This window comes from Podarcis cretensis, assembly GCF_951804945.1.
Source record: "Podarcis cretensis genome assembly, chromosome: 1".
NCBI lineage: Eukaryota > Metazoa > Chordata > Lepidosauria > Squamata > Lacertidae > Podarcis > Podarcis cretensis.
The window spans coordinates 15,211,886-15,283,426 of record NC_137170.1 but is presented as its reverse complement, the minus strand read 5'-3'; the positions used below and the strand labels follow the sequence as shown (position 1 = coordinate 15,283,426).

Here is a 71,541-nt window from a genome sequence, read left to right as displayed (position 1 = left end):
TGAGGAACAAAAGCACAATCTGTACCACCAAGTTCTGGGACCTAGAAGCAGCTTAAGTGCAGGGACTCATTTCAAGAGTTTGTTGATCACAGCAAAAGAAGAGTTAAAGCCAACAGATCAGAAGAAAGATAACTGATCATGGTTGCTGGCAAATATATCAGAACAAGGCTGCTTGGATCAACCCTTTTCCTAAAGCAATACAATCATAATCTGAAAAAAATAGTATCATGATGTTTAAAGATTCAGCAAAATCACATCCCTATGCTTATTTTGCTACAATGTCATGGCACTCCATACAGAAAAGATTTTAACTTTTTTAAAAATGCAGACTGAGTTGGTACAGTACTGAGTAATTCAAAAGCAGGAAACATCTTTAACCCACTGAAATGGAAAGAAGCATATTTCCTAGCCTGGTTGCATATTGAATACAAAAAGTACATTCTTCAAAGCACAAAACAAGGAATTCTTACAATCCACATTAACAGACTTTTTGGTTTCGCTTGTTTAGTTCACTATTTTAATTCATGCATAAACTGATTAATTATACTGTAGCAAAGATCTTAACATAAGTTTAAATGCTGTACATTGAAACTCATGAAATAGGCATTCTTCTTTAAAAAGAAAACCGGGGGAGTTGAGCTTTTGGAATATGTCTTCATCATACGATTTTCTGTTAAATCAGCACCTATGACATGCTACATAACTATGAGAAGCAAATCTTAGGAATGGGTAAAAATAATGGGAGTCTATAGTTAAAGAGCAGCATTCCCCTGGCAGGTAATATATGAACATTTAAGTATGTTTACAAAAAAAGAACGAAAGATGAAATCACTAGAAAAAAATAAGTACCATGAATCTGTTACTGAAACATTAATAAGCATTGTTTAGTTGTCACCTCCTGAAGTAAACATTCCATCTGAAGCTGAATCCAGGAGCTCCTTAAACAATGAGAGTTCTATACATCTGATGTTCTCATATAAACAATAGCTTCATCAATTAATTTGAAGTCAGGGCAGTAGTGTATGCAAAGGGGAAATATGCATGTTTTGAAAATAAAGTGACTTGGGGAATCCAAGGCATATGGGAACTCTATATGCACACCACTTAGGTTCAAAACCTTTATGGCTAAAAGAACCTACTGAAAGTGAACTACTTTTAGTTATAGATGCTAACCAATTCATTAAGGACTCAAACTGGAAAAAAGCAGAAAAGGGCAAAGGAAAGACATTCATGGCGAAGCATTCAACAAGTCTATTGTTTAGCATTGGGTTCTATTTAACCTAGACTGAAACTGAATCCATAAATTTCCTTGACAAAAATTTGCTAAGCAAGTGCCTATAAACACAAAGAGGTAACACCAAGCTTTGAACAAGCTTCTTGTCCTGCAAATGTGGCAGAATATTTTTTATCCATATTAGAGCTGAAGGGTAGAAGCAGTCTGAAGGGTAGACTACTTCACTGGGAAGCAGCATGAAGCCAGCTAGTTGTAGCTATAAGGTGCTGTAAATTCAAGTGTCGCTTAAAAAGGCACGTCTCCTAAGGATAGCCTTGCTTCTTTTAATTGCATATTGAACCTCTATTTACAAATCCAAGATCTACATTTATAAGCCATTTCAAAGAAATAATCTTCCATAAGTCAGCAATTTTGTTTACAGGAGCTATCTGAGAAACTCTGGTTACTTCTTTTACAACTTATTTCTATCTACTGCTGATTTCTGCATGCCACTAAGAATGCACTCTACAGATACTTTGATTGATGCTGGTTTCTTCTTCCCAAAACTACTAACAGGATAGCATACAATCTACACTGAACATGAGTTCAGTTTATTTAGGAATATGGTCAGACATAATAAGATCTGACGGTTACTAAGTTGTAAGGCTCCTCTAAGGATTCAGGGAATTCATTGGGTTAATGGGGTGGGGGTGGAGGAGAAAGAAACACATAGCAGCAATTACCAAATGATACAATACATGCAACTAAATCAATACAGCTAACACAATAGACAACTATGCTTCAATCAAAAATAGAAACACTTCAAAGTGTTTGCCATTCCAACTGCCTGAAAGATTCAAAACTATATAAGTATAGCAGACCACACATATCTAAGGCATATAAGTACAAACATCTTGCCATCACACATAGCTAAGGATACTATCATAGCTCACCAAAATAACTAAAACGAACTAAGTCCAGAAGGATTTGGAGCATATCAGCAACACATGAAACTGTGATGAACACCAATGGTTTCCGGCCAAATTCATGTGTAAAAGCACTTACTTCATTTTTTATCATGCCAAAAGCTGTAATGATTTCATTCAAACCAGAAAAATGCAAAGGAGTCATTTAGAAGCTGCCCAGTGTGTCAGGAAGCAAGTTATTTTAGACATCACAAAATCTGGCTAAAGTAGTTCTACAACCGTTAAGAGCCCAGGTTTTGGGGGGGAGGGGTGAAGGGAGGTGTCTCTTGACTATTGAAGAATTCAGCTTAATTCTTCAAAAGCTATATTTTATTGGTTTTTCAACAACATACATATAGAATTTTTTCCAACCAAAGCTGTCAGCCCTGGTTTATAAACAGAAAACTGCTTTCAGAATGACCACTAGTCATAGTGTAACTGCACACAACCTACGCCTATCTGAATCAGTACATTGCTTCAAAATGCAGCCTGCAGTTTATGCCTAAGTGCAAAAACTGTTACTACACACAGTCCTATATTAGGCCCTACTATTAAACACTGTATGTAATCAAGCCAAGCCTTAGGCAAGAGATCAGCGAGACTAAATCAAATGCACATACAAAAAAGGCCATGACCAATTTGCATTTAATCCTTTGGATTGTAACTCTGCAGTAGCAGAAAAATGTGACATCTAAGGTGGTTTATGGCTAACAGACATTAGCTCTTTGTCTTCTCTTCATCAGTTTCACTTTGACTCCTTAAAGAAAACATGTTGGACAGATAGCATTCTTCACTGTGTAGAAGAATTCTATACAGGATGGTTTGGCAGTTCTGCAACACTTCATCAAATCATGGGGGAAAGATGGCTGTGACCAAAACTAACACAAATGGCATGATTGCTGTCATTGCCCGACTGCGACAACACAAGACAGCTGCAGCATAGCTCAGTCCAACATTTACTTGGCCTGTAAGTGATGAGCAAATAAACTTTTGGTCTTGTGTTGTCTATGGGAGATTGGTCGACGTAAAGTGCAAGAGAGAAAGCAATGTCCAGCACAAGACCTCTGTTATTTAATATTCCCATTCATCTGTTTTCATGTCTAAGTAGTAAAGAATATTCTGTGCAAGCTTCACTGCCTGCTTCCTGGCTGCTTTTGAGTGCTCATCCCCTTGTGGGTCTATAGCATCAAGTGCTAGAAGTTGTTTGGTGAGGAGCTCCTCTAGTCTCATGTAGTTCTTATCAGTTCTGTTTCCATCAAAAGACAGCACCTCTTGCTGAATTTGGGACACGTTTCCAAGAATATTCCAAACAGCTTTATGTGATGCGGGTTCTGCTTCTGTTTGCTCTGCAAACATTTGTCGCTTGACAAGTGCTTCCTTTAAGTCAATATATGTTATGAGGGTTTGTACTTCTATCACTGCTCTCCTCCTGGCTTCTCGGATACAAGGATTTTTGCCTGGACTCACTTCATCCAACTGTGCAATTAACCCTTGCAGTTCTGCTTTTGACTTCAGGTATAAATCTGAAGCTCTCTCTACTTTTAAAAGAGAAGCATGAATCTCTTTCATCTTTTTGCGGATTTCCTCAATTTTTATAATGCACCTGTTTTGTGCCAAGTCATAAGCAGAAGTGGCATCAGCTTCTTCTTCAAGATCTAGGTATTTCTGCAATTTATTGATCTCCTCCACAACTTCTTTACGGTAGTTCCTTATTTCTGGACGGCCACATACATCTAAGGCATCCAGATCAGCAATCAGGCCAGTGAGCACGCAAGATAAATGTCTACAGGTCTCATTGTTATTTACTCCCATTAAAACAGCAATAAGGGTCCCTTTCGCTTTGTTCACATCAACCATGACAGAATTAATCTTAGAGACAGAAGGATGTGCATCACTGGACAATGGCAGTGAAGGCTGCTGCTTTGTACAACTGTCTATAATTTCTTGAACAGCACACACTTTGGTCAGAGTGCGATACCTGGCTTTCCGTAGAGAGAGTTTCCCTCCAGTTTTCACCTGAGTGAGCCTAAAGATGATATCTTGAATACCTTCTTCAAATTCCTCAGTTACACAATTGCCTCCTTTGTAAAAAGCTGTGATTTCTTGTTCCACCAATGATTGTGCTTCATTAAACAGGGATTCAATCTCCAACCTTTGGGGGTGGTTTGCATTCTGCTCCAGTTCCTTAAGCAGTCTTTCAGTTTCCTGGGCAGCCCTCTTCCTGGCTTGCTGAACATCACCTCTGCCTTCAGCATCCACAGAATCGATTTCAAAAAGTTGTTTAGTCAAAACTCTCTCTAGTTTCTTGTAAGCTCTGTCACTAGACAGACCACTGAAGGATATTACTTGTGACTCAAACTCTTTGACTTCTTTCTGTATTTCTTGTAGCCTCTTAATGGAAGGATGTTGGTTACCCATATCCATACTTTTTCTTCATCCAGTTCCAACAGAGCTAGAAATAATACAAAGATACAATCAAATATAACTGATGCTTGAAATACATGTCTGCTTGTTAGTCAATATTTTGAAAATTCAACTTTTCTGCTCTAATTCTACAAAGACCTAACCCTTCACTTTTTACCAACATCTAGTCTTGGAAATACCTGTCCACAAACAAAAGAGGACTTACCCTATGTATGTCCCATTGAGTTTCATGAAATGACAGTTTAAAAAGCATGACATCTCTGGATCTTTTCCAAAAAATATTTTAAAAGGATATCTCCTAGAATTTTGTTTACTGTCACACACTAACGGCTTGATCCTATGCATTTTAACTAAAGCAGTAAACAGTATGTTTCATGAGCCTCTCCTGCCCCCCCCCCCATCATATGCACACCAAGAAGAGGGTTTTCTTTCCTTTGTCATTAGACATCACAGACGAGGCAGAACAAAGTAGCTGATGCACTGAGGAAGAAAATTAAAGATGATAGTGCCATCTGCTTCCCAAACATTACTCTTCTGGTGCCAGAAAAAGGCAGCAGCTAAACAAGGAAAAGATGATACTGCTCATCTTCACTTGCCCTGGTCAGTCTAGTAATGAGATACATGATAATATAGCCAGTACTGTCAGTACTACACTTGCACTTTCCTCTCTCCAACGCCCCCAGCAATAAGGCAGCTGTGCCCTCTCAACATTTCAAACCACAGCAAGCAGCCCTTTGGCCAGGCAACATCTGAATACCTCCTTGGGATGTTCCCAATTCCCTCCCTGCCTATATGGCCTTGTCTCCAGCTCATCAGCCTCTTGCTGCCGCCGCCCTCCCACCCGGGAGCTCCCCCTCCCTGCCCCACCCACCACCCCACATACACACAAAGCCAGTGGCGCCCGCCCCGTTCTCACCCCAGCGAGAAGCCCCTTGGGGGAAGCGAGTCCCCGTGCACAGAGCTTGATCCCCCGCCCCCTATATCAACCCTACATTCCTGCAGGAAGGAAGCCGGGAATCAGCCCCGAGCTCGGGCCGCTTCCCCCCAGGCGGAGCTCGCGGGCAGCCTCCCTCGCCGCCCTCGGTCCCCAGTGACTTCACAATGCCGGACACTCTAATTCCGCCTGGGGCATCCGAGTCGCTTCTCCGGGAGCGGCTCAAAGCCGGAGGGTGGCGCCAGGAAAACGGGAAGCAGCTTCAGCAGTCAGAAGAAGATCGATGGAGGAAGGGGGGGCGGGGGGAGAGAAAGGAAGGGAAATTCCCCTCGCCGCGTTTTGCCAGGCCTAGGCCGGCATCTCCCTCTCCCAGCAACTTTAAAATCCGTAAGATCCCTTTCCCGCCCCACAGGGGGATTCCCTCCTCTCCCCTACAGGGTGTAGCTACTCACCCAGCCCTACTATGCCTTGCCCCCGCTACAGAGACGCCACCCAGCTGCTCTCCACCTCCCCTCCCCGCCACGCAATCCTACAACCCGTGTCCAAATGCGCCCGCGCGTGCCATGATGCCCACGCCGCGGTTTCCAATCCGCGCAACGTGGCCCAGGCGGCTCTGCACCCCCCAAAACCACCACCACCACCACCACCACCACCACCACTCCTCCGCCCGTCCCCGCAAGTAGGTAGGGTCGGCCTCTTCCCACCCACCCCAAAGCCTTCGTCCCCTCGGATCAAACCATTGCGCCTACCGACCAACCTCTCCTGCGTATAATCCGCTTTGGGCAAAAGGGTGAAATTACCGGGTGAGCAAAAGAGGCGCGTCACGGCCGCTCTGCGTCCCGAGACCCTCCCCTACCCAGGTCGGGCCCTTCCCAAGTTGCCCCAATAGGACCAGGCCTGGAACTTTTCACTTTTTATTTGTTTTTAAACCCGGCAATATGGGATCTACAACCCTACGCAGCAGCGTCTACGTCTGGAAGGAAGCCAGTGTGCGAAAGCGAGAGGTAAGGATTACGATCCTCCTCACCCACTGGAGCAACTTGTTACTATGCACTTTGGTGTTTTTATATTGCAAACCGCCCTGTAGTATAGAAGTTTAGTAAATAACGACAACTTCCAGTAGACACGGGTTGTGAGCATGAAGGTGGGACGAGCCCTGCCCCTCTTTCTTATCAGGTGGAAGCCCTTCTCCTGCCACCCTGGCTGCAATATCTCCCTCTCACTTACCACTCGCACTTACTCGCCTCCCTATTCCAGCCCCCACTAGCATGGCTTCCCGTCTTCTGGTGAATTATCTCTCCCCTCAACACGCAAGCGAAGCAAAGACCTACCAGCCGCCGCGCTGCAACACCGAGTGCCTCGCACCGGGTTCCCACGACCACTTGTCACGAGTCTCTCTGAACCCGCAACCAAGGGCGTGAGGCTGTTGGGGGAGGGGCCTCCATTTTTATTTTAGCTCCGCCTTGTTCTGCCTTCCTCAGGGGATACTCATAATAAACAACAACAGGCCTTTTAGCCCCTCGCCCACCCGGCCCCTCACCTTCCTGGTCAGCGCATCGCCTCTCCTTCAGGGGCGCCGGGGAGGCGCAGCGAGGCGACTCCGGCCTCGCTCCCTCTGCGCCAGCCGTGCCACGCCGGCCATCCCACAGCTACCAGGCTCCTTTCAGCCCCGCCGTCTCCGGACTCCGCCGGCCAACCCACCGTCGCCTCACACTCTCCTCCTCCTCCTCCTCCTTTCCCTCAGCTTAACCTGAGGCGGGGACTAACCTGAGCCTCTCTTGACGCGTGCGCGCATGCGCCCTCGTCCTTTTTTCCCTCTCTCTCCGCCTTCCCCGCCCTACGGCTATTTGTTGAGGCTGGAGAGGGATCGCGACGTTCGGCGTTCGCGACGCCCTGCCGTAAAGCGTAAAAGCAGAAGTCGACCGTTGCCTGTTATCGAGGGTTGGAGCGGACCTTGCGCGCGCAGGTTATCCTCCCGGCGACCGGGTGGAAGGGGTCGTCGTCGTGCGCATGCGTCGGTCGTGCGCCGAAAGATGGCGGCGGCTGTGAAGAGCCGAGTTTCCCTCAGCCGTCCGGCGGCGGCGGCGGCTTCACGCGCATGTTGCGGCCGTTTTTCCTCCTCGTCCCCCGAGGGTTCCCCTCGCGGCGGAGGGCCTGAGGCTGGGGGTGTATCTCCGCCCCACGAAAGCCGGGTAATGGGGGTTGTGGGGGAGATTGGAGGCGAGGGAAAGTATGGCGGGGGTTTCCCCTCAGAAACACCAGCATGGCTGTTAACTTTTCCCTTTTTTTAAGGGAAGTTCCCTTATTCCGAATAGGATTCCTCGCAAGAAAAAGGAAAAGTTGACAGTGGTCGGTGGTGCGTCCTAAGCACATTTACTCGGGAGTAAGCGAGCCTTACTTCCGAGGAAACTTTGAGTGAGGATATTGCTGCTTGTATTTGTTTCAAACTCAGGCCTCTGCTTTCCAACCTAATTCTTATTTTTTCCCCGTTTCATTTCTTCTATTATTATTTATTATATTTATTCATACCCACTGTTTCACCTGAAGGGGACTCAAACTGGCTATTTATATCCCACTATTCAAGGAGGTCCAAACCTACGTTTCTTTTCTTACTCATTACAGCCTGTATTCTGCTTTTCCTACAGTGAGTTCAAGGCAGCCTGCTTGGTTCTCTTCTCTCTCCCCCCCCCCCCCATCCTCACAACAGCCCTGTGAGGTAGGTGAGGCTGCAGGGGAAGTAACTGGCTCAAGCTCACCTGGTGAGCTTTGTGGCCGTAGCAGGAATTTGAACCTGGATCTTGCCCCTCCCCATCCCGGTTTAAGACCAGCAAACCACTACACCATACTGGTTCATTTCCATCCCCATTTTGTCTTCATAACAACTGTGAAGCAGGTCAGGCTGAGGGATGGGCATGTGGGAAGCTGCTTTGAACCATTGGGTCACTGCAGTGGGCATCACTTCAGGGTTTCAAGCAGGAGTCTTCCATGGCCTTACCTGCAGTTGCTAGACATTAAACATGGGACTTTTTGCATGCAGTGGGAGGAGTTCAAGACACCTGGAGGGTTTAAGGTTAGGAAAAGCTAGTGTAGTGGGTGACCCAAGATTATGAAGATAAAATGGGGAAGGATTTCACAGACCCCACAAGGGTCATCTAGTTCAACCCCCTGCCATGCAGGAATATTTTTACCCCATATGGGGCTCAAAGCCACAACAAATTCAAGAATCTCATGCTCTACAGGTACATGTTTCCTTTTTTTATTTTTCATTTTAAAATAATATTTATTAACATTTTAAAGACTACAAAAGAAAGAAAAAGAGTTAAACAATACAAATACAAAAACAAAAACACCACACAACACCAACACCATAATATTAAATTAACAAAACAAAATAAACACAATTTAAAACACATCCAATAATTTCAGTATCTTGTCTTTCATTCCCTTGTTTCAACGACCTCCTCACACCTCCCTTTTTGTATTCCACTTTAACTGTTTCAGCAATTCCTTTCCATCTTCCTCTGTTTTCTGTCCTGTAATTTATCTTAACATATTCTAACCTTATTTTTTCCCTTTAATATATAATTGTCTTAACATATTTTAACCTTATTTTCCCTTTAATACTCTAATAATCTATTTGTACTTAATTCCTTATAACATATCTACTAAAGCCATATAACTCCTTTCCAATATTTTTCTAACACTCATTAATTTTACAGTATTTTTATAAATAGTCTTTAAACTTTTTCCAATCTTCTTCCACCGACTCTTCTCCCTGGTCTCGGATTCTGCCAGTCATATCCGCCAATTCCATATAGTCCATCAACCTGGTGATCTTCTGTCCAATGCTCTTAACTCTTTTCCAAGTCCCTTCTGCGAGTCTTCTTCATGTTTATACATGAACTTTACTTTGTCTTCCACTGATCTTATTTTTATTTTCCTTCCTTTGAAGCTAAAGAGTAAATCTTGGGGAAACTCCCACCTAAAGATGATTTTATTCCTTCTCTGTAGTTAAATCTAAAATCCAAAAGGTATTTCAGAACGTCTTTCAAAATTTCCACTCTTTCAGTTCTTAGAAGAACTGTTGTTCTTCTAAGTTCTTCTGGTAGTTCCAGCAGTCTCTTATTTTGTTCTTCTCTTTTTTCCCTCCTCTTCCAAGTCCAAAGGCGCTCACAGTTTTAATCTCTTCTTGACCCAAGTCCAGGTCCCAAAAATCATCAAATTCCTGTGTGGGGAAATCTATCAAACTTTCCTTCTCGAATTCAGGTAGGGCTCTGATCCTCAAAATCTGATTTTCTTTAGATTCAATCATAGCAAGCATCAACTTATGGTCATCAAATTGCATCTGTAAGGCTGGGACTCTCTCTCTCTCCAATTGTGTTACTTTAGGTTCAACGGCAGTAACTTTCTCCCTAGCCTTCTCCGCAGTTTGCCATGTCAAAGTAGATTCCTATATCCATTTCTGAATAGTGTCTGTATTGGTGTTCACTTTTTGTCCCAAATTACCAATTTTGGTAGTTACCACATCCACCTTTTTGTGAAGCTGTTCCAGTGAGTCACTTATCTTACATAATAAAACCACTAAGGCCTCTTCTGTCGACATTCTCAACTGATTCAAGGTCCCCAGAATCTCACAGCTTTTTATCTTGCAGCTGGAAATTCCCCCAGCTCAACTCTTGTAACAGTTTCAAGGGCTTCCTCCAGAGGGAAACAGTTTCTATTTGTATTAGTCCTTTTAAGCTCAATTCAAACAATAAAGTTAGTTTCAATTTTCTGTTACTTTTATTCCTTTTTAAACGCCGACGGAGACAGTGGAAACAATGTATTCCCTATTTAACTAACTGTCAGTGAATGTTCTAATCACGATCAATAAGCATTCCAGAACACGTCAGTCCTGTTGGCAGCCCGTTTCCAGGATCGGAGCGGTGGTATTTTAACTCTGTTCGCTCTCTCCTGCAGGTATACTCAGTCCAAAACTTTCCCCCCTCTTCTCCTGCCACCAAGGGGGGTTTAGTATTTTTTACCGATGGAAATTTAGTCCTTTACAATAGGCTTTCCGAGGCTTCAGCTTGCATCCTCATTGCTTCAATCTATTTACAAAAGGGGAAGGTGGACTTCTTGTTTTAGACCTCCCCGTTTCGACACCGAATTAAGACGTTTAAAAATCCAATTCTCCGCTCTACTCACGGGTAGTTGCTTTAAGATCAAATTGTCCACAGGAAAAAGTCAGCGCTCTCTGGCAACAGCTATGCAGTTTCGCTCCGTGGAAGAAGCAGTCAATTCGAAGCACCGCGCCACTCGCCCCACGTCGCTCTGGATCCCCGAAACCGGGTTTCCCCGCGAGTAGGGGAGGCGCAAAAGGTGCCAGCTGAATCCCACATTCACAGGCTTCACCCGCCTGTGATTTTTAGTGGGTCTCCGCCTTTGCCGTGGCGGCCAGACCCAGATTTCCACGAGGCAAATTCCTCCCGATCAGAGGAATTCAGCCATTGCCGGAGGCGCCAACCTGGAAGTCCCTACATGTACATGTTTCCTTGAGCTACCTCTTCCAGTGTTTCTCAAACATGGGTGCCCGGCTGTTGCTGGACTACAACTCCCATCACCCCTGACCACTGGTTCTAGCTAGGGATGATGGGAGTTATAGGTCAACAAGAGCTAGGAACTCAGGTTTGAGAAACACTGCAAGATGCTCCTTGAACCATTTCCCCAGGCAACCCAATCTTCCACTTTATTATTAACATTCTGTCACCATTTCCTTCAAAATCAGTTAGCATGTTTGTGAGCATTCCATGACATCACAGCAGCAGTTTAGCCAATGCCATCAGTGGCTTCCAGATGATGGGTGATAACTGCTTTTTGGTCTTACTTATATGAGACAAAATAATCACAAATAAGTGTTAGCTGAATCCAGTGCTGCTTGTGCACTTAGTGTTTCCCAGTTTTAGTTTGTCACACTTCTAAATACAGTAGTCCTTCATTCAAATGAATCCCTGGGCAGTTCACAAACAAATCAGTAAAATACAGATAAAAATGCATACTAACAATGAAACATAAGGACAAAAATTAGCATCAAATACAGATACAATTTATCAATAGATGTAATATTTCCCAAATTCCAAAACCTTGGCCTGTCTAATTGGCACCACTTAAAGTTTGGAAGAATAAGTGAATTTCAGTTTGGCACCAGAAGCCTGTCAATTTACAGGTTGACTGCACCTGTAGGTGGGAAGGATTCTGTAGTCAGGGCACCACTACAGAGATGGCTACATCCCCATGGACAGGACAGCCAGAAGGGCTTATCTTAGGGCCTGGATTAGCAAGACCCTGCGCCCAGCATCCTCAACACATTGCACCCTCCTCATTTCCCTACTTTCCCTGTGTTGTACAGGGTAGGTCTGCAGAGGACTTCTGCTTGAAATTGCTTGAACATAAGTAGAACTTAAATAAATGTATGTTGTGTTGTGTTCAAGCAAATGTATGTAAAAAAACCCAACAGACACACACACACACTGCACAGCTGGGAGCGATGTGCTCTGGGTTGCTGTGGGCAGAGCATCTGTGAGCTGCAGCAGCACTCCCCCCCCCCCCTCCGGTCTCTGCTTTTAAAAATAATTTATAAAAGAAGGTGCCTGAATGCTGCTACTGTGATTCTTTTAACATATTTGCATATGATGGTATCTCAAAGTCTGATTGGGATGGGAACTATCAACACATATGAGCTGTATTCCAAAATGATAACAAACTGGCAGGCTATGCTGATTTGAATACTGTAGTTGCATACTGTTACTTATCGTCTTTCCTTTTTTTTAAAAGAAATATGGCTGATTGTAGGTTTTAGTAGGTAGACACTGGATATTATACAGTATTCTTGCATGATGATCCTAGCCAAGTTTACTTGGAAGTAAGGCCTATTCATTTAAAATGGATTTACTACCAAGTGAAATACTGAAAACATAGGCTTAATTTCAGTTTATGTTCTTCAGTTACGATGTATATGCCGTTTATTAGAATCCTGTATTGCGCAAATGCAGAAATTGGTGCTGGGTGCAAATCATCATTGTGAGTACCTCTGCTTTAATTTGTTAATTTTAAACACATTGTTAGTCCTTTTGGCTACAAAGATAGGCTAGGAAATACAGGGTTATGGGCCACATAAATTATCTCTGATATCATAGTTAGATTTTTCTCCCAATGTGAACTGGAACAAATGTGATCTGGAGACCTGTTAATGCTCACTTCTTAACTTTTAGTGTCTTGGGTACCTTAGGTTTTCAGATAAAATTGAAAAAGTTTGTGGTGCCTTTGTATGGGGAGAAAAACGTACTATTAAAAAAAAACCTCTTTTTTTAAGGCTGCAAGTTTTTGCCCTCCTTCACACTCTTGCCACGATTGGATTGGTCCTCCTGATCGATGTTCGAACCTCCGACCAGTAATATTTTATATATCCAAACACGAATCCCCACTGGAACGAAGGCTTAGAGAGCTTAGACAGGAAACTCAGGTTTGGAATCAACAGTTCTGGGCAGACCAGAATATATCATTTAGAAAGGTAAGCATGCAGAGGAAGTGTAAAACCACTTGGTGGTGCTGGGAGTCCTTAAAAGTTTGTAGGGAGAATTGCTGAGAGGCATCCAACATATTTTTTTGCTGTTGCCTTATTGTATGAGGCCTGATCTTTGCACCCCGTAGTTATTAAGAATAAAATAGAATCAGAAGAATAATTTTTAATACATAAATGCCCCAAATAATATATTTTATGATGTCACTCTGGTAAGAATCACTACCTGCAGGAACGAATTCAGCCTCTCCTGTTACAGATGGAAAGGACAGAGAACTGAATGTACTGTTGTATGACCCTTTCCCAAGCGTGCAGGTCAAACCAAATAGATAACTAGGCCAGTAAGAAGTTACCCCAGTAATTTTCCTGCACTACAGATTGCTTATTTGTAAAATAATCCATAAATTGTTTGCTGAAGATTGTCTAGTCAGCCAGTTTAATATATTTGATGGAGTGGGATCAGGGATCATTAAAAGTCCTACACTTGGTAGCAGTTATTGCTGAGGTGAAATAAGCAAACTAAGATGCCAAAAACCTTATATTCTAAAATTTCCTGATACTGTTTCAGGAAAAAGAAGAATTTGTCTGTTCCAAATTGAAATCCAAAGGTCTACAACTGAGAGATGAAAAAGGTTAGATTGTTGTTTCTACATTTCACAGCACTTTCTTATGGGGAGGATTCTGATTTACATTTTAGAAAATGTTCTAATCTAGCATAAATAATAATTATTTCTTAAGCAAACTTTGTCTTTCTGTATAAGGGTGTTACTCCTTGGCACTTAATTTACAAAACAGAGAGAGAACTCAGAGAAGAGTGTAATGAGAATCTTATAGTTTATGGCAGAAGCCTAGAGAGGTTACACCTGAATTCCAGGTTATGCTATGAATCTGCAGCTTTTCAGTTTCTAAGAAGGAAAAAAAATACTGCCTTTAGTACTGCACTCTCAAAAATCCCATAAAGAAAGTCATTATTATTCATTGATTACATATAGGAAAGTAAGCTAAGAGTTTGTGATTTATGGAAGACAAACGAAGAAGTCCATAGCAAAACGTAAGACTACAGTCTGAGTGTTTGAAAAGTCAAGTTCAGTTTTTGCAAGGGATTTATGTTTAAATGTTTGTACTGGTATGATGATTAAAACATTCTGACTTAGGTGTTGTGATTTTTTTCTTTCAGGCCAGAAAATAACATTGTCTGCAGAAGAAATGGCTGAATTTTACAAAGCCTTTTTAAGTAAAAACTTTAAAAAACATTTCTATTATAACAGGTGAGAATATGATTCCTGGAACAATTGTGTCTCTTTATCTAAAAAAAAAACACTTTTTGCTTTAAAAAAACCACTTTTTTAGCAAAACCTTTTCTGAATCACACAGATCTTGTTTCTTTGCTGCCACCTGATTCCCCATTTTGCTATTCCATTAAGAGTCAGAATCTTTGCTTTACCATAATTAATTATTTATGCTTTTCCTACTGTTATGCTAGGCATCATACAGCAATTTATAGTGCATAATCCTCTCTACAAATTCACAATTTAATAAAACAAATATGCTTACAAAGAAAGGAATCTGGGAAGGAGGGGAATAACATTGAATGTTAATCAGGTAACCAAGCAACTTTCTAAGGCATATTAACACAATATTAGTCTGCGGACTTATACTCACTTCCCTGGGAGCAAGTACCATTGAACTTAATGGTACTTACTACTGAGTAGATGTGCATAGATTCACTTCATTATAAATGTTTATTCCATCATTAAAAAGATATTCATCTTTTCCTGGTGTTTACTTAGGTCAATGGTTTTGATATGCTGGGTCAAGTCTTTGATAAATATTTTTTGGTTTAGTTTTTACACATAAGTGTACAATAATCCTTTAAACAGAAATAACTGGAATGTCCCTTAAGCTAATTCTTTCCTCACTGCATTGGTATCACATTATTATAGCTTATGTAACTACAGATATAATTAGTCATCAAGTTTCTTTAAAAGCCTATCTGCAATATGTAGATACTTGCCTGGAGCCATGCATTATCACACATGGATTATGAAGTAGGGCATCTGAATAAGCACTTTGAAAACTTAAAGTAATTTTGCTTTAATTGGCAAGGAAAGAAAAAGCACCGATTAAGTCAACTCAAAATCTTACATCTTTTACTGTCAGTAATAATTTCAAGATGGCTAATTGTGTTTTATGTTGCTTTGTTTCCTTGGTTCTGAAATTTAGAGATTGGTATAAACGAAATTTTACCATCACATTTCTCATGGGACAAGTGGCATTTGAGAAAGCTTGCAAGAGATTTGGATTGAAAAAGAGTGAAGCTGAAAGCTAGTAGGTCACAGTGCTGTATATATTTGATGAAAGGCCTAATTATTACTGGAATCAACCATGGCTGTTTCTTAAAATCAGATATTTGAAGCTACATGAATGCAAGTTGAACAGCACTTCCCATTCTACTTCAATGAAGCCAACTACCATTGTTTATGCTGCAGAACCGTAGTTAAAAGCTTCCTTGGTGAGAGATGAACTGCACCAAATAAAGGAATCTTTCTTCCTGATTTGAAAAATATGTTTGTATGCTCCATTATTTCATTGCCATCTTGATCTACAAGCTGGCACTTACGTTCCCGAGCAACTATTTTGTAGTAAGAAAAAGGAAAGCATGTGAGCTACACTTCAGGTAAACTTGGGCAGGATGGGGGGATTAAATTATACAGTCAAACCTCGGTTGTCGAATGTAATCCATTCTGGAAGCCTGTTCAGCTTCCAAAATGTTCAACAACTGAGGCACAGCTTCTGATTGGTTGCAGGAGCTTGCTGCACTCAAGCGGAAGCCGCCTTGAGCATTCGGCTTCCGAAAAACGGAGCATTTACTTCTGGGTTTTTGGCGTTTGGGAGCCAAAACGTTCCAAAACGGAGGTGTTTGGGATCCAAGGTTTAACTGTACATATTATGACAAAAGTACATGATTACAACAAGTGCAAAAATTCAATACTTAAATTCATTTAGCTCTAAAGTGTTTTCTAAAAGTACATTTGTAGACACTTTTTCAATTTACTTCTTTATAATAAAGCAACTGTAATAGTCTTCTTAACACTCCTGGGAATTAGATACACCAACAGCTTTAGGATATATTGTCTGTTTACTGCTGCACCACTCATTGATGGCTTTGGACTATCTTGTGCTGGTTGTTTCATTATTAATTATTTCATTGTGTTCCAATTGCCAATTACCCTGCTGTCAAGAGAGAGAATTAATGTATATGCTCAGAAATGTAAGAGTTCTTCTAGAAATCACTTCACATTGGTAATTACTTTTAGATCGCATACTGCTCTGCTGAGCATAAATGATGTGTGTATCTCTGTTTAGCAGTTGTCTGTTCTAGCTTAACGTGTGTTGAGCCAGAATTATACTGCATGCTTATTATCCTGTGTCTAGGATTATGCTTTTATATAAAGCGTAAATGTTCTTGTTTTAAGGAGCATTCAGCCTGCAATAGTCACACTTCTCAGTACATGAAAGGACTTCAGTCAGATTTGGCTATATACCAAATTTGTTTTTTCAGAGAAGCTCACATCATGCACTCCCTCCATTTTCAAATGACAATGAGTTTCCTCTACATATTAATTCCTTTATTTAAAGGAAGACAGCTTTGTGGGTTTTTTTGTTTTTTTGTTTGGTTTTTTTTTTTTTTTTTTTTTGGAGTAAGATCCACATACATGCTACTTCAGCATGGTCAAGGCTCTTTCCCTTCCACATAGTTGACATACTAAATCATCTCAAAATAGTATTGTACTTTTGTGCAGGTGCTGGCTGCCAAAGCATCATGAAGCACACTTTCTACACACATGCTCTTACATGGGAATTTTTTTTCTGCCTCACTGAGCTCAGAGTCGAAGTGCTTTTCTTCCTAGTTTATATAAGAACAGCTTCCATCAGATAAATTTGGAGGGGTGTAAGAATGGTAACATTGTAAGCACCACTACATAGGTTAGGCAGATAGTGCTTGTGAAGTAAGATGAAATAAATCAGTGATGAATCCTGATGATTCTTCTATTACATGAACAATTATCAAATGGATTTGTGTACAGTATAAGAAAATTGAAATAAGGAATATAATTTATTTTAATTAGCTTTCAGTTTTCAGATTGACCAATTACATAAACTCTAGAGACTTACCAAAGTGTTTGAGGAGACTTCAGAATTAATTTCTCCTGTACTTAATAAAAGGTTTCATTTAAACCGTTTTGTGTTTTCTTCATTTGCATATAATCTCATGAATGATGGTAACATTTGTCCTCAGTAAGAATTATTCATTCCTGGAACAATGGCTCTTGACTTTCTCTGTCCCAATATTTGGCTTCATTTCAGGATAGAAATTTGAACCAATGGGTCATAATTCATGGGGTCCTGAATTATGGTAAGAAAAGAAAAAAAAGACATTGGTGGATCCCCTTTGTAAACCATGAGCATTCAAGGCAAATTAAGCTATAAAAGGTGGAGATGTAAAAGTGCTAAATCATATACAGAAAAAATACAATTGCATAACAAAAATTCACTTACAAAATATTTGTTCATATTTGGAAGATTGTGTTCTTCAGAGGAACATTCCCAAGGATACTTCTGTGGAACTGAATATACATACTCCTCCACAGTAAATACACACTAGCCAGTATTTAGCAACCATAAACATGCTATGGGATCACAGTTTGTGATCTCCCAGTGCCTTTCCTTTTTTGCTGAAATTTGCCTTCTGTTGCTTAACCGTGTTCTGGTGGTTCATTTTGACCACCTGATCATACTAAAACCGGCTTAAAAACCTTTCCCCTCTAGTTTTCTAGGCAATTGGATATGTTTGCTGTTCTGTTTTGTATATACAGACCACTGCAGCCTTGCTATGCACCAATGATTCTACCCATTTGTAAATCTTTGAAAGATAGATAATTTATCTTTGTGGCAGAACATGAAGAAAAAAATGTATATTATTAAAGTAATACTCTTAGAATGGTGACTCATCAATACCATACTGATTTATAATAATCATTCTTCAGCTGAGAATGATAGCAAGAAACTCATTATTTTTTCATAAACATAAGCTAGCCTGCTGTTAAATGATTGGCTCTGCATTATAATTGCTGATCATAAATCATACATCAAAGCATTCAGAAACATGGACTTCCCTATGGATTTTTCAAAATAAATTTGCACCTGCTCTGTAGCAGTAATAGCCCCCTTGTCTAAACCAAATGTGAAAGGCAACATTGCCATTGACTGTCCACAGAGGTTGCCAAAACAAGAGATTTGCTTTCCAGTGAGCTTTTAAATACTTCCATTTTTAAAAACCCAATTATCACCATGTTATCTTTCAAGTCTTTTTGCAACGATATAACGAGTTATTTTGCTAATGCCAGATTGTTTGTAATTCTAGATGGTTTCTGCTGTGATAAAGAAATGATTATTGCATTCCAATCATGTTTTTATTTCCTACTATTCATTGGATCTCTCCACTGAGGTATTCATTTCAGTGGAATAAAAGAGGAGGAGGAAAGGGAATGAAGAAGCTGATTGAAGACTCATAAATGTCTCTGTGTGAATGCAGCTCCTATATTAGATAATGTGTGTTTATAAATCAGAGCATATTAGTTAATGTAAAAAAAGTGAAATGAGCTTTCCTAGCATAATTATAAGCAGGATATAGGTTTCAGTTTTTCATGCCTTCACCACCACCTTTTTTTTTTTTTAAGTTTCTTCAGGCACCTAGCAGAAAAGCATTAAATATTTAGCACGAAGCCAGTAGTGGAAAACATTTGGCTTATGGCCAATGATATATTTGTCTCGGCATGTGGTTATAACTTGAGTCTCTTGCACTGAGAACGTGTCATGCTACCTGTAGGCACTAACAGTGCAAACAACTTTGACAGTGTTCATTTCAGTATTAGTATTCATGTTGCTGCCCTCTAATTGTTGACACTCCTGGGTTATGTGTCGTATTTTGGTATCTCAGAACCCTTTTTCTTGTATGATCAAAGGTAACAGAAAAGTATGGAATGCCTCTCCCTTTGCCATATGTGAAGTATCATCCATCAGCTGCTTCAAACTTCTTTTAAAAGATGTATCTTTTTGCCTAGGCCAGGGGTTCCAAAACGGTAGTCTGAACCTTATTCAGGTGGTCCGCAGCCTGTCCGCAAAAAATACAATTAAAAATCATACTACAGCAAGCACAGTGAATTATGATTGCTAAAACAGGCAGAAAAATCATTAAGTAATTTGCCAGGACCCAGCAATATTCAAGTGATTGGAGAGGAGGGGGGTCCACTGCTTAGAAATTTTAAATATTAAGCAGTTTAGCAATGTTTCTGAACAAACCACAATTGTATATGTGTGCAATACAGTATATATAGAATTTAGCTACTGCAGAAAAAATAACACATAGGTTAATGGGTCTCTAAGGGAGAAGAAGTTTTGGATCTTTTCTATTCAGCATGGTAGGATTTTATTTCATATAGTTTCAGATTGAGAGATATCTCTCCCCACCCCACTATATTTCTATATTATTGAGTTTTGGTTAGTGTTTACTTGTCTCTGTGGTTCCATAAGAATTTGAAAACTAATAAAAACATTTTTCTGCAAATACAGCATCTAGCACAGTGCGTTACAATTGCTACAGCAGGCAGAAAAAAATCATTAAGTGGTCCGTCAAGACCCTTAGCAATTTTCATGTGGTCTGAATGGGGGCACTGCTTAGATATTTTAAATATTAGGCAGTTTAGAAATGCTTTTAAATTGTGTATCATTGCAATATAGTCTTGTTTTCTAACAAAGAATGTCCTCATTTTCTGACCTTACCTTGTGTGTTTGTGCTAGCCTGGCAGCAGCGGCAAAAATACTTGATGTAGTCCCAAAATGACAAAAGAGGAGAGTTCCATGCATAAACCCTACATACAGACTAGGCCTAAAGCAGATTAAGCCCAGGAGAACTACATTGTCTCTGCAGTCACAAAAGATTATTTCTACCATACTGAGTTTATAACCAGTTGCTGCCATTAGCCAACAGCTCCCTGAAACTCTGGTTTGCTTAGCATACATTTATGTTTTGACCTCTGGCTAAATTCTACATTTCTAGTAAAATTAGAACATTAATCATAAATGGAATGTATCACCTAACATGCATTGCAACAACAAAAATAAGAGCTTGGCAATTACCTGACCCCAAGATTTTCCATAGACTTCCTATTGGATTGCCAACTCATTTGAACCAATATTTACTGATTTTGAGGGTGATGATAAGTATGATTAATTTATCAAAAGAGGTTGCGTTATGGCAGTGGACAAAGCTGAAGGGTACCTTTTGATTAAATGTATTTTATTTTATTTTATCTAAAAAAGCCAAGAGGAGCAAGGGTTCAGAGCACAGTGGTTGCCCTGACTGATCCAAGCATCTTGTCCACATCCTTGAGCCTTGCTAGCTGAAATTCATCCAACATAACAGGACTAGACAGTGCTCTGGACACCTCTCAGATTTCATCTGCTGTTAACAGTGAAGCCAAGGTCCAGGCAGATAGATGCAAGCGATTTTACTGTTGGTTCTATCACCTCCTTTGGGCCAGACAGTGAGAGCTGGCCCATAAAGAAGGCTGATCACCAAAGAATTGATGCTTTTGAATTATGGTGCTGGAGGAGACTCTTGAGAGTCCCATGGACTGCAAGAAGATCAAACATATCCATTCTTCAGGAAATCAGCCCTGAGTGCTCACTGGAAGGACAGATCCTGAAGCTGAGGCTCCAGTACTTTGGCCACCTCATGAGAAGAGAGGACCCCCTGGAAAAGACCCTGATGTTGGGAAAGGTGGAGGGCACAAGGGGACGACAGAGGACGAGATGGTTGGACAGCGTTCTCGAAGCTACCAGCATGAGTCTGACCAAACTGCGGGAGGCAGTGGAAGACAGGAGTGCCTGGCGTGCTCTGGTCCGTGGGGTCACGAAGAGTCGGACACAACTAAACGACTAAACAACAACAACACCCAGAATAGCTCTGCTGGATGGCACAATGAGGATGCTGTGGAGGCAACGAAGTATGCCTTCTTTGCTCCTTTCACTGCCACTAGGTAAGCTTGATTATCAGTCCTCTCCTGTGTTTGATTGCATTCGACTGGAGTTTTCATCCATTCGCATTTGAGCTGTCTCCCAGCTTATCACCCTAAACTCTGGAGTATACCAGAGAGTCAAATGGGCTCCACGAAGCAGAAGAGGACACTCAGGAGTGATAATGTCAATGGCCCATGCTATTTGGATGTTCCAGAAGTTGGCCAGGGCTTTGACAGGAGTGCCAGTCATATCACCTAGAAGATCCACCAAAGCCATCTGGAAACCCATTGCTTCCATCAGCCTCCGAGGGTGGACCATCCTAATAAATCCCTGCCAGGAAGTGATCTAACCACAACAAGGGACTGATATCAATATCCTCCACTTTCAGATGGAGGATAATCCTGCTTACTTGAGAAAACAAGGTCTATATGCCTACTGCGTGTGTTGGGCCGGTGACATGTTGGGACAGCTCCATAATCTTCTTAATATTAAGACCAGCACTATGAATTGGGCCAGAAATCCTACTAGTAGCCAGTGCTACAGGCACAAATTTGATGTGTTCAGGTTTTTTGGGTCCCCACCAACATCCAGAAGGCTGCATTTTGTACCAGCTGTAGCTTCCAAACTCTTCAGAGCCAATCTCATGTAAAGTGTTTTGCAGTAATCTAGATGGGAGGTTAAAAGAGACTGGGTTCATGGCCAGCACGTTTTGTATGTGTGGAAGCTTCTGTGATCTTGTCTTTTAAACATGAAGATGGGGCTGGATCACATCCTAAATTACCTAGCTGTGAGAGGAGGCAATGTCTACTTACATTGTTCTGCGTAACAGCATGTGGCTGTACACAGCTGAAGGCAGTGAGTGACCTTCTTGCCTCTCAGCTGAAGTCATGTGAGAACAAAAATAAAGATAACTACAATGATGACAAAGGACAAAAGGGAGAGAAACAAGTGTGAGAGAGCTCTGCTCTAGATTTCCACCAGTGTGTAGTTGGCATTTTTATGCATGCATAAAGAGGAAACATTGGAGCTCCTCTGATAATAGCGATGAGATATGGCTGCTGTAACAAGAATCTCCTTCAAATGCAGTGGCATATGCACCTGCAATGTTTGTCAGCATCCCAGAGGGATGAGGCTTCACCTGCTTTGCTGGCACATAATCTGGTAATGAGTCAGCAAGACCTCCCTGCGGGATTGCTGACAAGCTAGTCTGTGTGAGAAGCAGAGATGGAAAGTAGCAAGAGTCTATTCAGGAACCTGTGAAGGATACTGAGGCAAGTTCATGTGATTTAAAGAGGCTACCCTCTTTCAGCTGTGTGAGTACCTCCCCCATTTTTTGAGAGGGGGATAAAGTTTGCAAGGGGTCCTTACCATAAATTTTGGCTCCAGGTCAGTGGCGTAGCGTGGGTTGTCAGCACCCGGGGCAAGGCAAGTAATTTGCGCCCCCTAACCCGTGGATTTGCGCTCCCTAACCATATCCCTAACCCTAACCCCCAGATGTTGCGCCCGGTGTGGCCGGCTCCCCCTGCACCCCCCACGCTACGCCACTGCTCCAGATTTGTTTGTTGGTTTGTTTTTAAATGTTTGCTAAAAATAACTCTGCATTTTCTACTGAACCGTATCCTAACTGAATATGCAGTTTGATCCTTAAATACTTTTTGATCCAACATTTTAAAAGAAAAAAGCAATGCCTGAAAACAGGACTTCCTTGTTTAATTCTCAACTAAAGAGGCATTTTTTGACATCTTTCTTCCCTGGGTACATTTCTGCTTTTCTTCCATGTTTGTAGCAATCCCAAGTTGACCTTCCAAGGTAACAGCAAAGAAGTCCCTTGTGGACTTCATGTTGCTTGTAGGTTACACTCCCAGTTTCCTTTGGCTGGCAGGTGATAACTAAAGACTGCAAATGACGTTTTTAAAGACAGTAGAAAAGAAAAACAAGCAGCCAGTTGCTTTCCTATTTTAAAACTGTTGTTGTTACATGCAGGACAGGACTTCTATATTACTCCTGAAACAAAGCTCCTTGGCAAATCAAATTAAAAGTACACGATGTGGAAATTCCACAGTTTAAAAAAAAATCCTGAGCTTTCGCTGCCAAATATATAATATGCAAATGAAGGAGAAAAACAACATGGTTACCAGTCAAATGTTTAGTTGATTAATCAGTCAGATTACTTACTGCTGTTGACTGCACAGTAAGAATCAGTGATTCAGTGCTTGCCAGTTCCACAAAAATATTGGTCCAAAGCAGGACTCCTCAAAGGATCTTAATTGTTTTAAATGTTTTTATTGTTGTATCACTTGTTTGCTGCCCCTGGGGTTTTCTAGGGTGGTATGTGTGTATACAGATGGTGGCTGTGGCAAACCACCTTGCACCTCCAAAATTATTTACCTATTTTGAAGGAGGTGGTCTCACATACCTTAGATGTTTTCTTTACTTTACGCTGAAACCTTTTATTAATTTCTCTAACCCTTTTACTGCTGTCACCACGTATAAAATCCAAATCAATAATATATCAGTTTACCCACAAGTAGCTATGGATAAGCTACAGTACAAAACAGCACAGATTTCACTTTAAAGTGAAAAACAAATGTATTTCTTTTAAGCCAACTGATATGAACAGTTATTATAATACCGCAATGTTTGTGTGTGTGTGTGCGTAATGGCCCAAAGCATGGGATTCAGCCACATTAGTAAAACACATACAGTGGTACCTCTGGATACGAACAGGATCCGTTCCGGAGCCCCGTTCGCATCCTGAAGTAAATGTAAGACGTGACTGCGCGTCTGCGCATCTGCGCGTGTCGCGTTTCGCCGCATGCGCGTGACGTCATTTTGAGCGTCTGCGCATGTGCGAGCGGCGAAACCCGGAAGTAACACGCTCCATTACTTCCAGGTCGCTGTGGAGTGCAACCTGAAAATATTCACCCTGAAGCTACTTCAACCCAAGGTATGACTGTACACGTTATAAATGTGTTATAACACTGTGGCCCCAGATGGCGCTGTAGAGATGAAATCAGAACTATGAAATTTTCCATTGTGAGCTTTAATTTTTTTTTTCTCAGAGCGTTTTCAGAGTGTTTTTTTATAGCTATGTAGATGCAGCCATGGTTTAATTATCAGGAATGTGCTCTTTATGCGTGGATACTCCAGTTCTCTCTCGTGCCTCCTGGATACGCTAAACCTTAGGTTGCTACAAAACAAGATCTGTAAATTTACCAGGAAGCTCAGAAGGGAATCACAACATGTGATGGGAGCAGAGAAGAAGAGAGTGAGAGCCTGAAGGACCTTCCTGGTGTCTATAATATAGCTATGTGTCTATAGGTGCTGCTGATATCCATAAGCTTGTATCAAGCATGTTACAAGACCACCTTAATTCTACCTTGACCTTTATGGTATGAAAGAACACTTTAGTACATCATCTGTCTGCCAGATCAAGACCGATAGATAGATAGATAGAACAGATAGATGGTCTCGTGGCTCTCCCACAGCTTTGAAATGTTCTTCTGAAGACTCACAAAAGCCCTAGAATGGAACAAGATATAATTCCAAATAAATAAATTCAGTGTGCAGATTATTCCGCATCAGTATAACCCCAATTTTCATTTTTTGAAAAGTACCCTCTACTTTTATGAAAATAAGCTCTTCCCTTATCATTTTTATCAGACAGGAATTCTCTTGTGGGCTAAATATTGTTTTCCTGTTCCCAGGGTTGTGACCTCAATGCTACTGTAAAGCTTTGTGTGGAGCCAAGGACAGATTTTTAAACGTAAATAAAAGGCAAAGAGGAAGTCTTAAGTGGATGTCAAACTTCCAAACTTGTGAGTGCATATCTCTGCTCAACTTCAACAACACTGAGGGTTGGCAAAAAAAAATGCACACAATACGGTTGGAAAGAATGCTAAAGGTTGCTGGTGTAGGGTCCAGTCAAAAATTAACAATAAGACATTTCACTGCTGAGTAAATATATTGTGTTATAGTCCAAATGGATGGGTTAAACTGCAGTGTTTCCCAACCTTGGGCCTCCAGCTGTTTTTGAACTACAATTCCCATCATCCCTGACCACTGGTCTTGCTAGCTAGGGATGATGGGAGTTGTAGGCCAAAAACATCTGGAGGCCCAAGGTTGGGAAACACTGGGTTAAAGTATATAAAAAAATAGCAAGCTCTCCCAAAACAATATAATGTAAAGATAAAGGACCCCTGGATGGTTAAGTCCAGTAGAAGGTGACTATGGGGTTGCGGCGCTCATCTCACTTTCAGGCCGAGGGAGCCAGTGTTTTTCCACAGACAGATTTTTGGGTCATGTGGCCAGCATGACTAAACTGCTTCTGGCACAACGGAACACTGTGACAGAAACCAGAGCGCACAGAAACCCTGTTTACCTTCCCGCCACAGTGGTACCTATTTATTTACTTACACTGGCGTGCTTTCGAACTGCTAGAAAGGCAGCTAATATAAGGTAACAGCTAATGTAATAGCCTGCTTTGCACTGAATGCTATGCCAAACTATGGGTTAGCAAGACCTGGATGAATGGGCTTGGGTTTACGGGCTCTGATGCAGGAGGAAGTAACAAAAGAGGGGAATGGTTGATGGGAAGCTGGACTGAAGGAGCGATGAGGTCTTCAGTTGCTTTCAGAGGGAGAACAGGGGTCCCATCTCTCCTCTCCAACCTTCCTGCAAAGCAGAGAACCTCAGTGAAGGCTAGGGAAGGTTTTGGTCAACCAAGGGGATAGGCTGGAGATAGCAGTGACTGAACTGGGGCCTGAACAGGATGGATGCAGCCTTCTTCCCTAGAACTAAGTGCCACCTTCAGAGATGGAAGCAGACCCACACATCCTAACAGAGGGAGTGATTGCAATCTTGAACTTCCCATAAAGTAAGAGAGTCTCACAAGTGAGTGTAGCACACCTTGTCTTTAAAAGATAGAGGAGGGGCAGGGAAACTTGTTGAGACATCTTTGTTGCTTCTGTCAAGTTCCGAACTTCTTGCCCTCTTGAACTCCTGAATCATGACTCCTGAGCGCTGTGTGCGCTGCTGAGCCTGTACTCTTAACTTGCCTGAATAAAGATCTCTTCCTTACTGACAAATAAGAGCCTCTGCCTGGATGTGTTGGACAGGACAGGGCTCCTGGAAAAGAGTTTGCAGCTGGTTTGTACGTATTACCTGCTTAAAATGCAGTGAGGCTGGTTTCCACCTCCATGTTTCAAGTCACATTTGCATGTCACTCAGCACATCAGTAGTGTTAGACGAGGGTTGTGGCTAACATTGTGCGTACATGGCTTCAGAAACCAGTGGCAGGAGCACGTTGGATGCAGAGTAAACAGGAGTAAACAGCCTAAGAAATAGTATTTATTACCTTGCAAGTCCTGGAGTTTTGCCTATATCAAGACCTATTTTCAGCCATCATCAGGTCACTCTAGAAGAGGGTGTAGTCTGACGATATTTAAATCTACAACTGGAAACCAGACGTTGCTAGTGCAACAAGTATTTCTTGACCTGCTCCTATATCTACAAGGCTAGGGAAGTGCTGTCAGTCTTTGAAAGGTACGATTGATAGCAGTTCCTCTATACATAATTCTGCAAGAAAGGTGTGGAGAGAGTAAACAAATATACTGTATGAAATATACTCGGAGTCAAGAGTGGATTTCATGCTCTTTATTCAGCTCATAGTGGTGAGGAGGAATGGAAGTTCCCCCAGAATGTCTGCTTTATATACATTATTTCACAATGGGCCCTACGTGATTGGCTAATTCCAGGATTCTCCTATAGCCCAATCAGGTTGCGGATTCACTTCCACCTGGAGCTGGATTGGGTGCCTCCTGTGGACCAATCAGACTGCTGCATTCTGGATCCTGTTGTTCTAGGACCAATCAGACTGCTGCATTCTGAATCCTATTGTTCTAGGACCAATCAGACTACTGCATTTTGGATCCTATTCAACTCAGTACATAACACTGTATATGCTATGTTTTGGTACACCTGCCTCAGCAACCGTGACCCAGCTCATGGGCGTAGCCGGGGGGCAGCTGTTCCCCCAGATAAAGTAAAACAATAAAAATAGTTAGGTTCTGGACCCCCCAACATACCGTAAATCCTGTGCACGCCCATGACCTATCTTACTCCACTTGGAGAAACAAACAATAGCAGTAATGTGCAACAAACTTCACCTCCAATCAGGAAAGTGATGAGAAAATGCATTGGAAAGTGTAGGACAACACATGACTTTCATTTATTTATTATATATTGCCCTTTGCTAAAAGACCACAAGGAGGTTTACAGCAAAGAACACAATAAACCATATACAGTATGTCAATGAATAACTTAACATCCATGCAATACAAAAAAATTAAACATACTGTAAAAAATACAGTGCATAATGATAAGCAATGCATAGTAATAAATAATACATATAATTCATAATACATAATGAACACATACAACGAATCAACATTAAATTATACATAATGTCATCCCAGCAATAATTTAATAGCAGGGCATGGGCAAGCCCACTTTCCCATATACTTGTCACCCCAAAAAGCATGAAAGGTAGCTAGGAACAATCAAAGATGGAAGTTGGCTTATAAATGGAGCTGGTCCAGAACATGGTTCTGTTCTGGATTTGAAAGGACACCATCTAACCTCCCTGCAAACAAATCAGAATGCTCATTGAATAGCCAGCTTTGTCTAATCTCCCTGCAAACAGACTGGGATGAATGCTCAGTTAAACAGGTCATCTGCAACATTGGGAAGTGTGCCCCAACTTCTTAGACTAGAGGTATATTTGTTTCTAAATTAAAATTCTAAGTGCATTGCAGAGCTTCCCTCCTGGCTTTGAATGCAGAAAAATTCTAGGGCAATCCACTCACAAATTCCTTTGAATTCAAGAGAGATTCCTCCTAGCCAGGCAATAACTGGTCTTTTAAAATCATTTTTAATGTTTTAAATTTTGAACTGGTACTTTTGATGGTTTACATTATTCTTATGTGAGCCCCCCTACCTCTTTTTTGCCTGGAAACAAAGCATAAAAATATTTGAAATAATATTTGAGTTTGAACCTGCTCTCCTGGGTCTATTTTGGTTCCCTCCTTCCAGTGTTGACTGATTTTATTTAAAGAGTTATTGGCTGACTGATTTGAATGTTTGTTTTGATGGGGGCCAGTCTTACTAAGTGGTACACTAAAGTGTGGGATATTGCCCTGCTGGAAAAATGAACTAATAAGCTGAGAGTCCTTAGGGGACAAAGATAAAGTGACAATTTCATACCTGTTTGCTCTGATTTGCCTACAAATGAATACGGCTGATAGTGACTCAGTGCATATGAATAATTTTAATTACTTTCCTTTGGTATAATAAGGTTCATGTTTTGTAACCCCATCCTGTTTAACCCTTACGTTATGCTATATTGTCTTATTTATTTTGGTTTTATTATATACCTGTTTTTGTCCAAGTGATTTATAATTGTAATATGGACTGCGTATTGTATCACCAGATCTGTTTGATAGGCACTGTATTTTGTTGAATTTTGTATAACCCCTAAAACGTGTTATTTAATACATTCACATGGCTGGCCCAAGACATTCTGGCACCTGAGGCGAACCACAAAACAGTGCCTCCCTCTGCAACAGGGAAAAAGGGGTGAATGAAGACCTATATCAGGAAAATGGCAGAATAAAGTTCTACATTGGGATCTGATGCCCCTGTGAATCTTGCCGCCCAAGGCAGTTGGCTTGCCTTGCCTCATGCTTGGGCTGGCGCTATACATTGGTTTAATGTCTGTTTTGTTTGACAGTGATGTATAATTTTCTATAACGATCTTTGTTGTTGTTGTTTAGTCGTGTCCGGCTCTTCGTGACCCCACGGACCAGAGCACGCCAGGCACTCCTGTCTTCCACTGCCTCCTGCAGTTTGGTCAGGCTCATGTTTGTAGCTTCAAGAACACTGTCCAACCATCTCATCCTCTGTCGTCCCCTTCTCCTTGTGCCCTCCATCTTTCCCAACATCAGGGTATTTTCCAGGGAGTCTTCTCTTCTCATGAGGTGGCCAAAGTATTGGAGCCTCAGCTTCAGGATCTGTCCTTCCAGTGAGCACTCAGGGCTGATTTCCTTAAGAATGAATAGGTTTGATCTTCTTGCAGTCCATGGGACTCTCAAGAGTCTCCTCCAGCACCATAATTCAAAAGCATCAATTCTTTGGCGATCAGCCTTCTTTATGGTCCAGTCTCACTTCCATACATCACTACTGGGAAAACCATCGCTTTAACTATATGGACCTTTGTTGGCAAGGTGATGTCTCTGCTTTTTAAGATGCTGTCTAGGTTTGTCATTGCTTTTCTCCTAAGTAGCAGGCGTCTCTTAATTTCGTGGCTGCTGTCACCATCTGCAGTGATCATGGGTCCCAAGAAAGTAAAATCTCTCACTGCCTCCATTTCTTCTCCTTCTATTTGCCAGGAGGTGATGGGACCAGTGGTCATGATCTTAGTTTTTTTGATGTTGAGCTTCAGACCATTCCCAATTTTTTTTAAAAAAATATTGAATATGTGTGTGTGTCTGCTTTTTTCATTATACTGTATTTCCCTCACTTTCCAGTCTTTCCAGCTGCCTAATCAGGAGGGCTCCACAGTCCACCTAACCCAACCGTCAATAAAGCTGGGCGCTAGAACGTTCCATGGCGCCCATGAGGCGAAGGCGGAGGGCCGCGCCGTCCTGCCAAAACAACGGGTCGAACAGCGCGCGGCCGGAGAGGCAAGCCAGCCCCGTCTCCACTCCAACCCAGCTTCGCGCATGCGCCTTGTACGAAAGGCCTGCCTCGCTCGCGCGCGCGAGCGAGCCTCTCTCCCTCCCTCTTCCTTTCCCTCTGACAGCACTGACATCATTGCTGCCGCCGCGCGGAGGATTGTGGGCCGGGAGGGAGGGAGGGCCGCCATTTTCGGTGAGGAGAGGGGCGGAGCTGAGGCCGCTCAGTCAGCCTTGGGAAGCCGGGAAGGACTTACCTCTGTCTCTTTCAGCGGCGGCTGTAACTGCAACAGCCGCGGTGGCGTCGGCGGCTGTGCGGAGACCAGCCTCCTCCTCCTCCCCGGGACTGACAGCCGGATACTCCGGCCTGGGCGGAGAGGTCATAGCTGGGGTGAGTGGCGGTTTTTCTGGCATCCTGGTTCCCTCTCTGCCTACCTCCTCAGAGCCCCCCCTCCCCGGAGCCAGCGGCCTGCCGCCCCTCCCTACGCCCCCTCCCGCCGCCCCTCAGAGATGCCGGGAAAGGGCGCCACTTATGGGAAGGTGTGTGTGTGTATGCGTGTCCCGTGTATAGTGGGGAGCGATGCTAGATCTAATGGGGGGGGGGGCGGGGGAGGCGTGAGGTGATGCTGATCCCGAGCACCTAAGGCAGATAGGAGGGAGAGCCAGATCCTGCGTGGGTGGGTTGTGGCAGCTAGTGAGGATGACAATTATTATTATTATTATTATTATTTATTATTATTTTATTATTTATACCCCATCGTGGCTGGGTTTCCCCAGCCTCACTCTGGGCGCCTTGCAGGAGGGGGTGTAACGCTGGGTGGGTGGGCTGAATGGAGTACAGTGGTACCTCGGGTTACATACGCTTCAGGTTACAGGCTCTGCTAACCCAGAAATAGTACCTTGGGTTAAGAACTTTGCTTCAGGATGAGACAGAAATCGTGCTCCGGTGGCACGGCAGCAGCAGGAGGCCCCATTAGCTAAAGTGGTGCTTCAGGTTAAGAACAGACCTCCAGAACGAATTAAGTACTTAACCCGAGGTACCACTATACTTCCAAAATATGGTTGTTATTGTCGTTGTTATATATTCATTTTCCCCTGACGGGGCTCAAGGCGGCTTACAGGTAAATATAAGAACAGCGAAAAACCATGCCCCTCTCCCCAATCATCAACAACAAAAAATTGGAGCATTGATAGAATTGTAACAGATCTAGAAGATGGAGGAAAGGGACATGCACTGGTGGAGGAAGGAGTAATAGGAGGTTGGTAGCAGCCAGATTTGTTTATTTGTTTATTTATTAAGCCCTTGGTGTGAAGGAAGTGTGCGTATGTGTGTCTTCCTTCCTTGGAGGCTCTTTCTCTCTTGCGGCCCCCCCAACCCATTTTCCGTCGCCGACTACTCATCCAGAACAAAAGGCAGAGCCAGGCTCCTGTTAGTCCCGGGTTGGTCCCTTGGGGCAACAGCCAGTCCCATTGGGATTCCATGGATGTTCAGGCATGGATCATTTTAAAGAGGCAACACAAATCTCTCGCTCTCTCTTCCCTTTCTCCCCCACCTGCAGCTAGGGAAAGGATGCAGGAGAGGAAGGGATCAGCCTGCATGGAGGGGATGTGCTTCCTTTACAGAGGCGACAACCCCCTTTCCTACCTTTATCCCTCCCTCTCTCCTTTTCACATTTGTCTCGCGGTTTCGGGGGGGGGGGGCTAGACAGTAACAAGTAGGGATGAGGAAATGTGTTACCTCAGTTGCATTTTTAGATGCAGGGTGGCTCAATCCTTCTGGGTTTTTGTTTTTGATTGAAATAAGGAAGGGAGAAGGGGTGGGGCAGGCTCATCAGCTTGCTGTCTCCTGGCTTTCTTTTCAATTGATTACAAGATTTTGGGCTCTGAAACTGTTTTGAAGCAATACTTATGCATGGAAGCAGGATGACTGAAACCAGGTTGCAATTAGTAAACCCACAGTCCTAACCATTACTACTCAGAAGTAAGCCCCACTGAATTATAGCCTAATTAGCCCTCATTTTTCCTACCTAAAATTACATGTAAACTACTGAAGCGTAAGAGGCCCTTTGAACAAACAGGACCAACCCTTATTCATTAATAACAGGAAATCTGCCAAATGACTTGTATGGGATCTTGGGAAACTTTTAAAAATCTAGGAAGTAGTTTTCATTTTTGTATCTTGATGGGAGAAAATATCTTGTAGAGTTTGCAATTCAAGCATAACAGTATGACAGTAGAATGAAATATAAACAAATGAATGATACAATCCTATAATACTCACATAACTGGTAGTAAATCCTGTTGAACTAAGTGGTTCATACTTATGAGTGGACATGAATAGGATTGTGCTGTGTATAGAATAAGTATGCATTTCTGAGCTAAGTTGTATAGAAAACAGTTGAACCATCTACTTATTGCGTACATGTCAGAATTGTATTCTCATCTTTCCTAAAGAGCCAGTTGTTTTAAAATGACATTAACATATTTTGATTTTACTTTTGATTTTAAATATCTCACAGAAGTTCTTTTTCTAAGAATTTTGAAAACTAGTTTGCATCATGGTGGAAGACATTAGTCATAGGACTTAAATGCATCTGGAATAATAAATTCAGCATTCATCAACAGTGAAGTTAAAACAGATCCATTAGGCAGAGCTATAATGTGCTATGAGGCAGCACAACTGAGTTATAGCAAGCATATTGCTTAACAGGAAACTGTTCTGAGATGACTGTATATTTTAGGAAGCTGAGAATTGTGTGGTAATAACACAGCTCATTCAGAAATGCTTAGGAGCCAAAATCTATTGTTTTTATTTTTAAAAAGTCCAAGACTGAATAACATTTTTATATAATGTTCCAGATGTTTACCTATATTTTTGTGATCATGAAAATAAAATTGATCCATCCTTGATATTGTTAAAATTATGTACTGTTTAAAAATGCATGTCCTATTGTAAAATAAAGTAAAGGATTACCCGAAGTAATTGTGAAATATTAATTTATTGCAAGTGGGGGCAGAATTCAGGCTTGAGGAAGCTATTGTGTTTTTATTAGAACCCAGAGACCCACCTACTGGAGCCTGGTGTAAAAGAAATACCGGTACATTTAAAGAAATCTGATCCCAGGAATTTGCTCTTGAGTACTAGAACTGAACAGAATTCTCAGTCCTGACACAGAAGAATCCTAGTCATCCAATGCTTTCTTTATTTCAGCAGTATAATTTAGAGTCAATTTGTTGTTGCTGTTGTTAAACAATTAGAAGTCAGAAATCCTTGCCAAAGATCTACCAGTAAATTCCGTTCTGCCTTCTGTCCACTGCTGCTTAACAGTGTCCATGCTTGCCTTCTTACTAGGTAAAGGTAAAGGTAAAGGTACCCCTGCCCGTACGGGCCAGTCTTGACAGACTCTGGGGTTGTGCGCCCATCTCACTCAAGAGGCCGGGGGCCAGCGCTGTCCGGAGACACTTCCGGGTCACGTGGCCAGCGTGACATTGCTGCTCTGGCCAGAGCCAGAGCCAGAGCCAGAGCCGCACACGGAAACGCCGTTTACCTTCCTGCTGGTAAGCGGTCCCTATTTATCTACTTGCACCCGGAGGTGCTTTCGAACTGCTAGGTTGGCAGGCGCTGGGACCGAGCAGCGGGAGCGCACCCCGCCGCAGGGATTCGAACCGCCGACCTTTCGATCGGCAAGCCCTAGGCGCTGAGGCTTTTACCCACAGCACCACCCGCGTCCCTCCTTGCCTTCTTACTAAGGCAGAGTAAAAAACAGAAGTGATTTAGAATGTAAAGGTTAAAAGAGAAATCTAGGCCACTGGCATAAGAGTAATAGTACTTGCAGCCTCAGACAAAGCCTCTGAATATTAAATAAGAACACAAAACAATATCTGAACATTAAAGGAAAATAAAGTGGGTTATAATATAAAAAAATCAGTGTAATATGATTTTATTTTAAAGGAGGGATCAGTTGCTGTTAGCTTTGTGTCTGAGTTTTCTATCAGGCTTTGGCAAAATGCTCACCTGCCTCTCTTCCTTTGTGCTGTATCTGTTGGTTTCTTTTGCTCAGTTGGGTGCCCTTGGGATGTTTCATTGTACCCTCTAATGCAGTCTCTGGCTTTTTACTGCAGGCTAAATTCCCTTTGGACATGAGGATTAGTGCAGCATCTCTTCAGTCTCCACCTTTCTGATCTGCCTCTGAGGCGCAGTTAGCTTAGAATATGTTTTTACTCTGAATTTTCAGTATAACCCTGTCTAGTGTGACAACATGGCTTCTATACATTTTAGGCTTTTTAACATTCAGAATAACAAGTGCACGAGGCAGCATCAAACAAAAGCTGTCTGCAAGAGCTATGTGCTCAAATATGTCATTTTCTTTATAATAGGAACTAAGCTTCAAATGTTTAAGCTTCAGTTTTTGGAATCTTCAAGAAATTGAAGCCCTCCAATTTAATTTATTCTTTGCAGGATGTACTTCTCATAAGCTTGCATGTAAAATAGCATAGGAAGCAAAATCCCCTGAGGAAGTTTGTCCTTATTACCATACTGCAATTTTCTATGTCTTATTGCTAATGCGCATGCAAAATATATTGATATTCCTGGAGGGGGGGATGAATGGGTTTTTTAAGATGACAGATTAGGCAGGAAACAATGGATTGTTTTGTCAAACTTTTCTAATAGCAATATTCATTGATGCAGAGAAGAAAGTATTTGGAAATATCCCCCCCCTTTTTTTTATTACTCTGTAGTTGTATTAAGTGCAATTTTCCTGTTATCTCTAGAAAATAAACTCTTGTCACTACAGATAAGGGCTTCTAGGCTTTTTCAAATCAAAGATAAAATTGTAATGGATAAAATTTGAAGCTATTGCAGCTGCAAGGACTGTGAGCTTTTCTGGTTTCTGTCCATAAACTTGCTGCTAGCAATTATTCATCCCTCACTGGGATAATACTGTCCTATCTCACAAGCAGCACTTATTTTTCAGGGGGTACTCAAGGGTACGGAATACCAGCACCTCTTTTTTGTTGTTGCTAAAAAGTGTGGCACTTACTGTAACAACTTAATGGCTAGTACTGGCACCTATTTTTCTAGGGGGGGGGGGACCACTGCTCACAAGGCTATTGTAAAGATTATTTGCAGCATATTTGAAACACTTTTAACACTCAGTATGCTATATTGTTGTTGTTGTTTAGTCGTATCCGACTCTTTGTGACCCCATGGACCAGAGCACGCCAGGCACTTCTGTTCTTCCACTGCCTCCCGCAGTTTGGTCAAACTCATGCTGGTAGCTTCGAGAACACTATTCAACCATCTTGTCCTCTGTTATGCTATATACATAAATGCAAGGAAGTAAATTTTGTACTTTTTTACTTCAGTACTTCCATTCCCAGTACAAAATAAACACTTGCCAGCTTTTCCCCGCCATTCACTTTATTTTCCAATACGCTAACATTTGTTGAGTAACTCAACGCAGCATCTGGTTTCCAAAATAATTGGGGTATCAATAGGTATGGTACCTGAAATTATTGAAGTATTTTGCGTAAAACTAACCTTTGTGTTTGTATTGCTGAGAAGTGACTAATTTATCATGTTGCCTGTATACATTTTTTCAAACATATTCTTTACCAATATAATTTAGTCCAATAAAATTGCATAAGCGCAACATGGCAAGAAATCTTCCTTCATATACTGACTTTACTTTAGAGATTATGGCTTATTTAAACCATAGTTTACTGTTACATTGAAATGAGGAGGTTAGATTACTGACTACTAACTAGCATAGGAAATTATCATATGCTGATTAGTAAACCAAGATTAAAATCATAGTTTCTCGGTTTGACTGTGACAGGAAACTGTGATTTCAGCAAGTCATGATCTCTGAGCTGAAGTAAGTGTGTAAGAGGTTTTGAAATTGTTTTAGATTCATATGGTGCACCCAAAGTTGTGTGATAAAAATCCCTCTCCCTCTGCAGCCCCCTGTGCCCTCCAGTCTGCTTTGGAGTGTCCATCTCTGCCAGTTTTAATGTTTTTATGAGAATTTGAACGATTCTCATGATTTTTTGTCTTACCTCACTAACCTTTAGGGCTATAAAACTATTTTGCCATCAGTCTTCATATGTGTTCCAAATTGCCATCCATGTGGCTCATGACCTTGCTGTTGGCACTCTGTGATTATCTGCCCTTGATGAATTCTCAGTATTCCATAATAATAATATTACCAAAGTAAGAACATTCAATAGTTTTGATTTGAGTAAAGGAAAACTGTACACTTGCAGCTTTAAAAAAATCTGTATTTCAAGGGTAGTGTCAGTATTTCTATATACTTATGGTTTTATAGTATTGTGTTCAGTGGCATTGACCTAAAAATGTCTACTTTTTATGCTGGACAACAAAATAAATATGTTGATATGTTGATAACTGACTCAAGATGAATTATTTGTTTAAGGCGGGGGGGAGGGTTGCTTGAAGGGGAATAGCTCTGAACATGGGAATTCTTAATCTTGAAAGTGTTATTTGTGCTGACAATGGGTGATCTCCACTAAGTCCAACTGAAACTAGCTGCAAATTTATTTTTGTTGATCTCAGTGACTGTTGGATATCACCCAATAGACAGCTCACTGGCTTCATTGGGATACAGATGTATGGCACCTGTTAAGTATTTTTCATTTATTGCACCAGCCATTTACACCTTGTTCCAAGAAAGGAGAGCTACATGTAGAAGCAGGATTGCATTCACCCTATTGATAAAGATGTGCATTCCCATCTGTGGACATACATGCTTATTTGGACCCCATTGAATTGGCTGGATGCATCTTTTGATGACTCTGTGTTCTGATGAATTTGGGCCATAGTGGTGTTAAATAGCTACACAAACTGTACTTAAATAAATATGCTGATATAGTTTAATTCTGTGCACGATGAGAACAGTTGGGGGAAATAATCAACATTGTACGATTCAACGTTTATAATGTTGCTAGTATATGTGCTGTAGGAATTACCAGTGCTGAGAGATGAGTCTGTGTAACATTTGTCCTTCTGAAATAACCTGAGGAGTTTGGCTGTTTGAGACATGCCTTCAGAAGGAAATAGTTGACTGATGAAATAAGACATTTCATCAGTGCATACGTGGAATTATCAAGGAAAACTTAAGTCAGGTGAGCATAGTGAAATGGCATCATACTAGTTTACCAGCATTTGACTCATTTACTTCTTTCACACATTTTCCTGTAGCAAACACATTGACAGACATGGCCTACTTGTACATTGCCTTGGTCAGGTGTTCAGCTTGTTCTTTTTCTTCAGTCAGCCAACCTATGCAAGATGGCCTGTGTTGACCACAAGACAACATGCTGAAAATGTAGGAGCCTCACCCTGGGAAGCAGCTCTGTGCATATGTTCGAAAGGGAAAAAAATCCCAAGATCTGCTGTTGACATGAGATTGGGACAGATAATCTAACAGAAATGTTAGCATTTACCAACCCATATCTATTGGACGAAGCTGGACATAAAGTCATTAACTAAGATCAAGCATTTTGAGTAAAACCAAATTTTGAAGAGCTGGGGTGCCACAAAGAGGAAGATACTACTGCTGAACTGCAACTAACATGAGGAAGGATCGTGTACAGTTTATCTTCATGATAAAGATCAAAGAAAGATGGAAGAAAGTTTGTATCCCTTTGAAGCATACATCAAACTCTCATTGTTCGGCATGGTTGTTGGCATCCATCTGTCTCAAGAGACAATGGCTACAAGAAAGCTGCACCATCCACTACAGTTGATTTCCTGTTGAATATGTTCCACAAGGGAAATAAAGCTTATGACAACTTCATTGCTGTGAGAATCTATTACATTTCAACCAGCAAATTAGAAGGTGTAATCTTTTACAACAGTCAGAAGAAAAAAAGAAAATACTGTATATTTAAGGTGACAACTCCTGTATCACTACAAAAAAGAGTTATAGGTGTCATATCCCCTGATATTAGTACTTCTGATTTGGTCGCATAGATGCAACCATGTTTTAAACTGACAGTTTTCACTTAAAAGTAGAATCCTCAGTCAACAGCTATCTATCATAGTTTGCAAATGAGTTGATGAAATGTTCCTTCTTTCCATGTGTATGCTAATGGAGTCTGAACTGGCAGTGACTGACCAGAAACAAGACCTGGAACAACATGAAGATATATAACTGACTTAATTTATTACCTTGTCATGTACTTCACTAAATTACATTATTACATGCACCTGTGACATGGATATGTTACTCATTCTTCTAGGAAATTCTGAAAGCAATCAAAGAGCAGTTTGAAGTACTACATAGATGTGTGATAGCTAGCTCATTTATGATCACTATGCAAATCCCTATCTGGATTTCTTTGCTTCACTGGATGCCGTTTTAAGCAAGGGAAGATTCAGCTTTCAAGGTTCAGGACGGAAATAAGAATGTACAAGCCATGTTTTCTTCTTTAAAGTGATTGAATTTGGAATGAGGTAACAAAAGCTTAAACCATGGAAACTGAAGCTAGTTAATGAAGCAAGGCTGCAGAAGTTCGTAGTTGTGTGAAATTATAGGAACATATGGAAGAACTGTGCTGCCATGCAAGTCATTCAAAAGAAGATACTGTAGACAGTTTTATTTATGAAATTGGACCCAAGCTACACAAAGCAAGACACTGTTGTCCAGTCCACAGGTAGAAAACTGAAAATCAAAGTGCACAACAGAGGGATTTGATGGGGATCAGGATTCCTATCTCTCGGAATCTTCAAGTACACAGATCATGATGCCTCGGTACCATTCTCATGTAGCTGATGAAATAGAGGAGACTTATGTTCTTTGTGGATTTGGAGGCAGTCTTCACCCAAAAGTGTGCTTATTATCAATTTTATTCATGTACAGCAAGTAAAATCACAAACAAGGTTTGTGATAGCTAGCCTGCAAAAAGCATAATAATTGTATAAATTATACAATAAGCTAACTAAACCCTCACAAAACTAAATAAGGCATAATACTACAAACAGTTAAGCGTAAGGCTATCAAGCAATAGCCTGCATGGCATCTTACAGCCAGGGTGAAGCATCTCTGATAGTTCTGGATCTGTCTCTTAAGTTCCTCATCTTAGTTTCAGCAGCTGAGTTGTGGTTTTGCCAGTTGTCTGGCTCCCTATTATATATTGTTTCACTACGCTGACAAGGCTAATTCATGTGTTCATAATACACATATGAGTTATATGTCACTGGGCTTTACCTTCTTTATGCTTTCCTGGGAGGAAAAGGGAATACTGCTCTAGATCCCAAGCAGCTACGTTCTTCAAACTAAAAGCAGTTGTGTGAGAAACTCAGTTTATATGTTACAGACAACCAGCCTTTGATTCTTCCAGTTAGTGCATTGTTTATCATACTTTACAAGCCATGTGACAATTGCTAATTTCTACTGAATAAATGTTGTGCTGCTGACAAAGATTCATATTAACTCTGGAAGGGACAGGTTACAAATAGCAAACAAAGCTAAGTCCATGCATGTTAGGCCTTATGCTGGGGCATTAAAGGGACAATTGCCAGCATCAGTCCTTGTGAAAACCTTAGTCTTCTACACATGTCAGGAAGATTTTGGGATTCACATGGCAGGACAGCATCTCAAACAAAGATGTGCTCACATTCTTACCATGTTTGCACTCCTGTCTCAGCAACATCTACGCTAGGTTGGTAATGTCCACAGAATAAAAGATGGCAGGATCCCCAAGGATATGCTCTGCATTACAAAAACGCCTGCAAACTTGACATGAAGGCTGGCAACATTAATCCTGTGGTGTGGGAATCCCTTGCAGACGACCACAGTGCCTGGAGACAGTCAGGTTGTGTATCCACAGCAGTGACCTGAGGAGGAATGACCGCTGGAAGAAGAAACACCATGGTACACTTGCATCAGCACAACTGAACGCTTTCATCTGCCTCAGCTGCAACTGATCCTGTATTTTCCATATCACTCTCTACTGCCACAGCAGGTGCTGTAATTCTCCAATAGCTCAACTCTGATATTGTCTTCTGCTAACTAACACACAACTGGGGGAAGGACAACATATGCATGGTCAATTGGTTTTTAATGCCTGGTGGTTGTTTCTCCTTGTGATCTTAATGGCATTGGTATCAGTGAGTTCCTGAACAAGGAGACCTAGCTCAGCCTTTGTTTTTCACTGGTATCTTCCCTTCATACTCCAAAATCAGATAAATTCTACCCCTTTACTAAACTTAGCATTATGGGTAGTCTGTAACATCCCCCCAAATTCATAACATTATTTTCCTACTTCAAGTAAAGGTGTGCTCCAAGTAGAACCATTGAAGAACAAGAGAAATAAGATACAATACTTTGCATACCTTTTTCTAGCTCTGTCACAGGTATGCACATGCTCAGATTTAGGAATAAGAAGCTCCACCCAGTGTTTGGAAACATGTTATGGCCCAAAGGCTGTTGTTTAGATTTATTTTCTGACATATTTTGCATATTTGTATACAACCAATTTGCTCCTTGGCAATTCACAATAAAATGCATAGAACAATGAAATCAATAGTACACAGCAAACCAGGAACAGAGGTGCATTTAAAATAGGTTAAAGCATGAAGCATGAAAGGCTTCAGAAAAGCAGATCTTCTTACAGTGCCAAAAGAGAAGAATGGGTGCATGGTTAGCCTCCCTAGGGAAGGAGTTCTGTGAGTGGTACAGAGGTATTTGCTTTAACAGAGAATTGGCAACTAGTACGGTAGTTACCCTTATTACAGCTATTCCTGACGGACCTTCTGGAATAGGTTTTAACTGAGCACAGGCTGCAGTGGGGAAGGGAAACTGGGAGAATATAAGCCTGCCTTGTGGAAGTCCCTTTTTTGCTTTTGCAAGACATATCTGGATCCAAGCCATGATATGTAGTAGCTATGGATGGTGAATGTGCTTGTCTATAGCACTCGTGATTCAAGTTGCAGTTTAGTATCATAATGGGAAAAGAAAATTGGTTAATTGCTAATGAGTGGTCCTTTACAATTAGAATATATTCTGTGTTGAATATGTTGGAAATTGCTGTTGTGTTTTTGCTGTGCCTTTTTCAAAATTCAGTTGCAGTCTCTCACCCCAACCCCACCTTCCAGTGAGTCATGTGTGTCTGACTGTGCGGTGTGAAATTTTGTTTTTTCAGGAAACAGTTCCTGGCAAATTAGGGAAGTGTGACAAGTCTCTCAACTCTTCTTTTTGCTTTCAGATTTGTGGAGGTGACTAAGTATTTTGGTATTGCTTTCAGATTCAGAGAAAGGACAGCTCAGTCGTGCCCATTCTAACTCATGGGTGGGGAGTCAGTGGTCCTCCAGATGTCATTAGACTTCCAACTCCCATCACTCAAGCTGCCATGGTCAATAGTAATGGATTATAGAAGCCGTTGTTCACCAACATATAGTGTTAGAAACTGAGATATGACAGCTAAATGGCACCTTAAACCTAGGTTATGGGCACAAGAATAGAATGTCTAGGCGCGCTTTTTATAACAAGAATACAAAGCTGAAAATGAAAATGCAGCTAAAGTATTATGTTCATTTTTCACATGGTCTAGTCCTTTCCCTGCTGACCCCCCCCCCTAATATTCTTAAAAGGTTCTCTTCTCCAGTCTTCAGAGAGTAGCTGGAAGTGGGGAGACAGAAAAAGTTCCTCCTTTCCTTCCGCTCTGCAGTTTTAATCTGAAATCTTAGGCACAGTGCTGTGCCCAGAGCTCAGAAACTGCTCACGCTAATGAAATTCCCTGTTGCAAAATATACCTGAAACAATGGGAGTTTTGAACACTGCATATAGATAGCCACAAGTTCCCCATATTTGCTCTAGCTCAGGCTTCCTCAACCTCAGCCGTCCAGATGTTTTGAGACTACAATTCCCATCATCCCTGACCACTGGTCCTGCTAGCTAGGAATCATGGGAGTTGTAGGCCAAAAAACATCTGGAGGGCCAAGGTTGAGGAAATCTGCTCTAGCTGATGCAAAAAAATTTCTGTTGCACAGGGTCCCTTCAGTCCTCCAAATGAGATTTATGGAGGGGAAGCAGGGGGAATTGCTAGAAACTGCTCCTCTCCCCTTTCATCCGTCAGGGAATTGGACAACATTGGAAGCCACATGGTAGCTGCTGCTTTAATGTTTACTTCAATTGTTTTATTGTGATTCATCTTGCATGTGGGCAGGAGACTATAGTTTCATCTACCTCTGTCCTGAGTGAGGAGGAGCATAAAGGTGCTGGCTCTTCTTTACTGTTCTAAGATAATCCCTTATGGTCCATGATTATTATTATTTCTCCTGATAACCATATACTTACTGGGTTCCCTCCCTCCTAAACATGTCTTCAGTGGAAATTTGAATACCTCTCTGAAATTGTAAATCTATGGAAGAACTGGTTAAATGAATTGTGCCCAAGCAGGCTCTACAGGTTAGTGAGAGAGCAGTAAACTGCTTTTGACCCATGTAAGTCATTTAGAAGTGCTTCGGTCAGCAGCTTTTAGAGCTGAATGCACTGGTTTGCTATAAAATAACAGGAAAAATCCCTTTTACCTGTCTTTCATTAGTTTCCCTTACTCAGCCATTTCAATATTCTTGTCATTTTTTAAATTTCCCATCCCTTTGGGTTGGGTGACAATGTATGCCTGCAAAACAGGATTAATAAATGGATATTTCACACAAATCAATACTGAAACAGACAGATGTTAAGTGCTTTCTGGTCCGTGTGTGTGTAGGTTGGATATCAGAATTCAAAAGCTTTGAGACCATGGGACCGTATTCAGTGTAATGCTGGGGAGATCAGTCCATCAGCTCAAGCGTTTCTGCTTGCTTGACAGCACAGTCTCTCCTTCCTTGCCCTTGCTGTTCTGGGGATTCTGCTCACTCTCCAGAGCAGATTTGGGGCGGGCATGTTGTGGCTATTGCACTGGCTTCCACTAGTGTGATGACTTAGTTGAATATTGTTAATTTATTTTTTATTATTAATAATATGGCCCAGGGATAATATTTTAATATTGTTTAAAATATGGATTGTAAATTATGCTGTCCCTATTGTAAGGAAGTTTTTGTACTGTCTTAATATTTAAGTTATATATCCTGTATTTTTAATACTGTTTTATTGTACGCTGCCCAGTGAATATTTATTGATGGGCTGCTACATGACTCATAACTCATAAATTATATAATTGTAGATTTGGAAGGGACCCTAAGGCTCATCTACTAAAATATATGTATCTTGCTGGCCGGCAAAGCTTACCCAAACCTTTCAGAAATTAAAAATATTGTTGACTGCACAGCCTTTTTGTGGTAATAATGTTTACTGCAAATATATTGGCAATATTTTATTGCATGAATCTGTAGCTGTATACAAGATACAAAATATTGGAGTACTGCTTTGTATTGTGGAAAATGTTTGTTTTGAATAGGAAATTTCACAGGAGTTATTGTAGACACCTACATTCAAAATCTAGAGTATGTATACCAAAACATTTTATGCCCTTTGGGCATGCTTTGGTCTACTGCATCAGTTTTCAATTAAGACAAATAAGAATTGTAAAATATGTTGTTTGGCTTTAAACTAAAGTTACCATTTCTGTGTTTTCTTAGAATGTATGACAACATGTCCACAATGGTGTATCTAAAGGAAGACAAGTTGGAGAAACTCACTCAAGATGAAATTATTTCTAAGACTAAGCAAGTGATTCAAGGACTAGAAGCTTTGAAGAATGAGCACAATTCCATCTTACAGAGTTTACTGGAGACACTGAAGTGTTTGAAGAAAGATGACGAAACAAATTTGGTGGAAGAAAAATCAAACATGATTCGCAAGTCTCTGGAAATGCTGGAACTTGGACTCAGTGAAGCACAGGTAAAAAGCCATTTCTATTTAGTCCGGTGTCAAAATGTTATCTTGCTTTGATACAGTATTTTAACAATGTTAACAATTAAAATCTCAAATGTTGGATTTGTAAAGCAGCGATGCGGTTGATGCCAACCCACATATATGTTCAAATATTGTAAGACAAGAGGAATAATACTTGTGATTTCTGGTCCTTTCTAGGTAATGATGGCCTTGTCAAATCACTTAAATGCGGTGGAATCAGAGAAGCAGAAATTACGAGCTCAGGTTCGCAGGCTATGCCAGGAAAATCAATGGCTAAGAGATGAGCTAGCCAATACCCAGCAGAAATTACAAAAGAGTGAGCAGTCAGTGGCTCAGCTGGAAGAAGAAAAGAAGCACCTAGAATTTATGAATCAGTTAAAAAAATACGATGATGATATATCTCCTTCAGTAAGTAGCTTCACATTAAAACACATTTTATTCTTCCTAATTTTTTTCTGTTTGCTGAGGAACGTTACCCTATAAATGTTGGGACCTTTCCTCATAGGAGAGTTGTCCAGCCCTGTGATCACCTTTGTTACCCTTTTCTCAAGATCATCTGGTCATAAACTTCGAGTTTTTGCACTTCTAAATATCATGCTTAGTAGATGATGCACTTTTCAGTATCGGTATTAGTTTGAGAAGTAGGGCGGGGAGACAGTAGTGAGACAAAAGGTGCCTTTTGCAATTTGTGGATATGTATAATGCGCATATCCATATTGATTCAGTGGTTCTAACTGCTTGTTGTTTCTTGGGATTTGTCTAGGAGGATAAAGACACAGATTCTACCAAAGAGCCACTGGATGATTTATTCCCCAATGATGAAGATGACCAAGGACAAGGGAGTAAGTGAATGTAACTTTATACATTATATAGAGTGAGTGGGGACTAGTGGAAGTTTAGCTGCTTCTTTAAGTCATTAGTGCACAGCATAAAAGAGTAGCTGCAGTATTGAAGCCTGGCAGCTGACTTGCCAGAAGCAATAAAAATGATAGACTTGAAACTTCTGATGGGCAATCAGAAGTTGTACTTCAGTGTGAAGATGTTTTTCTAGTTAGTGATAGCCACGGTTTATCATGTCTGAACTGGGGAAATCATACTGTACTCTCAAATTATACTGAGGCTAGGATCCAGTTCTGAAGCTAAGCATGCAAGGAACAAGTCTCCCCCATGGTTCTAGGTTTGGGCTCTTCCCCAGGTTACATTGGCTTGGTAGATGAGGGGGGCAGGAATTTGCATCAGCTACTATGGTGGCTGAACTTTTGATTTCCTGCTTTTCCATGAGTTTGGCTACATCCAATCTCATTCTCCTGAGAAGCCAGATACCTTCAAGTGTAATGAATAAAAGAAATAGAACTTTCTAACAAAACATGTGCCAGAGTATGCTCAAAGTAATGTGTGTGTTAAAAAAAACAACAACACAAGAGTGGAATGATTAGGTATAATAACCTCATGGAACTCAATCATAGTTTTGACAGTTAAAACATTTGAGTGTGTAGTCTTAAAGAAGTTCAATTCTTTCATGCCAGTTACATATTAATTTTAATATACTGCTTTCTTCTTTCTAGTTCAACAACCACATAGCAGTGCAGCAGCAGCTGCCCAGCAGGGTGGCTATGAAATCCCAGCAAGATTAAGGACCCTTCATAATCTTGTCATTCAGTATGCTTCCCAAGGCAGATATGAAGTTGCTGTACCCCTCTGTAAACAAGCACTTGAAGACCTGGAGAAGACATCAGGTCATGATCATCCTGATGTTGCCACTATGTTGAATATACTTGCACTGGTATACAGGTTGGTATTTAAACGGTTTTCTAATGTGTTTGATGTTACAGCTAGACTAAAATACAGTACTTGTGGTGGTGTTTTGAGTAACAATGTTGTATTTTAGTTTGAGGACATGGCCTTTTTAGGGAGACAGTCATGCAACTTGAATAATATTCCTAGATATTTTGAGTTGGGCTGAGGACATTCTTACTTTAGGACTGGGCGATGGGCTTCGTGGGGTGGTGAATGCTTCCCTCCGTGAGGGAGCCTTCCCAGACCCGCTGAAAGAGGCGGTTATTAAACCGCTTCTTAAAAAACCATCTTTAGATGCGGCCACGATGGCCAACTACCGCCCAGTCTCAAATCTTCCATTCTTGGGCAAGGTGATTGAGCGAGCGGTTGCCGAACAACTCCAGGCACGCCTGGAAGAAGCGGACCATTTGGATCCCTTCCAGTCGGGATTCAGGCCTCATCATGGGACTGAAGCTGCCTTGGTCGCACTGGTTGATGATCTCCGGCGGGCTAGGGACAAAGGTGAGAGCTGTTTCCTAGTTCTGCTGGATCTCTCAGCGGCGTTTGATACCATCGACCATAACATCCTTCTGGACCGTCTTGAGGGGCTGGGAGCTGGGGGCACTGTCATACAGTGGTTCCGCTCCTTCCTCCTGGGCCGTGTTCAGAAAGTGGTGGTGGGGGATGAGTGTTCAGACCCCTGGGCTCTCACTTGTGGGGTGCCTCAGGGTTCTGTCCTCTCCCCCATGCTTTTCAACATCTACATGCAGCCGCTGGGAGAGATCATCAGGAGGTTTGGGCTGGGTGTTCATCAGTATGCGGATGATACCCAGCTCTACCTCTCTTTTAAATCAGAACCAGTGAAGGCGGTGAAGGTCCTGTGTGAGTGTCTGGAGGCGGTTGGAGGATGGATGGCGGCTAACAGATTGAGGTTGAATCCTGACAAGACAGAAGTACTGTTTTGGGGGGACAGGAGGCGGGCAGGTGTGGAGGATTCCCTGGTCCTGAATGGGGTAACTGTGCCCCTGAAGGACCAGGTGCGCAGCCTGGGAGTCATTTTGGACTCACAGCTGTCCGTGGAAGCACAGGTCAAATCTGTGTCCAGGGCAGCTGTTTACCAGCTCCATCTGGTATGTAGGCTGAGACCCTATCTGCCTGCGGACTGTCTCGCCAGAGTGGTGCATGCGCTGGTTATCTCCCGCTTGGACTACTGCAATGCACTCTACGTGGGGCTACCTTTGAAGGTGACTCGGAAACTACAACTAATCCAGAATGCGGCAGCTAGACTGGTGACTGGGAGCGGCCGCCGAGACCATATAACACCGGTCTTGAAAGACCTACATTGGCTCCCAGTATGTTTCTGAGCACAATTCAGAGTGTTGGTGCTGACCTTTAAAGCCCTAAACGGCCTCGGTCCAGTATACCTGAAGGAGCGTCTCCACCCCCATCATTCTGCCCGGACGCTGAGGTCCAGCGCCGAGGGCCTTCTGGCGGTTCCCTCATTGCGAGAAGCAAAGCTACAGGGAACCAGGCAGAGGGCCTTCTTGGTAGTGGCGCCCGCCCTGTGGAACGCCCTTCCAGCAGATGTCAAAGTGATAAACAACTACCTGACATTCAGAAGACATCTGAAGGCAGCCCTGTTCAGGGAAGTTTTTAACGTGTGATATTTTACTGTATTTTTGGTTTTTATGTAAGCCGCCCAGAGTGGCTGGGGAGGCCCAGCCAGATGGGCGGGGTATAAATAATAAATTATTATTATTATTATTATTATTATTATTATTATTATTACTTTAGCAGTAGTTTGCTGCTAGCGGCTTAGGAACTGAATCTGCATTTTGTTTTGGTGCTGGTTGGTGCATCTGATGACCTTAGATTGGGAGGAGAACTGGGTATACTGTCCATAGTATCCTGCAGTTGTTGTTCTTTATAGGGATGTAGAGGGCAGCCTCAGAATATCAGCGTGGTCTGTTCTAGTACCTAGCCACTGTGCTGTAATTCTGTTGAATAATAGGCACTTCATGGGTTGAGACATGAAAAGAGCAGAATCTGCACTGGATTCTGACAGTTTCATATACTTAAGATACTGAATCCAATTCTTGCTGATTTTCCTGACTGAATTCTTAGATAATATGTTCATGAGATATGGTTGTTAATGATGACTTCTCTAATTCAGGGACCAGAATAAATACAAAGATGCAGCAAACTTACTGAATGATGCTTTGGCTATTCGTGAAAAGACCTTGGGCAAAGATCATCCAGCGGTTTGTATATTAGATAGTTCTTTTGTTTCTTCCTTCTTTTGTTTCTTCCTTCTTTGTAGTATCAAGTCCTTTTGGTTTCCTTTGAAACTCATTTTAATATTAACTCAACAGGAAGGTTTTTAAGCCCTGGTTTATCGTTAACTTCATTCAGGTAGGTAACTCTCAATATAATGTCTTGCACTTTTAATAATTAAGCACAAAACTCTTTCAACATTGGTCCACTTAAATTACTTTCTTGCACACTTGTCTGATTCTGAATCATTTACATGATAAATTTACCTGAAATTCTGAAATATTTCAAATGTGTTTTTGGATTGCTTTTTTGGAGCAATAGTAAAAACTTTTGTTCAGTGTAAGCCATTTATTAAATACTCTCCATTGATAATTACAGATGTCCTTTCTATAATATGAAACTATGTCACTTTCTAATATCTTTTGAATATAGTATTCTGCTTCATCGAGCAAAATTGTGCATTTCCTAATATTCCTAGCCCAGTGCTTCCCAGCCAGTATGTTATAACTAATCTATTGTCCACATGCTTGTCCCAGTTAAGGTTTTAGCTCTGGGCCAGTACTTTCAAAACATAGACCTAGTCCTTTAGCATGACTTATTCCATGCTTGCTTGATCTTACTACTTGGTTCTACTTAACAACCTAGTAAATATGTACCGTCCAACAACAATTTGCTACTATTTGTAGGCCGCCAAAGGTTGGGCATCACTGTGCTAGTTAAGACACATTTTATGTTTCTTAGTTTCACAAGTATTTAAACATCTGAATTACAAATAAATGAATGCTCTAGGAGCTGCTTAATTTTTCTCCAGATAATTTCAGCAGGTATGTTAGTAGACCTACATAGCTTTTGTCCTCATTTTGCAGGTTGCAGCAACTTTAAACAATCTTGCAGTGCTTTATGGAAAAAGAGGAAAATACAAGGAAGCTGAACCATTATGCAAGAGAGCATTGGAAATCAGAGAGAAGGTAGCTCAGAACAACTGTGTTATTTTTGCTGACTTCTGCTTTTTCAGTCTCAGACTTGTCATGATATTGGCTGTGTGTGTTGGTTAAAATAGAGATTGTGCGTACAGTTGTTCACATTTAGGATTTTATTGCAATGATCTATTAAGTTTTTAGAAATCAACTCACTGTATTTTAAAGATGTGTCAGAACCTGCTCTCAAAAGACAGGAAACCCCATATTTGTTACGAGGCAGGGAGATCAGGTATCAAGGAAGATCTCAACATCTCAGATGGGATATTTTATTCCAGCAGCGTCATGACAGCTGTCACACATCACAGTTCTGAGCCACTTTTTCCTGCACTACATACTATTGGCTTTGAATGCTATTTCTCTGTCTTCAAAAACAGCAATATGTTTTGGAAATCTACCTTGTGCATATGATTTGAAATGCAAAACAGATGAAAAGTAGGCATTGGGGAGCACCCTAACTTTCCAGAAGTCTGCACATGTAGAAGTGGGGTGAATGACAGAAAAGGAAAGGAATTAGTGTGGAAAGTAGTAATCCTCCCATAGTGTAGGCGGAAGTTCTTTGTGAAGTTTCTTGTGGAGGTTTGAAGGATTTATACCTGGAAAGTTGTGATCTGGAATATTTCCCATACCCCTGTATAATACGTAAATAATTCTGGCTAAATTTGTTTAATATAATGTTTCCAGAGGTGGAGTATAAATAGGGGCTTGAGTCTAGCTGAGCCAATGCTAGTGTAAATATGACTGTGACGGCTTTTTAAAAAAAGTTTATATTTAAAAAGCAGGTAATACAGTGGTAACCTAGCGTTCCTTTATTTCTAGGTACTGGGAAAAGACCATCCAGATGTTGCCAAACAGTTAAATAATCTGGCCTTACTATGTCAGAACCAGGGTAAATATGAAGAAGTGGAATACTACTATCAACGGGCACTTGAGATCTACCAAACAAAACTGGGGCCGGATGATCCAAACGTAGCAAAAACCAAGAATAATTTGGTATGTCTGCACAGTGGCGTATATAATAATGAGACATGAGCTACTGTATTTCTCATTTGCTGAAAACATGGGCTTGGATCCAAAACACCAAACAGAATGAAAATAGTTCCTAGTGCCAGTACTGCCACACTAAGACTTGCACATGTGCTAGAGGAAGACTTTCAGCAGTGATATATTATACTGTGTCTTACAATTACTGTGCTTCTGCTGGCCTGGATGAAGTACAACTTTGGATCTAGTGTCACTATTTTCACACCATGCTCTAGTGTGACATGTAACATAGACCTTCTGTAGTGCTGCCCAATTAGCATAGACAATATTGAGCTAGATAGACCAATGGTTTAAGTTAGCTTCCAATGACTGTTATACAGGCAGAAAAACACATTTGGATCCAACCCCTTGTAATGTGCTAAGCAAGTTGCCTTCAGATATCATGTTTCTGAACTTCTTTCAAATCTGACTGTGCTCATGTCATCTCTTTCAGGCATCCTGCTACTTGAAACAAGGCAAATTTAAGCAAGCCGAAACTCTGTACAAAGAGATCCTTACTCGTGCCCACGAAAGGGAATTTGGCTCTGTGGATGGTAAATGCTTGTATTATGAAGGAAAGTTAGTTCATGTAGGAATAACTAGGGGTTGTGAATAGGAGAGACTCAAGTCCTTTGTTAATTGTAAGAGGTCATGGGTTGTCGCTGCTTTTAAATAATGGCAGAACATATTGAGAAATCATTTTAGAAATTGTTACAGGAAATGCTTTGACAAGTTATTTAGCCATTGTTTCTCTAGGTTTTCTCCCCCATGTTGTATGGCAAACCATCTTTAAAATTGAGAGGAATTTTCACAAGCAGTTTTTGATAATGATAAATTGAGTAAGCATGTAATGCTAAATCATTATTTAATTCTATGTGCAGAAGCTGGCAAAAGCCTGAGCAAAGCCTTGAGCTCCCTCTTTCCCTTGTCCTTCCCTGCTGGCAGAAGAACTTCTGCAAAATATAATTTCATTTCTCACAAATCCTTGCTTCTTGTTAAAGTATTAACCAGACATTTTGGTTAGAAACAAACTCTCGTCAGTTTCTGAACAAACCAGATTCATAACTCATGGCGGAAGCTTGTTTGTTTACTGTGTAGATTTTGTTTTAAACCACAACTTGTAGTTTGTATGTTAAGGATAAGCCAGGATATATTGAAAGTGAAATTAAGTTCTGCAGACGTCCTCCTCCTACCACCTGTGGGTCGGGAGTGGGGGAAGAAGAGCAGGGAGTATGCAAATTCAAGGCTTTCTTTGGGTTCATCCCAGCACATGCATATTCCAGCTTGTGCACCAAGTGCTAAGCCATGGTTTAATATTGATTGCAAACTGAGCCCCTAGGGCAGGCATAGGCAACCTCAGCCCTCCAGATGTTTTGGGACTACAGCTCCCATCATCCCTGACCACTGGTCCTGTTGTTGGACTTGTTCTGTATCTGCTACAGGGTCCCCGGAGCACAGATTCACACAAAGCGGCAAACATCCTTTCAGGTTATAACAGGGTTTATTTGAAATGCATATGCAAAGCAAAGGTGTAGCACGATAATCTCGCAATCTGCACACCCCAATCAGGGTGCACCCACTTTTTATAGACTTTACAAAAAAAACAAAAAACAAACAGAGAGTGAGACTTTACATTCTTATCCAATCAGGCTCTAATATTCCATGTTTCTCCTTTTGAAGGTTAACACTTTAAGACATTTAACATATTTACTCATTCTTTGTTTGTCTGCCTCCTACGGCCTTCCCTGCCTTGTAACAGTTGCTTTGTTTGTCTGCTTGCTTGTGGTCTTGCCCGTCTTGTAACAGTTGCTTTGATAACAGCATGCTGGAATTTCTATTTTTGACGCCCTTCACTGTTAGCTAGGGATGATGGGAGTTGTAGTCCCAAAACATCTGGAGGGCCGAGGTTGCCTATGTCTGCCCTAGGGGGAAGGTGGGGAGAGCACTTGGCTCTTTTGTCCAAGCAAAGTCTAATCCTGTTGGGCATGCTTGCAGTTGCTCTATGGCTCTAGACTTCCTTTTACAAGTCTTGGCAGAATTCTTCAGAGGGTTTTAGGTTATCATGATAATAATAATGCCGAAAAGACTGACTTGAAGAATCATACATTTTAATTGGGAGATTTAAGGAATTGGTTTGATTGTTAATACACTTGGCAGAATATAGCTTGCAAGCAGTAGTTGCAGAGCACTGGCTTCCTTGTGGTGAGTTAATTATGTAAACAGCTTGCTTGAAGTGTCAAAGTTGTCATTGTGATAAAAGTGACGTCTCCGTATGTTCTAGCAGACAACTAAGCTTCTGTTTGCATGTGCTGCTTGCAATTCGGTTAACATCAAAGCTGCTTTGAAAGAGCAGTTGCAACCATTTTGTAACTCTGATTTCTAGCTATTCTTTTTTCCTATCCTTCGGCTGTGAAAAAAACAAGACATCTACTTGTAATATGTCTTTGTTCTGTCACAGTGTGATAAGATGACCCTTTGCTCTGTTTAGCTTATTTGATAAACTCAAGGTTTGCATCATTTATATACAATAGTACCGTGAGTGGCTTCTGATCAGTGAATAAAGTGTCCTAGAACATTGGGGGTGGATATCTCTGTAGCTTTCCATAATGTTTCTTTACAGCACAATCCTATACATGTCTACTGAGCAGTAATCCTCACTAAGTTCAGTGGGGCTTCCTCCCTCATACATGGGTATAGGATTGCGTTGGTGAGCATTCTTTCACAATGCTGGTCTGGCCAAATGTGGTCATTTTATTTCACACAGTATCCCTTACCTTATTTTTACATAGATGAAAACAAACCAATCTGGATGCATGCTGAAGAAAGAGAAGAATGCAAAGTAAGAGGATACCTGAAGCAGAAATTTATTTTTGTCCTTATAGCGGTAAAGATAATAATTTAACACACTGTTTGCAATTTAGGGAAAGCAAAAAGATGGCACTACTTTTGGTGAATATGGAGGCTGGTATAAAGCTTGCAAAGTTGATAGGTAGGTACATTTTCCTAAAAACATTTAAAGTGTTAAAATAATAATTTTGCTGACAGTATGTTGAATTCTGGAAACCTCCAAAGTGAAGATAATTGTAAATGTCCTTATGGAGAAACTTAATAAAGGTTGTATTCAACTAACTTTTGTGCACAGTAGACCCAGCAGAATTAGTGGTCATAAATTTACATGAGTCTACTCCGAGTAAAAGTTAATTGAATATAACCTTAATTCGATTAACTGGTCAATTAACCAGATTCAGTTAACTGGTCTCACTAGTGGAAGCTTGCACAAAGACTTTGGCTAGTGCAACAAGGTTCCCACCCCTCCAAATTCACTGGGGGTGTTAGGTGAATTCCCAGAACAGGTTTTTCTCCAGGTGGAAATGTCTTGATTGTGACTGAAACAGTCATCCAAATAAACTGGTGTTGCAATACTACCTAGAGAGACTCGGCTTTGTGTAAATACCTAGAAAGATAAAATTTGGAAACAGAAGCATAAAGTGGCTGGAATATTGTGCAGTATTGGCTGGAAGGCTGGAGCTTCCTAACATGTCAGGAGAGATGCTCAGTGGCTGCTAAAAACCCCACTAGCCGTCCTTTTATAGAGGTGGTTGTTTGAAATCACTGGCTACAAGTTAAGCCCACCAATACTACATTTCCCAACTTCAGAATGGACTCAGGGTCTTGGATTTATTTTGGGTTAGAGCCTATGGCTGATTAGCATCCTACACCCTTTTAAATGTGTTGGTGGGGAGGAGGGATTATTGTTTTCATAGAATCATAGAATTGTAGAGTGGGAAGGGAACCCCAAAGGTAATCTATTCCAACTCCCTGCAATGCCGGAAACTCGGGATAAAGCATCCATGACAGATGGCCATCCAACCTCTCCTTAAAAACATCCAAAGAAAGAGAGTCCACAGCCTCCTGAGGGTTTTGCTTCCCCCCTTTTGTTCTTGTTTTTATTCTATGTATTGTGTGAACTGCCCTGAGATCTACAGATACAAATTTAATAAAATAATAAATAATATTTTTAAAGGTATGTTGATGCATGGAGGGACTTTTCCTCCTTCAGGGAGTGGGAAGGGGCAGCAGAGGAATTGTCACTTGTCACAGTTTCAGTAATCTTAGTTCTTTCATTGCTGCAATATCCCTCTGTTTCTGCTAATTTATCGGTGTTATATAATAGCTTTTTAAATAGCAGCATATGTGAGGAGGGTGTTCTCTCTTGCATTCAAACAGCAAGAGGCAAAAACCAGAGAATCATGCATCAGACTTAAGTGTTATATAGCAGACATTTTTTTGTAAACCTTTGGGACTGGAAAATTGAGCAGGGCTGATAAGGAGGACACTAGGAATATGTGATCTGTGTCTTTGTCAAGGTTACTGCTTCAGAACTAGCCTACATAGTTATATAATGGACAGCAATAGCTGCAACAATACATGGTACCCTGGCAAAAGGTCTTTCTAGTAAATAACTTCTTACGCATTTGCAGACCTATTCAGAACTCTTTGTGAGCAGTAAGTGCCCATTATAAATTTATGACGAGCATTGGCTTTTAATGGAATATTCTGCTGTACTATTAGACAGAATTGTTTCAAGTTTGGGAGGCAATGGTCTCCTGCCGGAATCTAACTTTAACACATATTTTGTAGTCCAACAGTTACAACTACATTAAAGAATCTTGGAGCACTTTACAGACGCCAGGGCAAGTTTGAAGCTGCTGAAACATTAGAAGAGGCGGCAATGAGGTCCCGTAAACAGGCAAGTCCTTTGTTATCAAGCGTTTCACTTCTGATAGTGTTAAGCTACAATTATTAGTATTTTGTTACAAAGAATTTGAATTTAACTACAGTGAATCTGAACTGTCTAGAATTTCTTTTTGTACCTACGCTTGGAAGCCTGCTTCAGTGCAAACCGTGATTTAACACTGATCCTGTGGCAATGCTATATCCTGGTTAAAACATACTGTAGATGAGGGTGGACTTATGCAGATGAGAAAGGAGGAAATGTCATGGTTAGGAGATTGTCTGCACTGCCTTTATTGTTTTTCAGAAGCAGATATTGGCAAAATAACCCAGAGGGGAAATCCCAACTTCCATGGGGTGGGGGGGACCACACTGAAGTTTAGTATGAACAATCAGAAATATGTAACTAGATAGCACATTCTTTTACTCTGATTTTTTAAAAAATGTTCCCATTAATGATATTATGTTAAAAAAAAAATCTCACTTTTTAAGAAAATGTGTGGAGAGTAATAATAACTTTTATATAAAATATTTGATACAGCCACATTTGCAATATCGTGTGCAGTTTTGGTTGGCTTCAAAAAGGATGCTACTAAGAACAAGGACAGAAATCCTGAAACTACCTTTAGTGGAGGATTTTTAAACTGGGGAAGTAAGTAAGGCCAGGATCCAAGCAGTTGTGCATGCCCGCAGAAAGCGCTTCCACTTGAGGAGAGGGGTTTACAATGTTTCCTTTCTAACTGCAGCCCTTTGTCCTGCTTCAAAGGGTCTCCTGACCTTCAGGAACATATTTGGACTGCGTATGTGCACCTGTGCACGTGTGCTGAAGTGGAAGGGTGGGAAACAAAAACACAAATGGTTTGCAGAGAATTCCATATGCAGCCCCTTGAACCCGGCCTGAGTTAATGGAATTGACAAACTTAGTTAGAATATAGTGGGTTGTTGGTGAAATTATCACCTTCAGACAAATTAGTCAAAGCATGTTACTTTTACTAGAACATTAATTTTGTTGGTGTAGATAATATGCAAATAATATTTTCTCCTCAAACTTACCTGTTTAATTCTGTAATATGTGCTTCATGGTTATGCTTCATATACAGCTAATGGGTGCTTATTTATTCGGTAATGTTTTGTAGACTCCGTAGTAACTTGATGGTAATTGCTCTTCTCACTCATGGCACTGAACTACTTGGTGCAAAGTAAAATGTCTGTTTCCCCTTTACTTGGCTCACAGGGTCTTGATAATGTTCACAAACAGAGAGTTGCTGAAGTGCTCAATGACCCAGAAAGTATAGAGAGAAGGCGAAGCCGCGAGAGCCTCAATGTCGACGTGGTAAAGTATGAGAGTGGCCCTGATGGAGGAGAGGAAGTGAGTATGAGCGTAGAATGGAATGGGGTAAGTACAGTACACAGTGTAAGAAAAAAACCAAACCTAGATTGGCATAGCAGTTAAGTTATCATTCTGTTGTGTATTCAGGGTTGTTCTTGGCTCATAAGCACCTGTAGTTTTTAATGTAAGCAAAAGCAATAAGATCTTGCTTTTGAGGGTAAGTTCTGACCAATTAAGCTTAAATTAAGAAAAACTCACTAAAATTTGGATATAGATAGAAGTGTTTGAATGCTGATTGAATGTCCTGGTTAATGTATAGGACCTAATCCTTACCAGTGGTTTGTTTTATTACTGGATGCAACAGGATGGCAATTTGTTTACTTTATTATCCCCCCCCTCTTTTTTAATATCCCCCTTTGTTTCAGAAGATTTCCTTTTTCTCTGGTTCACTAGAAAGCACTGCTGTGCAATTAAATGGAATTGGTATGGAGAATTAAACCAAAAACTACACACAACATAGGTTTCTGGATGCAAGTTTCTTGCTGTTTCATGGCATCATGATGGTGCAAACATAAAATCTACCCATCTGCTGATGACAAATTGCTGCTTTCCATTTACCTATGGAAGCCTGCCAGATCCTTGATTAAAGTGAGGCCTTTCCTATCTCACCATGTCTAGTTCCACTGCTTAACATGAAAGGTGTGCCACAGGTTACAATAACAAAACCTTTCTAAAACTTCCCATCATTGTTTAACATGTGTCTGTGAACCTGCTTGTTATTTGGTGTCTTTTACAAGTGAAACCATTTCAGGATTTTGGTAGTACTGAGATGGTTACTACTTTTGATTTCGGTTATATTGGGCACTGGGCACATACATGGAGTGCTCTGAGGTGCAAAATGCCAGTGTCAGCCTTGTGGTGGTTTAGTTATGCAGTACACGTTTAGTCAGATTGCAGTAGTCATTGTTTTTCTAAGTTTGTTTTGTGGTGTGTAGGTTCTGTTTCATAGTGGAATACTTGTCAGCTATAACTCTGTCATTTGCCAGAGCTTTAGGATCCTAAAGGCTGCTGTAGCTGTCTATATTTTTTGCTCTTTTGATGCAGAAAAAGGTTTCTCTTTCCACTGTTTCTCAGATTGGCTTTGGTGTGTGTTGTCCTAAGACAGTCAATCAGCATATAATACAAATATTCTCACCTTAATACTTCCTTAATTTGTCCCCTGGGCACTAGAACTGTGTACTGTACTCTTCCCTTTTTTCTTCTGTAGTTGGCATGCCTTCAAATTGTCAAGTGTGAGGGAAGCATTTTTCCCCATCCATTTTGTGTTTTAATTAAAAAGCATGCAGATGTGGGGTTGACAGGGGCATTCAAGAAAATAACTAAACAGTATTTCTAGGTCAGTGACATTCACATTTGATAAAACTCAGAAAGTGAACTTTTCCAGAGTGGAATGTTCCACCTTTAAAATAATGTGGCATTAATGGGTTTCTATTTCGTTTAGGTTTGCATGTCCACTTTTTCACTCCGTTTTCGTTACTTTCATGTTCAAGTTCTAAACTGAAATTGGTTTTCTTCTACATTTCCCCCATTTCATGTTGGCATTCTTACTTTTTCTAATTTTGCAGGTGCTCAGTTCTGCTCATTTCTTCACCATGATAGTAATCTAACAATTATTATTAATATTTTATCTCATTTTGTATCCCATCCTTTCTTTCTCCGTAATGCTTATGACAGCCCAGTAGCTTCCAAACTGAGGCAAAGGGCAGCCCCACATAGAGCGCATAGCAGTATTCTAGTGTTGAGGTTGCCAAAGCATAGAGTGCTGTGGCCATACTGTCCTTATTTGGGCATGACTAGTATACCAGTTATGGTAAAAAGCACTCCTAGGTACTGAGGCAACTTGGGCCTCTAGTTCCAATGAATGACCCAGGGAGTACTTTGAATCTATGTGCCTGTTCTTCAAGCCAGAATGTAACCACATCCAGAACTGGTAACTGGCCTCCACCCCAGATGAAGCACTCACCCACAAGGACTCTGTCTTGCCAGGATTGTTTAAGTTATCTAAATGTCACCCAGTCTACTGCAGCATTTAAACGCTGGCCTTGGGATTGCAAGCCACACCTGACTTGGATGTGCTAATCAAACTTCGTTCCAAATCTCCAGCTTCCAACAGCTTCATATCAATGTTAAACGGCATGGGAGGGGCCAGGTTGGCAGCCTGTGGCATCCCATAGCATAAGTGCCAGGGGGCTGATGGGCAGTTCCCCAGTGCTACTCTCTGAAACAAACTTTGCAGGTAGGAACAGAACCACTGAAGTACAGTGACCCCATTTGCCATAAGCCAAAGCTGATTCTGCCTACTTGGTGCTTTTCACTTACGACTATTACATGCAAGGGTAGCCAATGTGCCCTCCTGATTTTGTGGATCCTCAGCCAACTCAGCTGGTGGTCAGAGATTATAGGGGTTGGAGCCCACAACACCTGGAGGGCACAATATTGGATGCCCGTGATTTAATGATTAGCATTAGTGGTTTAATAGCCACTGAATGGAAACTTCCATGTATGGGTCGAAGTGCCTCAGCCGCATGCAAAAGGCTCTTTGGGTCCTTGCCATAGATTCTCTTTTCTTCATTAGCATTCATTGTTTTACGATCTCGAATCATCTCAGTCCATTTACTGGCATGATTGTGTAAGGGTTTTAAAAACTGTTTACCTCCAGGAAAGCACTTTTCAGTAGATCTTCTCTACTAAGGAATACCTGTGCAGAATAATAATAATAATAATAATAATAATAATAATAATAATAATAATTTATTTATACCCTGCCCATCTGGCTGGATTTCTCCCGCCACTCTGGGCGGCTTCCAACAAAATATTAAAATACAATGGTCTGTTAAACATTAAAAGCTTCCCTAAACAGGGCTGCCTTCAGATGTCTTCTAAAAGTCTAGATAACTGTGTGGCATGTTTGCGGACACATAGGCACTGGGCAGCCCCGTTAGATCTCACTGTTGTTTCATGTGAGCTCAGAATACGTTCAGTTTCTAATCTCATTAAAGAAACCCTACTAAATTCTAGGGAACTTCAGCATTCCCAGGAACGAGGTTGGGAAATCCTCACTCTAATGAAACACTAAAGCTTTGTAATATGGGTTGGTTGATAGTGCTTTTGGAGTGGGCACATCTCACTTATTTCATAGAAGTTAAAGCTTAAATTGATTCACCTTGTCCCAATTGATTTATTTTCTTCACTTTTTATTTTGGCTTGTGTAGTCTTTAAAACTGGAATCTCGCATGCCATAATATACACCTTTGGTTTAAAGTAATGTATCTGCTTTCCTTTTATATATATTTAAGGAAAATATATTGATTCCTTTAAAAGTTCAAAGTCCTGTGCAATATAGAACCTAGAATAAAAGACCACAGAAGGTTTGCGGTCCTCCATTGGCTTTCTTTTGCATTATGGATACTATGAATTTTTTAAGCTGTTGTCTCTGCTGATTTTGAGAATTTGTACGCAACATTAGCGGGTGACCTAGAAATACTGTTAAGACTAACAAGCTCAAAATGGAAAACTGTTGAACTTCTCCCCACAACAGTTTCATTCAGTTTTTTCTCTCTCCATTTCTGTCCGACAGGCCTAGATGCCTTTTCTGATTCTTACACTGTCTCCTGCATGGCGGGCGTGCAGCATCTTCAAGCTCTAACTTCTCTCCACTACTGACTGCTGTGTATTTAGCAATCCCTTAAGATCCTTGTCAGAGCTGCACTTCTTGTGAAAATGGCCACTTCTTCAGTGCTGGTGTCTCTCTTTCTTTGGGGCAAGGGTTCCTCTTTCTTTCCTGTACATGTTTAGCTTTGCCAGATATGTATCTAGTCTTACAAAATGTGGTGTTAATAACCATTTGCTGTGTAACAGATGAGAATTAACAAAACTAAGAATGAACTTGATAAGTAGCTGTTTCACTATGATGAAGGGTAGTTTAAATTATCACACAAGGTGTTATTAAAATGGCATGATGGTGACCTTTACAGAATATACAGGTGGGTTTTTTTATTTAAAAAAAAGCAAGGCATGTGCTCACAGTGCTTTAAAGTGTATTTAGAGACCTATAACATGGGTTAACATCAATATGGAACTCTGGATGTCTTATGCTTATCCTAAAGTAGCAGTGCTGTTTAGTCTTCATGTGAAAGTTCAGCAGTTACGCTTTTCTCTACTAATCTTGGTGTTGGGTGACTTTGTGTATTTGTCTTTCTAACTTGTAATAAACTCACTCCAACTGATGCCTGTTTCTGTCTGCTGCGTAGTACTTTGAATTCTGCATAGCTACTGTAGGAAAGGAGGCTTTCTAGAAACTGCAAGGCACTGTTAACTTGCAGTTAAGTGCACATGGATTTCTTTGTCAAGCAATAAATATAATAGGTCTTTGGCCATACAAACTTGACTTCTGGAAAAATAAGAACTATTAAAAAAAAACTGTCTCCAAATACTGTACTATAAAATAATGTAATGTGAAGCAAGCTCTAGATTCACGTTTTATGTTTCTGGAACACGGTTAAGGACACAAACTAGAATAACTTCACTGTGGAACTTAATGCTTGCATATGCTTTTGTTCTTGTTTATATGCATGTTTATTACATATTGCCCAAGTTAGAGTGAACGAATTCATTAAACATGTAATGCTACTGCTTGGTGGTGGTCTTTTACTGTATTCATGGTTAGCATGGAGTGGCGTGGTGGTCCTGCAAATAAAAACTTTATATATCCTGTAAGAAAGGGCACCTGCCCATAAGGTTTTAATACACATTTGTTAATTTTGTATTTTATCTGTGAGGGAGTTAGGAGTTTAATCTCTTGTTTCTTTAAGGAAGTGTACGCAATCCGTCAGGACCTTCTCCTGAGTAAGCTTCATTGAGATGTTGTGGAGCTGTGTAACTTCTCATCTCAGTGAATCTGCTGACATAGGGGGGATAATATTGGACTGTGTCTGGAAGAATGCTTGATAAATACAAAGAATGCTTTTCATTAGATTTCTGGTGCTCATCTCAGAGCACCAGAGAAGGTAACAGCAAAATTAAAAAACACACCATTAAATTTTGTTTGAAATTAAGTGATACAATTTTGTTCTTACCATTTAATGGTAGCAAAGTAAGAATATTGGACTGTAGTTGTAGCAACTGCTGAACTGTGACAGAAGGGTAAAACTTTTGCAGTTTTAAATGTGCTCATTTTTTTCAGGATGGTACTGGATCTCTAAAACGCAGTGGCTCCTTTAGCAAACTTCGTGCTTCAATTAGACGCAGCAGTGAGAAGTTGGTTAGAAAGCTGAAGGGAGGAAGTTCACGAGAGAGTGAACCAAAGAACCCCGGGTAATTATTTATTTCTAGATGTGCTGGAACGCTTGGTGCTGTACCCAACATGCTGTATAATGGCTTTTTCTGCTGTATCTCGTGCGTGAATTGCAGCATAAAATCTGACGGCAGATCTCGCAGAAATGTAATACAAAGGATGTTTGTAGCACTTGTTATAAGTTAGTCCTAACAGCTGGAAAGATTGTTCTCTGTACTTAACAATGTGATTGTAAACAATGGCTCTGTAAAAGCAAAACTTCCAATGTTATGTAAACTCCAGAAAGAATTGCCCCAGAATTACCTATTCTGTCTTGCCACACAGGAAAAATATTGATGCACTTCGCTGAATTTCAGCAGTTTCCCCTTTAACAATATTAATTCTGAGAACAGGGTTAGGGCATATTTGGTTCAGAAGAACTTAACATACATTTATGAATGTGTGTGTATAAATGTGATTGGGATAGGTTATTTAAATGCTTCATGTTTACTTAACTGGATAAATATTTGCACTTTCATTCAACATTTTTTACATACTAATATCAGCCATTCTACTTTCTGCATAGAACACAAGTATAAATTATTGTTGAAATGAAAATTAAGTAAAATACATCAGCCACTCCTTGACATACACCAGAAATATGAATGGTCCTAGTACTATACCAATAAGTCTTCCTCTTGAAACTTGCTTATACATGGATCATGTGACTGGATTTGTTGTGCAAAACAGTCAGCTATCCAAGTTTTGTTATCCATGATGTGTATGTGCAGAGATTAATTTCAGAAGAACTGCAGTAGCAGGTAAATAGCCACTGTTCTCTAAATGGGAACTAATCAGTATTAACAGGAACCTTTTTTTAGGCTTGAAGATATTTTTGATGCTTGTATTCACTGAAGTTGAATACTATCACTGCTGTACAAGTTGCAGTGTTAGTTTTATTGTAAGACATCAGCCGGCCTTGTAAAATTACCACTTGATTAGTACAAACCAATGCTCATAATATAGTGTACAAGATTTAGTGTTACACAGAACTCTGCAGGTTGGCGGTTCGGGAGGAGATCCTCTAAAAAGGGAAAAAATAGTTGTTTTGAGTTGAATTATATTATTACGCATTTGTCTGCAGATCATTATGGAGGTTCATAGAATCATAGAGTGGGAAGGGTCCTGGAAAGTAATATAGCTCAATCCCATGCTAGTGTAGTGCAGCATCCCTGATAGGTGGCTTAAAAACCTCTAAAGAAGGGGAGTCCACTTCTTTCCAAGACAATCTTTCCCACTATTGAACTGCTTATTTGTAAGAAAGTGCTATCCCTCCTAACGGAGGAGAGGGGTTTATTGTTTTGTTTTTGTTCTTGTTTTTATTAATTATTTTGTGTTTATCTTGTGAACCGCCCTGAGATCTATAGATGAAGGGCAGTATACAAATTCAATAACTAAATAATATTTAGCCCAAATCCACTTGTAATTTAAAGCTCTTTGATTCGGTCCTATCCTCTGGAGCAACAGAAAATAAATCTGGCTCATAGAATTGCAGAGCTGAAAGGGATCCCAAGGGCCATCTAGTCCTACCCCCTGCAGTTCAGGAATGCAGTTTCATCCATCTGAAAGTTCTTCAAGTATTTGGACATAATTCAACAGTTTAGAAGCTTCGTCTAGAATTCCATACCACCCAAAGGGATAGTTCTTTTTTTCAAAACTTCTTAGTTTTTATTTTAAGTATCTTCAATTAAAGATAGGGAAAAACATGAATGGCTAGATTGTGTATTATCCAGCGTGTAACCTTAGTCTTGCATTCTTCATTGTGAATATTGATTTGTCCTAATGAAAGCGGTTTTCTACCAGTCTCTACAAATATATAGAACTCTGAACAGTTACATATTGGTGTTGCTCTGAAGAATTTTAGCTAAACATTTTAGATCCCTCCACCCCATGTGTGCAGTCAGAAGCTTTCCTACTTTTCCAGATGTTCTCAGGTATAGACTAGGATACAAAGAGCCACTTTAGCCATTGCAAAATGATTTCAACACTCCCAGCAAGGAGTTTTGACTTTGATTCCCCCCAGCCATATCACATAAACTGGTTTTGAAACACCTGGCTTTTTAAAAGCCTTCATGCTTTTTAGGGTGCTATTGATGAGCAACCAAGGTCCATAGGTGCAGAGAACTCACTGTGTGGTTCTTTGGATCTAAGCTATATATTTGCGGGGAGGGGGGGGTGTCAGGCTGAATTGAGGAAGGAGCCAGAAGATAAGCAGTCTCTCTCACCACCTTCATGTCTGTAATCAACTATTACTCAATTAACTTTTAACTACTATCCCCACAAAGTGGTGGTACAGTGGTGCCCCGCAAGATGAATGCCTCGGAAGACGAAAAACTCACTAGACGAAAGGGTTTTCCGTTTTTCGAGGTGCTTCGCAAGACGAATTTCCCTATGGGCTTGCTTCGCAAGACGAAAACATCTTGCGGATTTGCTTCCTTTTTCGTAAAACCGTTAATACCCGGGCAATCCGCGCTCTGCAAGACGAAAAAATCGCAAGACGAAGCGACTCGCAGAACGAATTAATTTCGTCTTGCAAGGTACCACTGTATAATTTTCTGATTAACTACTAATCCCTAAAACTGAAAGCTGGAACATGCTTCATGGTTAACATTTGGTTTACTGTTCTTCTGAACATTTAAGGAAACCCAGACTCTCCGTGAGCGTAGTGATATAATCAAGCAAGACTCCTACCTCAGTGACACCTTCTCGAAGGAGATTTCAGATGTGCTGCAATAATACTAGTGCTATTAACCAGTTGTAGATTCGAATGCAAAGGGAAATGCTGAAAATCATAAATAAACCAGTTCTCTTCAGTCTTGCCTCAAACTTGAAAAATGTACAAGTGCACTTGCCAAATTTTTAATGGTCACATATAGCTAGTTAACTTTTTGTTCTAAAATTACTAAATTTATATAGGGACAATTCATGGACATGATGAAACACTGTATTTTTGTTTGTTCATTATTTAACATTTCAGCATTGCATCTGTGGATTTTTACTTTTTATTTATTTTTATTTGCTTAGAATTTGAGTTTTGTGTTCATGCTCTATGTGGTGCGTTATGTATATTTAGTTAACGTTTTTTCGCTTTACTGTATTATTTTTTATATAAATAAATAACACAGGTGTCAACGCTGCATGGCTTGCTGCTTCTTTGTGTTGCTAACACTTGTGTTGCGTTTAAAAACGTGCGCATTGTAGTTTTTGGAGGCTTATAAAAAAATTATTGCTTAAATAAAATCATAGTGGCACTGACACTGTGTAGGTGCAGCCGTAAAGATTATGCCCAACTATACAAGCATGTATAACTTCATTCATAATCTTTATTTTGATTGCCAGGTCCCAGATTTATTATAGTCAAATGTCTGCATAATTTTTAAGGATGAGAAATCCCACTGACTTCAGTGTTGTGTACACTCTTGATGGGACTTTTAGACGAACCCTGAGCCATTTTCACTTTGAACAACCAGCTCCTTTTCCTCCCTGGCTAGCAAGAGTCTCAGTTTTAAGAACAAAACAATCTATTATGTGGCACAGAGGGCTGCTCTTTGAGAGCAGTGCTTTTACACCCTGCAGTTTGATGCAGATGGGTAGAACGCTTGTCAGGCCTGGCCGTTGCCTTCCAATTAACCTGTATCAGCATGTCCCCTTCTCCTAATTTGTCTGTGAGACTAAATAATTTGGATCGCCATATTCTTGCAAAAGTGTGAGGGGGTTTCAGTGTAGGTTTCTCAGCAAGGTTCCCTGTCCTGCAGTTTACAAAGTGGCTAGTGAGAGCAGCCCTGTTTCCTAGAGCTGTCAATTGGGACAGGTAGTTTCTTCTACACATAGGAAATAGTATACAACTTTTACTCATAATAGACTCATTGACATCACCGAAACCAATTTAAATGTGTCCATTAATTTCAGTGAGTCTACTCTGTGTAAAAGTTAGTTGCACATTAAGGGTCTGCCTGCAAAGAATTCATTTTGGGATTAGCGTGACTGTTTTGATGCAGCATTGAGAAAAAGATTTGGAAGCTAATGTTATGGAGAAATATTAATTGCTCATGCATTGCTCTGCAATATAGGTGGTGGCTACTCATCTTACAATGAACGCTACCTAGATTTTTTGAGGCACTTTAAATTGCAATATGGTTAAATGTTGGATAACTTCTTTAAAAAAATGCTTGAACCACTATGGGTAGAACTTCACATACTTTTGTAATACATATATTGCAGCTATAAATTTGTTAGTTGTTGATGTAGCAGTGTATTAACAATACCCTCTGAAACTGAGAGCTTCATTTGACGATTGTTAGAATAGCAGAGCTTTCACTGCCTTGCACAAGTTTCACCCCACAATCCAGGCAAGACAGAGATTGTATTATCTATCCCATTCTCCATTAAAGTTATAAATCATACCAAAACTTTGAATATCCAAGCCTTAATTATGTAGAAGCCCACCAAGGGCTCTGGTTAAATGCTCCTTTTTGATGGGTTTGCTAATGCTACTTATACAACTTTATCTTGGGTAGCTTATTGATTTTTATTTTTTCTAAGAGACTGGTCACCTCTCAGATTAAGTTCCATTTAGTAACTGACATTCTGCAGATGGAATGACATCTAATGTTTCCTGAATGTTTTTGGTGACTTAGTTTTGATGTATTTTAGATTAAGGAAGACGCCAAATGTTGTCTTTTAGAAGATACTAGGAGTTACGTTGCAGTGAAATTCTTGTTGTATACATATGTGTTCAAAGCGCTCCATTTCAGCCCTTCTGATTGGTTTATCCTTGCATGTTCACTGTCCAGCATGAAGCGTGCCAGCTCACTGAATGTTCTTAACATGGGTGGCAAGGCAACTGAAGATCACTTTCAAGTAAGAAGCCCTATCATATTCTTAATGCAAGTAGATGGTACTGGCAGGGCTTAGATTGAAGAATTGGATCGGTCACTAAAATGGCAGCAGTTTTGGATTATTCCTAGTTCTGATTTCAAACATTCAGTCGGCTGTTTAGAGACTGGACCATATGACACAGTGTTTGGCAGTACACTGTGATGAACTGCTTTGCACATTTTTTGCTATGTGAGCCAAAATCCTTTTAAAAAAAAGTGGCAACTCTGTAAACAGCTGCTTGCATGTGTGAATGGGTCTTGTCATGTACTGATATTGTAAGTAATTCAAAAATATTCCTATAAGCATCCTGTAGAGTCCCATAGCAGCTAGTGGAAACACCAGATACTTGGGCCTTACGGAAAACAGTGGGCTAGATAGTAAAACTGTTTCCAAACTCTATGCCTCAGGATACACTTGGGAATTGCATGGGTGAATGCTTCTTATCTATTATATCTGCTCACATGAAAATCCCATGGAAAAATATGAAAAAGTCATATTTCCCTCCTGGGAAAATATGAAAAAGTCCCATTGGGGTGAACAAGCTTACATTTTTTCAGACCTAAAATTACTCTTATCTGCTCCACCTGGAGCTGCTCTTAATAAGGGATCTGAGACTTGATGCTGGCATAGAAGTTAGCTACCTGCCCTTGCACAAGTGGGAGTAGGCAGGACATACCACACCTGTCTTGTAGTATATTATTAAAAGTGCTAACAGAGGCTGGGAGCTCTTGAAAGCTTGAGCCCCACTTGGCTGAGAGGCTGCTGTGGCTCACTTCATGCTGTGAGCTATCAAGAGAGTCAAGAAAGTCCATTTCAGGATAACATCCCTGTCCCTAGCTTTGAAAACCAAGAACAGATGGGAAAACTGTTCTTGGCTGCTTAGGAATGCAATCTCCCTTTCTCAATTTTGTGAAAAGATGAGCACCTTTTGGGACGTGTTACAGTAATTGCATGCTGTATTCTTCCACATTGTATAGTGTTGAAAAGTTGGCCTGCGAACAGCATACAGGACATTATTGCAGCTTAATAAATGTCAAATAGCAATAGTTGCTGTGAGCTTTCCAGATAATGAACATAGACAGAGACTTGCACAGTTGAACTAAAATGAGTTCTAAGTGACAGTGGCCGGAATTCAGTTTGGGTACTAGGGTTTTTCAGTTTTCATCTTCTCTACTGGAGGCCCTTGCCTTCACCTGAAAAAGCTGGGCTTCCAGAGCAATTTGATCCAGCACATGGTTTTATAGATGGCAAGGAATACCAACTGCTTCCTTGAATGAAAGCAGAAGAAACTGTGCTGACACAGGCCTCTTTAGAAACTAGGCAGCAATTTTTTTTAATAAGGGTTACTTTTAAAAGTTCACCTACTGAGTGCTTGCTGATGAAAAAAAAATACTGGGGTGACATTAGGGCAAGCCAAGGCTGCAAAACAGTAGTCCTTGCATATCATTTGCCTGAAATACACTTCTCATGTGCCAAGATCCTAGCCTGTATTTCATATAACACCTTCACCGAAATTACTAGTGTTCTGTATTGTGCCTCTTAACTAACACATAACTGCAACTAACTTGTGTGAAGAAGTAGCGACTGCTTCAGTACTAACCTGATGCACTTGTCGAAAAGTTTACACAAAGGAAAGGGAGCAAGTCTGTAAAGTAGCATTTCCAGTTGTTCAAAATGTTACTGTGTTAAGTTCCAAAAATAAATCCATGAAACACAATCCAAATACTTTGAGGAAAAGAAATTCCACTGTTCTCTGGGTTATCTTACCGTATGAAAAAATAAATGGCAATTGAGAGGTTTTTATTCTGAATTCTTTAATCAGCACCAGATCTTTACTACAACACCAGAGAGAAGTGTAATAGGGAGGATTCCTGCCTTGAGAAATTAACCGCTGAGGCAACCTGATCTCATGGCATGGATGAGATCTGTGCTACTCTTAACATGTTCCAATAAACACGCATTCTTCTTACACAGAGTTTTTTTGTGCAGAAAACTGTATTTTTTAAAAATGGCTGTCAGTCAATATTTCACCTTCTGGGTCAAGTACATGACACAGCACATACACACAGAAAATTGCAATAAATTGTATTGGATAAGGTGAAGAATCAGCTGCTACTGCTTTCAGAGTACAGCATTTTGTATTCTCTTAAGTTGGCCAAGGTTGCTCCGAATTTCACCACTTACAAGGCATCTGTCTCCCATGCTAGGAAATGGCTTATTCATAATGGCTGTGACACGAAAGACCATATGTAGTGGGGGCTCTATTACAGCCCCCTCCTCATGCTCCTGGAAGAAACAGTTCTGAAGGTTGGAGAGGACTTGTCACTCATATGCATACACACTGCCTTTGGCAGTCTGGCCATGAGATTGGAAGCATTTATTTTCAACCAACTGTGTTAGAATTAATAGAACGAACTGTGTTCTACTGTTTGTCCCAACAAGCCGAACTTTTACTTTCTGATGGTTGAAAATGGACATTGATGCACGGGAGGGCAGTGGGCTTGTGTCTCTGAATGCTAAACCATGGCTTAGCATTTTGTCCAAACCAGAGCTTTGTGGGGAGAGCTAACTGTTCATGTTCAGAGCTCTTTCTATTCCTGCTTGGATTAGAAATACAACGCAGGCACTGATAAAGATGGTAAGAATTATTCCCATTCCAAACTGGAGCAAATTTTCTTATTCATATATTAAACCACTTTGAAACTTGGTTTTAAAAAAAAATCAGACTAATGGTAAATGAAAAATACTTGTCTGCTTTGGTCTTATTCTTGATTCTTATTATTCATTGTTCTTTTGTTTTTCTCCAGCATTTGTATTTTAAATGGTTGGGATTGTTTTAAACTGTGCATAAACTCTTTCCATTCTTTTTCCCCATGCAGGGACGAACTAATTGTCTGACAGACTCAAGAGCTCTGAGTGCCAGTCACACTGATTTGGCCCACTGAGGTTCTGGGACAGATGCTAGCTAAACAAAATTCCCTTGTGAATTACAAAGCACTGAGGTTCAAAGTTTTTGGGTTCCCTGTTACGGTCTTTCTAGAACCATCTAGGTTAGAGATGTCATTGAGAGGACTGTTGTTCCTAGGTCTTAAAATGTGACATTAAAAAAAGGCCTCTAGAGACTTGCTTCTTTGTCAAATATAGAGATGGTTGCTAGATACCCTGTGCTGACCCCTTGGAACCAAGTGGGATTAGCACTGTCCACTAGCTCAAACCAGGAATTTAGTTGCCTCCTGGAAACTTTTCATGGGTGTTCCCAGAAGTTGGTTCAGTTTTCAAGTTCCTTCCTCTGGTAATTCTCTCTGGGGTGTATTCTTTAAGGCCCAAATTTGTTCATTCTCTATTTCCTCTCACCTTTTTTTTTTTTTTTTTTTTTGCTCAGTTTCTCTTCTTTGGTGATCAGATCACCTTTCCTTGATTCAGTTTTTTAAATGCTCCTTTTTCTTTCTGCACCCCTTCCACCCTGTTTTACAAAGACTTCTCGTAATTCTGGTCAGTTCCAGCCACAACTAGAGTATTGGTGGCTGTCGTGTTATGTTTACTTTACTTGTGATTTAATTGCTACTTGGTGTGTGTGCTTGTGAACATTAAACCAATTAGGTTAATGAATTTTAATGATACAATTACATTGCAATTGATTGAAGCAGTAGCACTGGAAATACACTCTCCACTTCCTGCTTTAAGGCTTGTTTTTTGTGCCTTTCACTTCAATGCTTATTGCGTACTTGGTTTCTAGAACCTCTCTCAGGCTTACGGTATATTTTCAAGGCCTGTTTCTCCTAATCCTGCACCCCCCACTGTGGAGTTTCCCCCTATGATTCTGCTTGGGAGCTCAGCCACATTGACATTTCGTTGGCCTCCATGATTTTCTGTCTCTCTGACTTTCTTGGTGTACACTCTGATGGTTACCTAAGGATTCTTCGACGAAATGCGCAGAATTAATTAGAAGATTGGACCAATGGAAGTTTTTAACTGATTGTTTAATTAAACTATTCTGCAAAGTTAATAGCAGAAGAACTGGTCTACTGTACAGTTCATGCGGAACTGGAAAGTTACTCAGTCTTTTAGACAGCTCTTCTACCTTTCCTTTGGACACTACTGGGCAAGAGTGGCCTGAGTGATGCTGAGAGAAGGGTGATTCGGATAGTGAGGAAGAGGCTTCTCCCACAGTGATGGAGTGGTCTTGTGCCAAATATAAACTCACTCTCTGTGAGCATCAGGGGATCATCCTACCGACTGCTGCCCACCCCCCTCACTCCACGGAGAGGGCACGGCACTCTTTGGGTGTATGCAGAGCCTTAAGAGCTGTTGCCAAAACTTATCTATTTAGACCGACTTCTTACTCGCTTTCTTCCTCCTCTTGAAGCTAGGAAGTCTTCTCCCCTTGCCCTCGCCAGGTGGATTAAGTCTTATGACAGCCAAAGGTTTAGGGTGCCAAAACACAACACAGTTCCAATTAAACAGCGGCCGCAGCAGCCTTTTCAGCAAGTGCTCCGCCGCTGGATATCTCCTACATGGGCCAGTCCAAAAACATCTACACCACACTTCAAAATGGACCACAACCATGGTGGCCTTTGGACAGCAGCTACTTCAGCGTGTGCTCCCTCTTTCTTAGACATCCATTACCACCTTAGACACGATCACCTTTTGAACATCCCCATCGGGGTCCAGAAGGCCAGCATGGGAGATGGGTCCACTGCACTCACCAGAAAGGCAATGGCATCTTGGACTCGGGGCCCATGCCCTACTGTGTGGCTGGCATGCCTGGGAAGTTCAGGAAGGTCATTGGTACACACCACCTTAATAATCGCACTGTCTTTACCCCTGACCTATCCTTCTTGTTGTTGTTTAGTCGTTTAGTCGTGTCCGACTCTTCGTGACCCCATGGACCAGAGCACGCCAGGCACTCCTGTCTTCCACGGCCTCCCGCAGTTTGGTCAGACTCATGCTGGTAGCTTCGAGAACACTGTCCAACCATCTCATCCTCTGTCGTCCCCTTCTCCTTGTGCCCTCCATCTTTCCCAACATCAGGGTCTTTTCCAGGGAGTCTTCTCTTCTCATGAGGTGGCCAAAGTACTGGAGCCTCAGCTTCAGGATCTGTCCTTCCAGTGAGCACTCAGGGCTAATTTCCTTCAGAGGTTGGATCTTCTTGCAGTCCATGGGACTCTCAAGAGTCTCCTCCAGCACCATAATTCAAAAGCATAAATTCTTCGGCGATCAGCCTTCTTTATGGTCCAGCTCTCACTTCCATACATCACTACCGGGAAAACCAGGGCTTTAACTATACGGACCTTTGTTGGCAAGGCGATGTCTCTGCTTTTTAAGACCTATCCTTAGTTATGGCTTTTATCTTAGCTTGGCAA

At 40.9% G+C, this 71,541-nt stretch overlaps 3 protein-coding genes across 9 annotated transcripts; 2 read left to right on the top strand and 1 right to left on the bottom strand.

Moving 5' to 3' along the window:
- Nucleotides 1-2,805: 2,805 nt before the first annotated feature.
- On the bottom strand, nt 2,806-7,211 carry BAG5 (BAG cochaperone 5). 2 transcript variants are annotated; one of them, XM_079952933.1, is made up of 2 exons: nt 7,077-7,211; nt 2,806-4,630 (listed from the first exon to the last, which is right to left on the bottom strand). In XM_079952933.1, exon 2 carries the CDS (start codon nt 4,600-4,602, stop codon nt 3,250-3,252), a length of 1,353 nt encoding a protein of 450 aa, XP_079809059.1. In that variant the 5' UTR covers nt 4,603-4,630; nt 7,077-7,211; the 3' UTR covers nt 2,806-3,249. The 2 variants fall into 2 exon arrangements, with proteins under 2 accessions (XP_079809059.1, XP_079809058.1); XM_079952932.1 differs by lacking the exon at nt 7,077-7,211 and adding an exon at nt 5,519-5,694.
- COA8 (cytochrome c oxidase assembly factor 8) lies at nt 6,405-15,658 on the top strand. 2 transcript variants are annotated; one of them, XM_079960138.1, is made up of 5 exons: nt 6,405-6,540; nt 12,888-13,085; nt 13,663-13,726; nt 14,272-14,362; nt 15,318-15,658. In XM_079960138.1, the coding sequence occupies exons 1-5, from the start codon at nt 6,475-6,477 to the stop codon at nt 15,421-15,423; spliced, it is 525 nt and encodes a 174-aa protein (XP_079816264.1). In that variant the 5' UTR covers nt 6,405-6,474; the 3' UTR covers nt 15,424-15,658. The 2 variants fall into 2 exon arrangements, with proteins under 2 accessions (XP_079816264.1, XP_079816263.1); XM_079960137.1 differs by lacking the exon at nt 6,405-6,540 and adding an exon at nt 7,317-7,728.
- A 27,859-nt stretch (nt 15,659-43,517) lies between these two features.
- On the top strand, nt 43,518-71,007 carry KLC1 (kinesin light chain 1). 5 transcript variants are annotated; one of them, XM_079994943.1, is made up of 15 exons: nt 43,518-43,779; nt 43,972-44,202; nt 44,558-44,636; nt 45,360-45,585; nt 47,744-47,831; nt 48,711-48,812; nt 49,641-49,814; nt 50,299-50,398; nt 52,634-52,683; nt 52,766-52,833; nt 54,486-54,594; nt 55,813-55,947; nt 61,151-61,281; nt 66,094-66,160; nt 69,058-71,007. In XM_079994943.1, the coding sequence occupies exons 1-15, from the start codon at nt 43,519-43,521 to the stop codon at nt 69,121-69,123; spliced, it is 1,887 nt and encodes a 628-aa protein (XP_079851069.1). In that variant the 5' UTR covers nt 43,518; the 3' UTR covers nt 69,124-71,007. The 5 variants fall into 5 exon arrangements, with proteins under 5 accessions (XP_079851069.1, XP_079851068.1, XP_079851071.1 ...); XM_079994942.1 differs by having other exon boundaries at nt 55,813-55,974; XM_079994945.1 differs by lacking the exon at nt 66,094-66,160 and having other exon boundaries at nt 55,813-55,974.
- The last annotated feature ends 534 nt before the right edge of the window (nt 71,008-71,541 follow it).

Coding starts and splice junctions, on each gene's coding strand:
- BAG5 (XM_079952933.1), bottom strand. CDS start 4,602: ATGGATATGGGTAACCAACATCCTTCCATTAAGAGGCTACAAGAAATA.
- COA8 (XM_079960137.1), top strand. CDS start 7,330: ATGCGCCCTCGTCCTTTTTTCCCTCTCTCTCCGCCTTCCCCGCCCTAC. Junction 7,729..12,887: donor CTCCGCCCCACGAAAGCCGG/GTAATGGGGGTT, acceptor TCTTTTTTTAAG/GCTGCAAGTTTTTGCCCTCC. Junction 13,086..13,662: donor AGAATATATCATTTAGAAAG/GTAAGCATGCAG, acceptor ATACTGTTTCAG/GAAAAAGAAGAATTTGTCTG.
- KLC1 (XM_079994942.1), top strand. CDS start 43,519: ATGTATGACAACATGTCCACAATGGTGTATCTAAAGGAAGACAAGTTG. Junction 44,637..45,359: donor AGATGACCAAGGACAAGGGA/GTAAGTGAATGT, acceptor TCTTCTTTCTAG/TTCAACAACCACATAGCAGT. Junction 52,834..54,485: donor AAAGCTTGCAAAGTTGATAG/GTAGGTACATTT, acceptor CATATTTTGTAG/TCCAACAGTTACAACTACAT.